Below are 71,674 nucleotides of genomic sequence, written 5' to 3' on the forward strand. Positions count from 1 at the left end.
GTCATTTCAATTTTTCATACTTTCTCCTTATACAGCTTTAATAATTTGTCAAATAATAAACCTAGATATCAAATTAATTAGCTTATCTATTTTATTCTTATTTTCTTAAATCTGACTAGGTTGCACTGCCCTATAAGCTCCCCCATTCGCTTAGGCATTTAAGCAGTACTCCCTCTTCCTTTAAAATTAGTTTTGGAGCCAAAGGTAATAAATGATTTTATACCTTTATTTGCTGTATTACAAGTTTGGGATTTTTTTTCTTTGAGAAGGGTTATTTTGGCATGCCAAACCGCAAACATTTTAATGGAATGAAGAATGAAATATTGCCTGTAAAGGACATGCCTACCATGCAGACAGCTGAAGCATTAAAGTTCAGCTTGGTAAAAATATATTCTGACAGACATTTTCTGGCTGTAAATACTGATTTGACTTAATAACAACGCTCTGTGGGGACCTGTCGAAATTGTTGATGGAAACCAGGCAGGGAGGCTGGTGTGACCTGCTTTGCCTTCCAGGCTCCTTAGCTCGCAGAATGGAGAGCTTTTGGTCACCAGATTCACCAGGAAGGGAGAGGTCAAAAGTGCTGACTGCCTGCCTGGCTTCCTGGGCTCCTTCTCTGGCCAAGAGTCAGTTCTCTGACCACAGTATTTTTCAAAAGTGTCATTTTGCAATAGTTCTCCTAAGGAAAAATTCTAAAAACTTTCCATTCCATGGAATATTTCACATTTCCAAACTGTTGCTCCAAATTAAAATGTTAAAAAGTTTGAAAATGGAAAAGCTTCCCTGTGCGTCTGGTTCCACGCAGTTTGTCAGACCAGTAATCGAATAAAATGGTGGTTCTACCACTGAAGTCTGAAGACACATTATTTCCTGTAGACTGTTTCTACTACCTTGGGTGATTAAATCAGGCCATGCTGCAGCTGGTAAGAATGTGGGCATTGGCTTTTAACAGAGCTGGGACTTCACCTCTTTAAGTAGCTAAAACACTAGCTTCGTAGTGTAGCTCCAGCCACACACAGGCCACTAAAAAGACCATCTGTGTAAGGCTTGCTGTTGATTCCCATGCTCAGCCAGCAGTAATTCTTCTAATGACTTCAGTGAACATTGAGGATTTCACAAGGAAGTGGAGAAAAATGGTTAAATGCCTGACAAGATTTACATGGGAAACGAACGAAGCTTAAAATGCATGCAGCTTAGCTAAGCAGTGACTCAGAGGGATCTGATTGCCATCCACAAATATTTCGGAGAGGTTAAACACATGGGTGGGGAGGAACTACTCAGGATAACAAGGCAAAGGAAGCAATATGATTGCAGACAATTTGGAATGAACTGCAGGCATATCTTCTCAATAGCATGACTGGTTAGACTGTGGAACAATTTGCAAGTGAGACGGTGGTCGTCTCAGCATTTTGACCATTTACTGCCAGATGGGGAAAACACGTGTTGATGAATAATCCTATTGTAGAAGTAGATGGACTTCACAGAGTTTTCATAAGCTTTTTCTATTCTGCTTTCAAGATTCTGGGATCTCAGGATGAAAAAAGTAGAAGCAGATGAAAAAGGTAAAGGCAGATACAGTTTTACTGCTGTTTGCTACTTTAAGCAAGTATTATCTCAAAGTAAAAAGAATTATTTTCATTTATACTTCTATGTCATTGCTCTTTTAAAAAGCATCCTATTATTTCATTCCCTCCAATCTGAAGTGTCCTTAGTTTAATAGCACTGAATTAAAATGGAACTAAAAGAAACATAAACCATCTGCATTTCTTCTTGCTTAAAACTAAATAGCAACCATTATGCCAAACAAATAATATTTAAATAGGCTTATAGAATGCTGTGGTTACACCAGCACTAAAAAATATATACGCACATTTTCATCCTTTTCTGTCCTTGGGTAATGACAACATTAATGACTTACATTTATATAGCGCTGTTCTTCTGAAAGGAGACTAATTGCTGCACAAACTAGTTTCACAGACAACATACAGAACACATTTCTCTCATAAGTGCTAGGCAGTCAGCTAAAGGCTGAGGAGAGCATAGCATTAGAGCACTGGGTTTGTATGGCTTGGAGAAAAGGATGCCTCCGGACGAAACAGCAGCATCACGTAGGCCAGGGCTGAGCGCATTCCTTACATCAGTAATGACTTTTGGGACCAAGAGTGGCACAAACAGCATCACCATCTCTGCTTTGCAGGAACGAATGAGAGATTTTTGAAGTGCAGTGTGTGCTTTATTAAGTAGAGGAAAGCATAAGATAAAATTTATACCACCTAAAGACAGAAAGGAAAATACTAACCGAGCCTTAGCATTTGAAAATGTCTGTTTGAAAATGAATTTGAAATACTGGATTTAAATTCCTTGAAGAGTGTTTTCTAGGGAGTGTGGTAATGCACAGCATAGCAAAGAATGTCCTACAGAGACAAAGGCATGATTCCCAACTCAGACAAGCTATGTGTCCTGACATATTTACATTACCTAAAAGTTGGCCTGTGCAATGCAAGCAGAAAGAAAAATCACAATTGCACCAGGGCTTCAACTTTTTTAACTACCCACACCTTTTCCAAGCCCCTTACCAAGCCAAATCTGAGGTACAGTAGAACATAGTGAATGGCCATGAAGTAAGGCCTAGATATTTAAAAACTGTAAATGTTATTCATGCACTGACATCTCTCTCCAAGAGTCTGGTGTCCTTAGTCATTAAAGGCTTTCAAAAACACCTTTAAGCTTGAGAAATGTTTGGAAGACAAAATGTGCTTACAGCTTAGCACTTATACAAATGAGACAAAATCGGGGCAGAAACTGCCATGTCATATAATTCATGTTAATTGCAGTTCACACTGTTGGACAAGTGCTTAATATTAAACAACTGAACAAAGATAGGTGGGACTAATAGAACAGGTTTCCTGGGATAAATGATCTCCCAGGAAGAGAGTGAAGGAGATGTGCTCTGTCCCAGCCTTTTTGTCTCAGCACTCCTGGAGTACAGAGCAACACAAAAGAGGTCATGAAACAGAATGAGGACAGAGGTGCTGAAAAAAGCATTGAGCAACCCTAAAACATGCAAAAACACGGTGACTGAGGGGCCAGGAAGAAGGAAAAGAGCAGAAGTGAGATGGAGGTGAAGTACAGCTCAATCGAGCTTCAGCTGATTGTCCAAAGAGGTACTCCCTGTTGATAAAATGGCATGTGGGCAGATAGCTGGTGAGAGGAAAGTGCAAAGCTAGAAACCAGGGTAAAGAGATGGCTACAGTAATTAAACTGAGAGGATGAAGTGTGGGACAAAGATTTTTAAAGGTAAACTCAGAAAGATCGCAACAATATTGGCCCAGATTCCAGGCTTCCTTCAACATAAAGGGACCTTCACTTTTCACAGGATGTGCTTAAAAAGCAAAAGGTCTTTATATTTTGCTCACCACAGTGCTCTCCCCCAGTGGAGCCCTTAAACATGAACTTCTGACTGCTGCATCCATCATCCCCTGCATGCTCCTGATGCAGGGAAACTCTTGTTAGGGAAGCAATTTATAATCTCATGTTATTGGCAGAACTGATATGGAATAGTTTCCATACCTTATTCCTTGCCTTGCCCACAGCTCAGGCTCTCCCTGTGATGTCTCCTCAGCAGCAGCCCCAGAACATTGCTGTCTGCATCAGGCAACAGCCACCCTGTGAGGATCTGACTGAAAGCAAATCAGTCAGGTGAGTTTGCCCAACAGGCTTGGCTTTCTAAAGGACCATGCTACACCTATGCCTAGAATATCATTTAGATGTAAGGCATTTGATATTTTGAGATTTCAACAGATCAGGCCTACTGATGTTGTAGAAAAGTGGAGAGAAAAAAGCTGACGTTTGCCAGAGGCACAAAATAACAGAGAAAAGACAAGCATCAAGATTGTATCAAACTTTATACTGGCTAAAACCTTCAGTGTAACTCCACTTACTTCAGTGACTCCAGGGTGAGTTTGGCCCACTGGATAGATAATGGTCTACACTGTGGCTCTTGTATTTCTACCATGTACTTGAATAAAAGGAGTCTGTCTAGCTTTCCGCCTACTGCTCCTGATGGAAAGGTGTTTTATTATAACCGGAGGAAAATGCAATGGGGTCTGCTCTCACCAACAGAAGCCGAAGATGACTGTGACCCTCTGAGATTTCATACTTTGCAATCATTCAAATGCGAAAAGGGCTGGAAGCCCTCAGCCATGAAAAAGAAAAGGAGAAACCTATCTGTCTCACGCCTTTGTTGCATACAGCTTTTCATTTTAGGCCTCCTTTAATCCAATATAGCAGCCTATAAAATATATCTCCATTCTACCATCTCTTTTAAGGAAAGTCTCTTGATGATTTTTTGTTCTCTATTTCTGCTCAATTGGATTGTATCATATTTTTGCTCTTCAAATTTTCTCTCTTCCTTAGGCTTTCAAGCTCATTTCTCCTTTACTCTATCTACACCCACCAATCCCCTTTCTCCCACCTACCCCATGTCTCAAATTGTCTCTTTGAAACAAAGACAAAACTCGAGTCTTTTCAAGTCCTCAGGTCTATTAAAATCTGTACAAATTCACTCCCTGGTCCCGAGTGCCTTTTGTGTTATCAACTCACTTTGTAAAAGATTTAAAGATCTATAAGAATTAGTTTAAATGGTAAATATTAGTGTATTTTTTGTAGAATGTCTAAAGCAAAGCAAAATCTGAATGCCAAGAAACATGAAAAAAATATAGGATTATCTTTGAGAGCAGCCCTGCAGAGAAAGACTTGGGGATACTGGTGGATAAAAAAAAAGGACCTAAGCTGGCAAAGTGTAATTGTCGCCCAGAAAGCCAATTATACCCTGGGTTGCATCAAAAGAACGATGGCCAGCAGGTCGAGAGAGGTGATTCTGCCCCTCTACTCTGCTCTGGTGAGACCCCACCTGGACTACTGCGTCCAGCTCTGGAGCCCCCAGCATAAGAAAGTCATGGACCTGTTGGAGCGAGTCCAGAGGAGGGCCATGAAAATGATCAGAGGGCTGAAGCACCTCTCCTGTGAAGACAGGCTGAGAGAGCTGGGGTTGTTCAGCCTGGAGAGCAAAAGGCTCCAGGGAGACCGTATTGTGGCCTTTCAGTATATAAAGAAGCTCATAAGAAAGATGGAGAAAGACTTTTTACCAAGGCCTGTAGTGACAGGACAAGGGGTAATGGTTTTAAACTGAAAGAGGGTAAGTTTAGATTGGAGATAAGGAAGAAATTTTTTATAATGAGGGTGATGAGACACTGGAACAGGTTGCCCAGAGAAGTTGTGGATACCCCATCCCTGGAAGTGTTCAAGGCCAGGTTGGATGGGGCTTTGAGAAACCTGGTCTAGTTGAAGATGCCCCTTCTCATTGCAGGGGGGTTGGATTAGATGATCTTTCATGTTCCTTCCAACCCAAACTATTCTATGATTTTTGAATTTCTGAGGTCAGTAAATACTGTTCATATTCCTTCCATTCAGCATAAAAGGTGACCCTTCTTCAAACTCCCAGATCAACACTCTTGAAGGCAAAGATGGGAAATCACTTTCAATTACAGTTGCTTGGTTTCAGTGTTTTTCAAGAATTTGGCTTTCCCTACCAAGTAAAGGTATCTATTGACGGTACAGTGATCACTATTAAATACCTTAAAGAATGTGGTTTCTAACACTTACTTTCTTAAACTTGGTGGCTGTCTTGTCTTAAAAGGTATAGCTTAGCCCCTTCATCACCACCATTATTAAGCTGAGATGTCCCCATTTATGAGCTGTGATTTACACAGAACTGTCAGCCATTTAGGGAATCCTGGCTGTTATAAATTTCAAATGCCTGGGTCAACTGTTACCTGATTTTCACTTAATTTTCCATCTGAATACCTATACTAGTACAAATGAAGTCAGAAATTGACTATTAGGCTTTCTCCTTCCATTAGCAGGACCAAAGCTGCAGTCAGGAAGTGAAACTCAAAAAAAAAACAACTAAACAAACAAAAATTATCTTAATTTCTTACATACGCTTATAAGAACAATCAATTTGGAATGATCATTTAGGTAAAGGCCCCTTCTATTGCAATTTGCTCATTCCTTATTTTCCTATATTAAATCACACGCAGAGCATAATATTCCAGACAAACTTCCATTGCATTAGAAGTTCAGAAACATGATTCATTTTGTATAATAAATGCATCAGAAGAGCCATTCTGTATTCATCATGGATGGGTATGCCCCACTAAAATATTAAGTCAACCTTTGGTCAGGCCATGCTTCTTAAGTTTCAATGTGTATTGTGGCTACAGCTCAGGAGGTGCATTAGCAGTGTCTCTTCCCACCGACTGATGAAAAATGGTATTTTTTTTTCTTATCTGGAGTATAACAAGCATTAGCAGTCAAACAGATTCTTTGAATTTAATTAACTGAAAGCCCTACAGTAAAGGAGAATAACTTCCAGTTGACCCAACGTAAGAACAGCCTTCTTCATGAGTGTTTGAGATAAAGCCCTGGTGTTCATGCAAATTACTATCTGAATAATAAAAATGTTTTATGCATATGTATGATTGAATAAATGAAAACCGGGAGTAGTAAACTTCAAAACAAAACCTCAAAACAACTTTACTGTAAAGCTGATACAGCTTGTTTTGGATACACACAGTTGAAGATCTCCATGAAAAAGCAAGATACATCATTCCCCTGCAGCCATTCTGAACGCACTGACTTCTTTTGTTACAGCTAGACCCAAAATCACAACCTTTAAATTTCAAAAATAATCTTCAGAAAATGGGTGGTTTTGTTTCAAATAGTGTCAACATGACAATGCGGGAAAGGATAATCTGTCTCTGTGCATAAATATGTAGTAACAGTCCTATATGGCGAAAGCTAGTGCAATTGGGCAAAGGGAGATGGAGGGGAGGATATCACAGAATCACAGAATCTTAGTGGTTGGAAGGGACCTCTGAGATCATCGAGTCCAACCACAAAAAAAAAAAAAAAAAAAAAAACCAAACCACACACCAACACCCACCTACTGAACTCCACACCCACAACCCCACACACAACACCCCACCACAAACAATAATCTTGGGCACTAGAGCATGCCCTGAAGAGCCATGTCTACATGTTTCTTAAATACCTCCAGGGATGGTGACTCCACCACCTCCCTGGGCAGGCTGTTCCAGGGCCTGACCACTCTTTCAGTAAAGTAATTCTTCCTAATATCTAATCTAAACCTCCCGTGCCGCAACTTCAGGCCATTTCCTCTGGTCCTGTAGTTATTCCCTTGGGAGAAGAGGCCAACCCCTGCCTCTCTACAGTTTCCTTTCAGGTAGTTGTAGAGGGCAATGAGGTCTCCCCTCAGCCTCCTCTTCTCCAAACTAAACTAAACTAAACTATATTAAAAATATAAGCAAGAACTTCACTCATAACCCTCCTTTTTCTCCACTCAAACTGCTTGTGAACAAAAGCATCCTGAAAACACTGAGATAAGTAGATATTTTCAGGCTTCTGAAAGAGCAAAATCAGCAATGCCAGACCATGAAGGGCAGATCTTAAGTGATGAAGTCTGACCTCGGTGCCTGGGAAGGTCATGGAACAGATCCTCCTCAGTGCCATTACACGGCACATGCAGGAGAACAGGGTGATCAGGCCCAGTCAGCATGGGTTTGTGAAGGGCAGGTCATGCCTATCAAACCTAATATCCTTCTATGATAAGGTGACCCACTTAGTGGATGAGGGAAAAGCTGTGGATGTTATCTACTTGGATTTTTGCAAAGCTTTTGACACTGTTTCCCACAGCATTCTCCTGGAGAAACTGGCTGCTCATGGCCTGGACAGGTGTACTCTTTGCTGGGTAAAAAACTGGCTGGATGGCCGTGCCCAGAGAGTGGGGTAAATGGAGTTAAATCCAGTTGGTGTCCGGTCACAAGTGGTGTCCCCCAGGGCTCGGTGCTGGGGCCGGTTCTCTTTAATATCTTTATCAATGATCTGGATGAAGGGATCGAACGCACCCTCAGTAAGTTCGCAGATGACACTAAACTGGGTGGGCGTGTTGATCTGCTTGAGGGTAGGTTGGCTCTGCAGAGGGATCTGGACAGGCTGGACCGATGGGCTGAGACCAATGGTATGAGGTTCAACAAGGCCAAATGCCGGGTCCTGCGCTTGGGACACAACAACCCCATGCAGCGCTACAGGATTGGGGCAGAGTGGCTCAAAAGCAGCTCGACAGAAAAGGACCTGGGGGTGTTGGTTGACAGCCGGCTGAATATGAGCCAGCAGTGTGCCCAGGTGGCCAAGAAGGCCAACAGCATCCTAGCCTGTATCAGCAATAGTGTGGTGAGCCGGACTAGGGAAGTGATCATCCCCCTGTACTCGGCACTGGTGAGGCCCCACCTTGAGTACTGCGTTCAGTTTTGGGCCCCTCGCTACAAGAGGGACATTGAGATGTTGGAGCGTGTCCAGAGAAGGGCTACAAAGCTGGTGAGGAGCCTGGAGGACAAACCTTATGAAGAACGACTGAGGGAGCTGGGGTTATTTAGCCTGGAAAAGAGGAGGCTGAGGGGAGACCTTATCACCCTCTACAACTACCTGAAAGGAGGTTGTAGAGAGATGGGGGCTGACCTCTTCTCCCTGGTGACAAGTGATAGGACGAGGGGAAACGGGTTCAAGTTACGTCAGGGGAGGTTTAGATTAGATATTAGGAGACATTTTTTCACTGAAAGGGTTATTAAACATTGGAATAGGCTGCCCAGGGAGGTGGTGGATTCACCATCTCTGGAGGTGTTTAAAAAAAGGGTAGATGGGGCACTGAGGGACATGGTTTAGAAGTGGCTTTTGTCAGGGTAGGCTAAAGGTTGGACTCGATGATCTTAAAGGTCCCTTCCAACCTCAACAATTCTATGATTCTATGATTCTATGATTTCCAGTCATTTCAAGTGAAAACATTAGAAATGTGGGTTTTGCAGCAATCTGAGATCACAAGTTGTTACGACATGGTTAAATGTCTTAATTTTCCACAATCAAATGTTTTCAAGCTTGTTTAAAACCTTTCCCCCCCCCACATTGGTGAATGTAACCCTTGTTACTGAAAAGAATCTTTCCTCAATAATTTCAGTTTGCGCAGAGTGAGATCCCAGTCCTGCAACAATATCTACGTGGATAAATGCAGAGGCACCTGCGTTTCGCTGAAGAGCCTGCCCCTGTTTTTTGGCCCAAGGCATGATTAAGCGGTGTTCTTTCTTGACTCAGTGCTGTGATAATAGATTATCTGGATCATTTTTCTGCCAAATAGACATTTGAATGGAGGAAAACCAAACATCATAGTGTAAGGGTTTGCACCAGCTTCTTGGTCTGTTTTAAGAACTAATTTCTGAAAGTAATTGTTCATTATCTGAATACTCAGAAACACCCAAGACTTTTCATATTAAATTCAGCATGGTTATTTCAAAATTATCAAATCCACTTTAGGTTTTGTTAATTGTTTTCACGTTCACGGTAAGAAACCTACACCTCTTCCAGTGAAGGTGTCATTGGCATAAAGCTGTTGCCTTTTGACTGACATTTAGCTCAAAGACTCTTTGGATGCATAAGACAGTTCCAGCAGGAGCAAATGAAAAGTACTTTCCCCCACCTCCCCCAAATGCTCTTCACTTATGAGGAACTCAGGCTCTCTGGTTTCCTGGGAAGAAGCAGAGGTCCACTGTAATATAATAAGGATAAGGCTTCCTGAAAAGAAGGACCTGGGGAAAAAAAAAAAAAGGAAAAAAAACACAACAGCAAAACCCAAACATTTAGTGATTTGCATTGAATGCTTTGAAAGGCTTGCAGCAAGAATTCAAATGTACCATATTCTTAACTGGCTTTTTTTTCCAGTCAGACTTTGGAAAGTCAGTCCTGTATGATGTAGCTGACTTTAATGCCAACTAAGAAAATAAAAATAAAAGGCCATATCATTTGCACCTCAAAATGGAAAATGAAAAATATTTTCCTCTGCAAAACATACTTTAAAGACTACATTTCAAACTAGTTGCTATGACTACCACAGCACGCTTAAAGATATCTGCTTTAAAATGTCATCATCCTGCCATCGTGTGCCAATTTGAGGTACTGCTCTCACAAAGTCTGTAATATTGAAATCATGACTGTTTTAAAACTTGGACATTTCTATCACTAGAAAGATACATGTTGCAATATAAACATCCGGTTTTAATCACTTGAAATTATTAATATGCTGTGATGATGAATGAGAATGATTAATGATGCAATGACTGTTTTTGCTTCTTTTACTTCAGAGCCAATGCTCTATAATATAAAACGCTTAGGAAACCAACAGCTAACTCGATGACATTCGTAACATTAATAACATTAACACTTTACTTGAAGAAAAATGAGTAATTTCAGTCTTGGTCTTGCCTCCTTTGTCCCAGTCTCATTCAGTTCCAGAATGTATAGAAAATCACTCATCTTGCACCCCATTGCTATACTAAATCAGCTGTATTAATTAGGTATGCCACATCAGATTACCCAGTTTTATCAGAGTGCATACAGCACAAGGTGGGGAAAGGAGGGAAAGCTGCCTTTTGTTCTGTTTAGGCTACGGAAACCGAAATCTCTTTCAATGTCTGGGTGCGTACCCAGCCAGATTCCAGCTCTGTACCAGCAATATGTGGGCACACACCAACCTCTCCCTCCTCTTCCAGAGGAAGGTCCCCAAGCACCTAGCCTTAAATCCCAGTAAGTAAACACAGACACCAAGGGTGGTTTTTTTTTTTTCCCTTTTGTAGTACTGAACAGCCATCTGTTTGAAGCAACAACCCCTCTGCTTTTATTCTGGCCTCGAGGTTGAAACACTGATCAAAACCCTTTCAAGCCACATAAATGAGGAGGTAGCAGCCTCTTTTCTCATCCACTTCTTTAGCGCTAGACTATGTTGAGTTTACATCACCCTCCTAATCCTCCTTGCTGACAGATGCCAGTTTGCCTGTGTAGATGGAAGAGAGAGAGACAATACTTTGCCAGCTGGCCAACATGAAAGTGAATTCACACAGCACTGATCTGTACTCCTGAGCCACTGAGTATATCACTTTAATCACGTAAATTTTTAAAAAATCAAAATGGCTGAAATAGCTCAGGAGTCCCAGGAAGAAAGCATTCACAACTTCCATAAAACCTCAAACTCAGAAGCTGTGATTAAAAATAAACCACTGAAACTCTCTGGCCAGCTGTTACAGATGAAGCAAAACCTTCACTAAGAAGTTATTTAAAATCTCCACAAGGAACCTGAAATATCCCTGCTCCAGCTGAGGCAGGTTATAGCTGTTAACTATCCAAGTATAACCTTATCAAGTAAAATAACTCAGAAATGGAAAGTTATGCCATCTGCAGAACGGAGCAACTCGATGTTCCCTGGGCTGATAAAACATTTTACATCTGTTGCCATCCTGCTGTTGCACACATTTAGGTCCTTCCAATAGCAGACAGCGACTGGCAAGCTCTGTACAAAGTTCTCTCACCAAAAGCAGTTCCATTTCTTCATTTAATCTTCTACCCTATTTCCCCTTATGATCAGAAATGAGATTAAAGGCTGCCACTAAGAACAGAGCTGTCAGAGGCAACCAGCACATCTAACCTTCCCCCTTTCTTTGACAAGCTGGTGGATTTTGGTGTCTGCTCTGACACCACTGACCTCATCGTGCAACTCACACAAACAGACCCTCTGATTGCGGTGGAAGTAATTTACACAGGTTTGCAGAATGCCCTCCTTCTGCTATGCACATGCTGTAGCCACTACTCAGCTACTCAAACAGCTGATGAGAAATGGATGTAATTAGACTTTCAGGGCAAAAGTCCAATGGGTTTGCAAGGGCATGAGCTGCACATCTCCTCTGCAAGGGTTAACAATTCACTCTTCAAAAGCATTTTATCTCAACCATGTATCTGCTTATATTTTACTTTAATTTGTTAAGTGATCAAAAACAAAGCCTGTACTAAGGACTATTCTTCTGGGTGCAGGCTAACAGGACCTGTCAGGCTAGTTTAATCATAGAATCATAGAATGGTTTGGGTTGGAAGGGACCTTAAAGATCACCTGGTTCCAACCCCCCTGCCATGGGCAGGGGCATCTTCAACTAGACCGGGTTTCTCAAAGCCTCATCCAGCCTGGTCTTGAACACTTCCAGGGATGGGGCATCCACAACTTCCCTGGGCAACCTGTTCCAATGTCTCACCACCCTTACAGTGTAGAATTTTTTCCTAATATCTGATCTAAATCTCCCCTCTTTCAGGTTAAAATCGTTACCCCTCGCCTGTCGCTCCACTCCCTGATAAACAGTCCCTCCCCATCTTTCCTGTAGGCCCCCTTTAGGTGCTGGAAGGCCGCTATAAGGTCTCCCTGGAGCCTTCTCTTCTCCAGACTGAACAGCCCAAACTCTCTCAGCCTGTCCTCATAGCAGAGCTGCTCCAGCCCTCTGGTCATCTTTGTGACCCTCCTCTGGACCCGTTCCAACAGTTCCATGTCCCTCTTATGTGGGGTCTCCAAAGCTGGATGCAGTACTCCAGGTGGCGTCTTACAAGAGCAGAGTAGAGGAGCAGAATCACCTCCCTCAACCTGCTGGCCACGCTTCTTTTGGTGCAGCCCAGGATGTAGTTGACCTTCTGGGCAGTGAGCGCACATTGCCAGCTCGTGTTGAACTTCTCATCCAACAACACCCCCTCTAAACAATCCTCTTGTTTAATTTGTGGTAGAAGAGATACCTATGTCTCCTGATTTTGAAATAGTACCGAATATAATTGACTCAGAACTGCTTCCTGCCACAGCTTATTGCATTTGGACACTGCCAATTTTACCCCACACCCCGATGCCCATTTCACAACAGGAGATGTCGTCTGTGATGAGCGTTTCCACTGCCTCGCAGCACAGGAAGGCTCTCTCCTACCTCAAGCCATTAGATTAACCAATATCCAAATACATAATGATAAAGTTTCCTTTATTTGTAGTGTGTTGTAGCACAGAATAACTTGATACAATTACAAGGGCATAATAGGATTTTTATGGAACAGAGGGAAAAAGGCAATATGGCACTCAACGTCTGGTCTGCTCCACAGGCCTGTGCTGCTCATGGGGCAAGCCCGGAGCAGGTGAGTGACCACCTCCTCTCTACAGCAGTGTATTTGGGTCCTTTTAGGTAAAGAATCTGTCCTAAACAAAAATGACTCAGTGGGCTGTTACACAGCCAGCCAGCTTTGTTCACAGACTTTAGCTACACCAATGAATCTGAGTCATGACTTGATTATCGTGCTGACAATAAGGTGGGTGGTAAAGAGAGAACTCTTACAGGTTGGAAAAATATGACTGGTAGAGATCTCAAGAGGTCATCTAGACGAGTCTCTTCCCCTGCCCAAAGCAGGAACAGTTACATGAATACAGTTTTCAGATTTCATCCACCCTATCAGTTGTTTATTAAGCTTGTTCTCAAAAAACATCACTGCTGATGGGAACTATGCATTATCCCAGAAAATCTGTTCAGTGCTTCCCTGTTCTTACTTTCTACTTTCAGGAATTATTTTGTACTCTCTGAAAAATCTCTGCAACTTTATGTGTAGTTTATCCCCTCTCTGTGTTCTGCTTTGTTATATTACCATTTAATTCATAAAATGTGCAGTGTTGCACCTTATTTGAAGGCATTTCATGGGTACATTTCTATTCTCAGCAATTCTGGATCAAATTCATTGCATTCAGCAGACTGGCTGTCACATTGCCTCTGAGTGGAGACCCTTACGCTGTGTAGTGCCTAGCTGTTGGAGCACACATCATGTGTCATTTCCTTCTTTGGTCTTTAGAACTAATGTTGTCCAAATTCACATGTGCATTTTCTGATGTGCACCCATGTGTAAAAAAATGTCATGATAACTGGAGAACATGCATCTGAAAATATCTGTTTGCTTGTGCAAAGTGGGAAGTATGGAATTTCCTCCACAGATCTGCAAATAAACCTTGCAAGCTGCAAGCTGCGTGGGCCTTTACGTTTTTTAACCTGTGCTATATCATCCATGCATTGGTGTGAAACCCTTTCATGAGCCAAAGAACAGCTCACTGCACTCCATACTTCCAATCCTACACTTCACAAGGTGTCTGGAATCTAAACAGCGTTCCTGTGCACACTATTTGTGCAGAGGGGTCATAGGAACAAGTTGAAGCATTGGGCCACACAGCTCATCTCTTAGCCCAGTCCCTGGCTCTTTATTGAGGTGATTCAACAAACTTCCTTCAAGATGCATCTGTTATAGAGGGGCTAGCCCTAAGCAAGCAGGACACACCTCACTTTTTATCAGCTGGCCTTGGGGTAATGGCCCTAACTTCTTCAGCAGAATTTCCCCATCCTCTCTGAAACTCCCCATCATGCAACAAAAACAAGAGAAAAAACACACATCTGGAAACCCTGCACTAATCCTGTCCCCAAACAGATCCAGTCAACAAAAGCCACTCACTAACATATTGAGCTGGAGCCAGTGTTGTAGACCGAGCACAGCCTGGCTTCAGGCCAAGACATGGTAGAATATCCTGGCCTTCTCTGAGAGCATTTAGTACTGCTGACTTGAGCAGTGTATTACTGCTCAAGAGAGAGGGCAGGGGGCTCAGGAAAAACTTTAAAATGCATTCAGTGTAGGAGGGGAAGGAGTTTAAGGGGTCTCAAAGTCTCAAAGGTGTCCTGGAGAGTTGTGGTGGGAAGTCACAGCTTCATCAATCCACCCAGGCAATTCTCATGCAGTATCTAAATGAAAGCATCAAAAGAAATGGAGAAGCATCATGGATGCAAACACATTTACGAACTTCTCCTTGTCCTTCAGCAGATAAAACAATGCCTTTCATTCAGTTGGCTGGAAAAGATCACTTCATAGATGATTACTAGCTAGTTACATCTGAAGAGTATTGTCTGAGCTGGTAGAAGGAAGCAAGTGTAGTGGGAAGTTTGCAGCTACTGAGTGAGAAAACCCTTTTGGCTGAAGATAACTGACTTTCAGTAGAAGGGCCTTTTCTAAGAAAATACACACCTGAAAAGACAATGTGAAGTTCCCACCACCCAGAAGTAATGTTTTCTGTCAAATCTCCAAAGAGAGAACATTCTTCTGCATGAGTAGGTGTTGACCCAGCCTTAATACCTGCCTTCAGTGCTTACTGACTGAACTGCAGCAGGGCGCTATTACTGAGCAAGATCATTTCTAACTTCACGTCTCCAAGGACTCTCCAAAACATTCAGAATGGTGTAGATTTGCATCTCCATAACATTCAGCAGTCCAGGGCTTGGGATACTAAAATATCCTTCATGGTTCTCAGCATGCTATCATCTCGCACAATCATACTGTAACTGGCTGTGGGTAATGGGGTGAACTACCTTCACATGGGAAACAGAACTTGCTTATAATGAACTTAAAAAACAAAAAAAAATTAGTCTGGAATCTTAGGGGAGCATTAACCCATCCCAATAGAAATGGGATTTCTGTCAAAGCTTTGACCTTTCTCTTGACATCTGCTTAGTAATTTGAAAAGAATTTCCCATAGGCATGATCCAAGATCGAGAAAATAGTTTGAAGAGAAATCTTTTTTCCATTTTGCTGGAAATCTTTAAATATCTGTCAGGAAACCAGCCTTAGCTCCATGGCTTCTCCCAGCTCACAGTCAGCTGCTTCAACCTCAATTGTCCAAGCCCTCCCAGTGAGCCTAGCAGCAACATGAGCATCTTTTGTTCTATGTACACCAACACAACTTTACCACAGGAACTCCAAAATACTGCCAAATTTCAGCTAAATGAAAAATATCCAGGTATTTTGATTTTTATCCTGAGTGATAAAACAGAAAAAAAATCACCTGAAAATTCAGAATTCACGCTGAAATGTGAAGCTATTATTTCACATGCAATTACTGCTGCTCTGGAATACACATTAGTATTTGTTGGTTTTGCAAGGTGACAGATTAGCTTTGTTGCAATCTATCCTTTCCTCCAGAGATATGTCATTCTGTGAGATAATATACATAAACTATAATTAAGTCAACTTCACAATTTCCCCTGTAGCTAAAATTCAACTGAAGGGGAAAAAAAACCCAACCTACCTCAGTTCTGTGGCAAATTATTATCAATTCCCATTGAGTTGAACAAGGAACAAAGAACATTATTGTGACCTTTGTGTATGAAATTACCAAACTTTTTAATACTGGCATCATTCTCTGTTTCTCTGCAGCAAATGAACAATTGTACCCCCAGTATCTGATGTGCTGTCTAACTCTTGGGTGATTTTCTGCTGATTCTGTGCTGTATTTCCCCTTTCTACTTTACATGTAGTTTGAGGCCTTTGTTTCTGTTATCAGATTTAAATATCGTTTTGTTGTCACTCCTGCATGAGGCTGATGCATGCTGACTGCTACTCTTCTTTTAATCCTCACGGTAGTTGAGATCGCTTTAGTTTGCTAAACCAGGAAACATTAATTTGGGCAGCCTGGTCAATGACTCTCTTTTGCTGTTGACTATTTGTTATTACTATTATAACTAACTCCTCTGTTTATGGCAATTTTGTCCTCAAATTAGCTGGTAGGAATCTTTTGTACCTTTAGAGGAACAAAGGAGCAAACAAAGCTGCCTTATCTTCACTGAAGTAAGAGTTGGAAAAGACCTGCCAGATCAACAAATTAATCACCCGGTAAGTACTATTTCTGTCCCAGCTGTCAGCAACCTGAACACGAGGAAGCTATTTTATTTGATTGCGCATTTGGCTTTTAGCTGCTGCTCCACAACCCGACTGTGACTCTGGGCAGGTTGAACCATGTTCCTGAGCACCACGGGTTGGCAGCCAGAAGCCAACGCTTCAACTACCTCTCTCTGTCATTGCAGCATGCCGAGGAGAACCAGGGGACAATATACTTCTTGGATGAACTTTGCTGAGAGTTAAAGCTCTCCAAAAATACTTACTGTGTCTTTTTTTGGGTTGGGAGAGATAATCCCACAGCACTTTATACTTCCTGCATTAGTAATTTTTTTTATTCCTCATTTAGAGTACGCTTGAGACTTAGCAGGTTGGGAAGCAGAGAGGGAAGGCAATACTCGCAGAGTATGAATAGCTGAGAATCAAAGATAGTTGTGCTAGATGCCCACAAACTGTAAAGCCAGAATCTTATTGGTGACAAAGTGGTAACTCCCTGCAGCTGTGTCATATGTACATGTAAAGTTGTCTCTGTGCTCAAGAAAAAAAAAAAGAGGACACATATTTGAAGGAATATTCAGATATGAGACTTTTCATTCATCTCCACTGAAAGAAAAGCAATTTAAAGGGAACACAAAGTGCCCTTTGCAGCCCAAAAACTGTGGGCAAACAACAAAAAACTGCTGTTGTCTTGCTTTGGTTTACTTAAGTCAGGCACTCTACACAGTAAAACTGGCCCACCATTGCACATACATTTGCATACCTGCAAGAAGTTACAGAAGCAACTTTTCTGATTTATTCATATAATAATTTTTATTTTTTTTTGCCTAGAAGATAGGATAAAGTACTTACACACAAAGAATTCAAAAGCAAAAACACTGAATGAGCCCACTGCATCCCACACCTGAATATACTGTGCAGAACACACGCAGCAGTTCAGAGAGCAGCACCATGGAGTTACATCAAAGAGGAATGTGGTCTGCTGTAGCACCAGCGTCTTACTAATCTTTACTGCCAAAGCATCTCTGGTGCTTAGAGTGTAACACAGATACAGTGCAAAAACTCTCATGAGCATTAAGAAAATATGGGGAAATTATTGATTTTACGAAAACACCATTTCCCAGCCATTCTTCAAGATTTACTGCAAATCTTGCTTCTCCTGTTGCTAGGATTATTTCTGTTATAGTATTTGACATAAAGAATAATTTATCAGAATTATAGTATGCATACATGAACTCAATTGTATAACTCAGCATTTACTGAGCATTATCCTTTGTTGTGCTAATGGGGATTTTGGCTTCCTTCTATTTTCTTTGTCAAGTCACTCAGCTAAGAGACAGTCACAGCAGTCGTTAACAGAGAGTGACTAAGTTACACAGCAGTATGTATCGAGATGCAAAGGATCCTATCAAGTGACAGCTGCAAGGGGAATTTCTCTAAGCTGAATGCAATCAGTGAATAGAAACATAGCCAGCAATTTGAGCAATAATGCTACAGCGTCTCTGTGATTTACAGTGATCTGTTTTACTTCTGATCATAGGCGCTAAGGGCAGCAGCTCCAATGATACGATGGCGCTGATCACGTGGTGCTTCTCAGCCTCAGGGTGCTCTGGGAGTGCTTTTCAGCCCAGCACAGAGCAGGTCCTCAGGTCTCTCTGTGGGTTTTGGACACATCTCTGGCTTTTTTCTTTGTGGAGGAGAGGCAGTTTCAACACTAATGCTTCCATGATAAGCTACGCAAAGATTTGGTGAACATCATAAGCGACAGTCCGTCTGTGCCTGTCCAGGTGATGCTCAGTACCTCCTGGCTTCCCTCTCTGGAGTTGTTTTGCCCTAGACCTTGAAACTCTGCCTTCAGCGTGGAAAGGGGTTGATTTTCGTTCTGATAGCAGGATAATTACTGCGCGTTAGTTAGACTGCTGCAAAGTCCCAGTGGCACCAAGGGCACTACAATCTTTTTGCCAGGTTGATAGATAACGTCAACACAAGTGAGAGGGAGCTACGCCGCCGCCCAACTTGAGGCAAGTCAGATCGGTACCGAGTCTAGGAGGCTGGTCTTCTCCTACTGTTAATAAAGAGAGAGGCAAACCTTTCCAGAATGCAATTCAGAAGAGGAGCCAAAATTAAACACATAAAAGTGCATATGTCCCTGCCAGCAGTTCAATTTGTAGAGAAGCGTACAGTATTTTACCTTCACTAGCATCTTCGTGCCTGAGTCTTTCTGAGGGGATGCTGGCCTTTTACGGGAACAAAACAAGGCCCTTGTTGCAGCAAGCCCTTCTTATAACAGCATCTCCCGCTTGCTCGATGCATTACGTTGCCCTAATGTCTGTACATTCACTCCAAAACCAGCCTAATCTGCCTTGCAGCCAAATATGCAAGTCTCCAGATGTAGTACTTCCACTCATCGCCTCCAGTATTCATATATTCATATCGTATATATCTATATGGGATGAATATTCAAAACTGTAATCTTGGCATGCCCCAAACTAGTTCAGGGATGACAAATATAACTTTTGATCACACTCTGTTTATGTGGAAAAGTTAGAACAGCTGCTGCTATTTCAGTTCTCACAGGCAGGGAGTTAAATTACCTACAAATAGACACAGCAAGTGTAACCCAGAAGGCAGACAGCACTGGGAGCTGTGCTGGTGCGACTTGCCTCCCCACAGACAGAAGGGCTTCTGAGGGGGTACCTGGAAGACAAGCTGTAAAGCTGTCCTCTGTAGGGATTACGTTAGCAGAAACACCTCCCTCCCACCCCCGACCCCTCAGAGCTGGAACCAAGGTTTCTGGAGCACCTTCATGCTTTTTTGTTGTTGATTTTTTGTTTTATGCATCTTAAAAGACTAAGGAAGTGGGGATGAAAATCTTATCCAAGGAGTTTAATAGGCATAAAGAGAACTCAAGGACAGAACACAGTGAAAAAGATAAACCTTGCTGCAACTGTTTTGAAATATGACTCATACGGGTGGTTAAAGAGAGGGAAAGCAAAACACATTCATCTTAAAGTTTAGAGTTTTATTCCGTTCCCCCAATTGCCTTGACAAATCTCCCGGTCCTACCTCATCAACTGTAAATATGCATCCGTATAACAACAGTGCTAAACTCCAGCAGCTGGGCAAAGAAGTTAATATTCTTTCTCAGAGTCAGCCAGTTCATTTTTAATGGTATATGCAGGATAATGTTTTTCTCGAAAAGTAATTTCTTTTGTTAGCAAGAATATGAAGATAAGCTCTTAGAAATACCTGCACAAACCTATATCTGACTTCTGTCTTTTTCCAATTTCCTACCAGCTACTCTCCAGGCAGTCAGCAAAAACCACAGGTTTTATAACCACAGGATTTACACAGCCAGCAACTCTATAGGCAATGCAAAATGAATTGCAATGTAGCAACAGGAGAAAAATCCAACGAAGGAAGTAGATAGGACTGTTAGCAAAAAAATTAAATCAAAAAACAGTTCTTTGAAAAGAGAAAATTTTAAAAATAAAATTATAGTATTCTGTGAGAAAATAAATGACAAGACTTCTTGGAGAAATTTGCTCAAAAATAATTTAAGTCTTGAAGAAATTATTAATCATTAATAGAGAGTTGGAAAGTAAAGACGGAAGAAGCCTACGAGGTCATCTACACTATTTCCCTGGTACTCCAGGATTTCAAACTGTCTGTGCTCTTTCAGCACAAGAACTGCCTTTGAGGTGTACTTCTAAGTCTTCCTCTGCTGTAAATGTTCATGAAACACATGTGAACAGAATCAAAGGTATGTCCTAAACTAAGTTGAAGATTTCATGCCAAGTGAGATTTAATTTATTGTAGAATACGTTCCACCAGGCAGGCCAGAATGAATACAATGATTAGGCAAAGCAATATTTAGTCCAATCTTACACTCCAATTGTAGTTTTATTGTGCTAATTACTGTCAATTTCTATGATGCTAGACAGTGACCTTCAGCTTCTCATTTTTGTTGATCACCAGAAGAACTTGATTGCACTTGATTGCAAAGGTAAGAAGACATGTTTGTCATTATACGGTTCCCATTTTTCCTTATTTCTTTGAGCTGACAGCAGGTAACTCTAGCTGGAAAAATGAATAGGAACACAATTCATGGAAATGTCAACCAGGTATTGCTTCAGCGCATTTCTCTAGCATCAGTGTTAAGTGCCATGCATTGTAAATGTTCTTCTTCAACTCACTGGACTGTGAAATGAGTTTGAAAGCAAAGCAAACCTTGACATTTTGCTTACAAAACGTTCACACTGATAAATTTAATTTACTATCTCTTTCTGGAAACAACAAATGTACATTAAAGTTCCAAAACAATGACAACTGCAGAGGAAATGACAAAATGACAGAATAATTCTTATTGACAGCTTCCTATCTGTCCTAATTCTCTGCTCATTTTAGGCCTGTTTTTCCATTTTGTGGGGATTAATATTTAGAAAATAACTTTAAGCTTTAATTCCACACAATATATAGGCAGCACAACTATGCAGTTATTCTGTCAGGGAAGATATCAATGATTGGTTTAATACGTAACATTGTCCATGTTTATTCATGCGGCAGAAAAGAGAATGCAGCTACATAAATACCTGCATACATATAAATCAGCAGAGACATGAAATTAAAAAAAAAAATATGAGGAGTCTTAAGAGGAAGATACTCTTTTTTTTTTTGCCTGTCGTTTTCCACTCTAAAATCAAATAATGCATTGCAGAAATCTGTATTAGGTTCTGATCCTGCAAACACTTGCAATATGTTTAATTTTGGTCAGGTGCCTTGTCCCACTGATTAGTTAATTTAGTTCTGTGTATGATGAAATTGCACGATAGAAAGTCCATCTTGCCCAGCACTCATCTTGCCATTCTCTCCGGCTTTGATACTGTGATGGGACAAAACCAAATGCAGCACAGCTTAAAGTCAGCACATTCCCACTGGAGTTAGAGAAAGAAAACACTTTTGCTTTCTGCCGTGGCAGAGCTGACTGCGTCTGACACGCTCCTGACTGAAAGCTGAAGTACTTTAAAAAATACTCTTAACTCATATTTTAGACTCCCCAGAGACTTATTTCAGAAGATGAGAAAAAAGCTCACAAGTCCCCTGTTTCTTTGGGTGTCCTAAATTGACCAATATACCACAAATCATGAGGAAAATGTATAATACACCTGAAAAGTTCTCTTACAGACTGTAACTACTTTTACAAGTTGCACGGTCTTTAGTTTAAAGAAATTGGATCAGAACTATCAGATAAAAATACATCTGTACTAACATCCGGATTCCAGAAGTGCCAGGAGGCAACCAACTGGAGCAATGTTTTTCACTCTGCGACATCCAAGAACTATTCTAAAGGATGCATGACCTTTAATTAAGAGAAGGCAATTTATGTTTACATTCACTACATGGAGGTCCAAAAATTTTCAGTATGAAAACCAAAGACTGAAAATCACTGCTCTGAAAATCTCCAGGAAAAAAAATGTATCAATTATATATTCAAAGTGCAACAGAAACAGTGGATCTCTGAATCACTACATGAAAATAGTTCATGTTTTGACTTATACCTCACTCCAAAAGTCAAACTAGTGTCCATAGATGAATAATTTTTTCTCTTAACTTGCCTGACTTACATAGATACAAATGTATTTGTCATTGAGATGCCTAATCCCGTCTGCTTAAATCTAACATGGTTTTCTCTTGAGCCTTCTTGATTTAGACTTCTAAAGGGTTATTCTAAGAAGTAATACAAGAAGCTGTCATATTGCCCATCCTTATTTGTCCCCTAGATGATGACCATTACATTGCGGCATTGAGAAAACTCTGTAACACCAGATTGCTTTGATGTGTAGGCAGAGCCAAAAACTAAATCAAACAAAGCTTTGTGATTCCTTTTGTCCCTGCATTGTCACAAATTTATAGAAGACATTATGACCAATCAAGCTTTTACCTGTGCAGAATATTAAGAAAGATTGTGCTGGTTTTGTCTGGGATGGAGTTAATTTTCCACATAGCAGCTTGTATGGGGCTATGGTTTGGATTTGCGATAAAAACAGTGTTGATAGCAGACTGATGTTTTAGCTATTGCTGAGCAGTTCTCATACAGCACCAAGGCCTTTTCTGCTCCTCACACCCCCCCGCCAGTGAGCAGGCTGGGGGTGCAGAAGAAGTTGGGGAGGGGGCACAGCTGGGACAGCTGACCAAAACTGACGAAGGGGATATCACAGAATCACAGAATCGTAGGGTTGGAAGGGTCCTCTGGAGATCATCTAGTCCAACCCCCCTGCCAGAGCAGGGACACCTACAGCAGGTTGCACAGGAACGCATCCAGGCGGGTTTGGAATGTTTCCAGAGACGGAGACTCTACCACCTCTCTGGGCAGCCTCTTCCAGTGCTCTGCCACCCTCAAAGTAAAGAAGTTCCTCCTCATGTTTAGGTGGAACTTCCTATGCTCAAGTTTGTGCTTGTTACCTCTTGTCCTGTCCCCGGGCACCACTGAAAAGAGCCTGACCCCATCCTCCTGACACCCACCCTTTAAGTATTTATAAGTGTTGATAAGGTCACCTTTTTTCCAGACTAAAAAGACCCAAATGCCTCAGCCTTTCTCCATAAGAGAGGTGTTCCAGTCCCCTAATCATCTTGGTAGCCCTTTGCTGCACCCTCTCCAGCAGTTTCCTGTCCTTCTTGAACCGGGGAGCCCAGAACTGGACACAGTACTCCAGGTGTGGCCTCACCAAGGCAGAGTAGAGGGGGAGGATGACATCCCTCCACCTGCTGGCCACACTCTTCTTGATGCACCCCAGGATGCCGCTGGCCTTCTTGGCCACAAGGGCACATTGCTGGCTCATGGTCACCCTGTTGTCCACCAGGACTCCCAGGTGTCTTTCCACAGAGCTGCTCTCCAGCAGGTCAGCCCCCAGCCTGTACTGGTTCATGGGGTTATTCCTCCCCACGTGCATATCCCACACCATATATGACATTGTGCTCAGCAATAAAAGCTGGGAGAAAGAGTAAGTGGGGACATTTGGAGTGATGATGCTTGTCTTCCCAAGTAACTGTTAGGCGTGATGGAGACCTGCTTTCCTGGAAAGGGCTGAACACCTGCCTGCCGATGGGAAGTAGTGAATTAGTTCCTTATTTTTCTTTGCTTATGTGCACGTTTTTTGCTTTACCTATTAAACTGTCTTTATCTCAGCCCTTGAGTTTTCACACTTTTACCCTTCTGATTCTCACCCCCATCCCATTGCGGGGGCCGTGAGAGAGCGGTCGGTGGGGCTTGGCTGCCTACTGGCATTAAGCCATGACAAATGTTCATGTGACAGTAATGCTCGAGCTCCTCTTCCTCATCCTGGTTAAGAAAAGTTACTCCATCCCATATACTTATAGGTATTCCAGCTCCTGAATCACAGTACAGTTGAGTCAGATGTAGGAAACTAAATATCTTTTAAGATTGGAGCCTTCGGCTCTTACCACTTTATATACAAAACAAGAAATTGTACTGAGGACTCTGGATATTTTCTTAATTGGCATTTTGGTTTCAAAACTTTTTAAATTAATACAACAAGATGGAAACACTTGTTTTGATCTCCAGGTGCAATAATAAAAAAATAAAAATCCCTATCCCTTCTCCCAAGCATTTGGCATATCCATACTGAAAAATTACTCACAGATATTTTGACTTTAAAGCCACCCAAAGACAGAAATAGTACTTTGTTTCGCTGCTCCTTGCCAGACAATCTTTGACATTTATCCTAAAAGCACCGTAATAGCCTTGCTGAAACCATGCTGGGTGGAGAATACAAACAGTGAAGCTGTACTTGCTGGAGCCTCACAACAGCTGAACAGAAGAGATTCAGAGCAGGAAAAAGCAGTTATAAAGTTGTATCCTGAAGTAAAAGACCAGTCACATGCCTAAAAACTAAACTTGAGAAAAGGTTGGTCACTGACATGGAGAAAATGTGAAATGTCCAAAGTAGGGCACTGGATTTCTGCAGCATGTAAAAATATTCACGGATAAGATTTTTGAGGGAGTAAGCCTCATGAGCTTGAAATTAAGATCCGATACATCGGTTTAACCTACAGTAAAAGTTATCTCATACTTTTAACAGTAATAAACATAGGTGATATGTAAACATAAGATAACAAAGAGGTTTGATATTGATTTAACCTAAACCAGTTTGAATCAGAAGTGCTAAAAGTGACCTTAAAAAAAGCCCCCCAAAACCACCCCAACAACAACAAAAAAAAACCAGATCCGGAAATATTGTTGGCTTCACTGGGAAAGGCTCTCACAATACTGTCCAAAACAGTATCCAATCTACAGTGAAGACTTTTTTAAAAAATAAAAATCCAAGCCAGACCTAGGTCTGTAAGTGAACATAAATTGTGAGATAAGATTCAATGCCACCTTGCAAGTGGACAAAAAAGTGCTGTAGTTTGAAAAAAAAACAATGAAGCTGACAGTTACAAAAGTTATACGTCTACTGTTAAATATTAAAGAGTGCCAAGAAAAATTCCCAGGTATCAGAACTCAATTTTATGTATGTTTGACTATTAGAAAATTCCCTAACATTATTTTGGCCTGCACCAACTAGCACCTTCACAAACAACTTATGGGCACGAGTCAGGAGCTAGCTCACATCATGACTGTTCCCTGCAGGCAGCCTTGGATGCAATCATCCTATTTTGGAGGCTAAACTAGTTTAACAGTTGGACGTGGGCTATTCTGTGCCAGTTGGTCTCAGTGCTGGAGAACATTCCCAGACATGTTTAGTTTATGAATACCGACATAGCCAAATATCCCAGCTTGTAGGCACCTGAAGCTAAATTTATTACAAGAATGTGACCTGCAGAGCTTTAGAAGCAGTTGGTAAACAACAGCAGCATACGAACTGATAGGCTGCCCAAGTGATGGAGGAGTTCTTAGAGACTCTACAAAGTGTTTTCCGCTGCAAGAACAACTTCCTTGCAAAACATACGTTTAGCTACAATATTTATTTGGTCACTCCAGCTAAAAGGTAACAGACTAAGACTGCATTGTTGGAAATAGAAGGGGAAAATAAAAAGTCTCCTAATGATCAGAAAGGAAATTTAGTACTTACAACAGAATCATAGAATCACAGAATCGCTTTGGTTGGAAGAGACCTTTAAGATCATTGAGTCCAACCATTAACTTAGCACTGCCAAGTTCACCACTAAACCATGTCCCTCAGCAACACATGTACGTGCTTTTCAAATACTTCCAGGGATGGTGACTCCACCACTTCCCTGGGCAGCCTGTTCTAATGTTTGACAACCCTTTTGGTGAAGAACATTTTCCTAATATCCAATCTAAACCTCTCCTGGTGCAACTTGAAGCCATTTCCTCTTATCCTGTTGCTTGCTATTTGGGAGAAGAGATCAACACCCACCTCGCTACAACCTCCTTTCAGGTAGTTGTAGAGAGCGAGAAGGTCTCCCCTCAGCCTCCTCTTCTCCAGGCTGAACAACCCCAGCTGCCTCAGCCGCTCCTCAGAAGACTTATTCTCCAGACCTCTCATCAGCTTTGTTGCCCTTCTCTGGACATGCTCCAGCACCTCAATGTCTTCCTTGTAGTGAGGGGCTCAAAACTGGACACAGTACTCAAGATGGGGCCTCACCAGTGCCGAGTACAGGGGGACGATCACTTCCCCAGTCCTGCTGGCCACACTATCTCTGATACAGGCCAGGATGCTGTTGGCCTTTGTGGCCACCTGGGCACACTGCTGGCTCATATTCAGACAGCTATTGACCAACACCCCCAGGTCATTTTCCGCCAGGCAGCTTTTCCAGCCACTCTTCCCCAAGCTTGTAACGCTGCATGGGGTTGTTGTGACCCAAGTGCAAGACCCGGCACTTGGCCTTGTTGAACCTCATACCATTGGCCTCAGCCCAACAATCCAGCCTGTCCAGATCCTTCCGTAGAGCCTTCTTACCCTCAAGCAGATCAACACTCACGCCCAACTTGGTGTTACCTCCAAACTTACTGAGGGAGCACTCGATCCCCTCATCCTGATCGTTGATAAAGATATTAAACAGAACCGGCCCCAATACTGAGCCCTGGAGAACACCACTTGTGATCGGCTGATGACTGGATTTAACTCCATTCACCACAACTCTTTGGGCCCAGACAGACAGACAGTTTTTTACCAAGCGAATCGCATGTGCATCCAAGTCACAAGCAGCCAGTTTCTCCAGGAGAATGCTGTGCGAAACGGTGTCAAAGGCTTTACTAAAGTCCAGGTAAGCAACATCCACAGCCTTTCCCTCATCCACTGAGCAGGTCACCTTGTCATAGAAGATGATCGGGTTAGTCAAGCAGGACCTGCCTTTCATAAACCCATGCTGACTGGGCCTGATCGCCTGGTTATCCTGTGCATGCCGTGTGATGGCACTCAAGATGATCTGTTCCATAACCTTCCCAGGCACCAAGGTCAGACTGACAGGCGTGTAGTTCCCTGGATCCTCCTTCTGGCACTTCCTGGGCGTCACATTTGCTAACCTCCAGTCAACAGGGACCTCCCCGGTTAGCCAGGACTGCTGGAAAATGATGGAAAGTGGCTCGGTGAGCACGTCCACCAGCTCCTTCAGAAACCTGATCAGGGATCCCATGAGGCCCCATAGACCTGTGTGCGTCGAAGTGATGTAGAAGGTCACTAACCATTTCCCCTTGGATTATGGGGGCTTCATTCTGCTCCCCCTCCGTGTCTTTCAGCTCAGAGAGCTGGGTACCCACAGAACAACTGGTCTTGCTATTAAAGACTGAGGCCAAGAAGGCATTAAGTAGCTCAGCCTTTTCTTCATCCTTGGTCACTATGTTTCCCTCTGCATCCAATAGGGAATGGAGATTCTCCTTAGCCCTCCTTTTATTGCTATCAGATGGAGGAAAATCATTACAATCCTCTTGAAGGTGTTCAGAAAAATACTCTTTTTAAAAATAATTATTTTACTATTGCTACTCTCCTCGTTACATCTGAGAGGTTTTGTTGTAACTCTTGGGCAATTTCTATCCCTGAGTGAATGGGAAGTCTGAGTACACAAAACAGCTGGTTGCCAAGCCAGCAATGTATCTACGTTAGCAAAGTTTCAGGACAGCTTGCTATGTTAGGGACACAGACCTATTTAGGGACATAAAGTGAAACATAAATAGCACAATGTATTTACTTAGAACATTAAAGAGTTCCTGCTTGTGATGATGGCAGAGCCTAGTATTTTCTTTTGGCTCGCTCAATGTTATTAACAGAAAACACAGGGTTCGGGAAGGAAGGTAGAAATTAGGTTGAATCAGTCAGAGTAAAGAGCAAACGGGACTGGTTCTACTTCCGGTGGCACATTTACCCTGCACTGTCATCAGGTGAGCCCAGAAAAATGATCTCATGTCTTTGATGTTGATTAAAAAGTTTACTCTGCAGATCTCAAAGCTCCAGACAGCAAAGGATGGGATTCATTGAATCAAATGTGGGTTTTACCTGGCACACATCTCATCCAAGTCACCATAGGATCCTTCCATAGTCCTGCAAAGAGAAAGGAGCTGGGCAGGAACAGCAAGAACAGTTCAGGGACTGCTTCATTTGCTCCTGAAGTAGACACCTTTTGTATGATCACATGAATTCTACTTTAATTTCCACTGACTCTGCTGGGAACCAAAGCAACAAGACCCTTAAAGTTAGGTGAGCTCAACCAGAGTAACCGTTTTGAGTGTCATTGCAATGAACGCGCTGACAGAAGGTGTACGTATACGAGCAACAAGTCAAATACTAGGGCATGCTTTCTCCTGCCCAGAAGCAACATAAGGGTTAGGCATAACCCTTCTTAGGACAGACTTGGTTTAACTGGCACTAAGTGAAAGACCCTAACGTGCAGTCAGAAGAAGTATTTGGCTGGTAGATGGATAATCCTGAGGACTTCAGGGTACCCCGACGATCAACATGGGCACTGGAAGCTGCAGGAACCTAAAGAAGTTTCAGACACTTGGAAAACAAAAATAGGCACAGCTTTAGGAAGGGCACGTGTTTTATAGAAGAGATTTCTCAGATATGAGCACAAAGACATCCCCTTCCGGGCACTGGAGTTTGCAATGTAACTACACACACATGCTCGGGTAATACTATAACTGTGGGGCCGACCTCCCAGAATGGTCACCTTACTCTCCGCTGACTCTAGAGATAGCTGAAACAAATCGATGTCTTGCAGAAATCACTAGTTCAGGCTGGTCAGTCAGATACTACCATGGCATGTGTAGAAAAGTCAGAAAAGGGCTGGAAAGATAATACAGGACTAGGCCTGCAGAGAGTAACAAATACTTCTGGTGCCCATAAGCATGTGTCATAAGCTTCGATTGCAGGAAATTAGGGAGGCTGGGGCAGCTCTTTGCATTTTCCCTACATATTCCCGTGGCTATTTAAGGCAATAGCACAATGTGAGAGACACTGGTGCTGTCAATATACGTGTATCTGCTTTACACACAGCTGACACTATTCGTTATGTGCTGCTTGTGTCACAGCCAAAACTCTGAATCCTTTAGCTTGCCAAAAGTCAACAAAACGTGGGACTGTGAAGCTTCAAGTCATCTCAAACATACAGCGCTTATTAAATCTGTTTGTGGGTTGTCACCCAGGAAGACTGCATAATACTGCAAGGGAAAACAAGGTAGAGAAGGCAGATGCCTTAACAGCTACTAATTAGAATCTAATTACTCTTTCAATTACCTTTACTCACCACTCTCGGTCCCCAAGCCAGCTACTGACAGACATCAGCTGTCCACGTGGCATTCTCATCTGGCACAAACTGTATTGAGTGCGAAATCAAATGAAACACTGTCACGCCAACATTAGCAGCACGCCTTTCAAACCCTCTGCGGCAGGAAGGTACGCTGAATATTTCATAGCACACATTTATAGCTAGTGTCTCCTTTCTGAGGCGATACGAACACCGTATTTCTGCAGGATTTCAGTGCTGCATAGCTGTAGACAAGTGATTAAATTCTACCTACAAACACAAACACACAGCCAAATCACAGTCATGCTGCACTAAACACGGCTTCCCTATCCTTTTAGTTCAGTCCCCTGCTGTTACAAGCAATTTTGTCATATCATAACATCTAGCATCAATCCCTTCCTTATTTCAAAGAAGGTTCCTGAACGAATGAAACATAAATACAATCCTTATTCCTCCAGGGAGAACCTTCTATATATTCTAAGGAATTGCAAATCCCCAAATCCCCATCATCTAGAGAGCTACAGCTACCTGGTTATTACTTTTCATAATTCTCACAGTGCCTAGAGTCCTCCCGCAGCTACAGGATCCCTCTGTAGTGGGTCTGTAGCTGCTTGCAGGGTGAGCAAGCCCACGCTGCCACAACCACACAACACAAGCACGTAAGAAAACGGAAGAAATCTCTATTTACAGATGAGGAACAAAAGCTGAGAGACACTTCCCCCGAAAGGCGGGAGGCAACCGCAGATTTCCTGCACTCAGCACAGTGTTAATACTGTGGGTATTGCCCTTCTTTCCCCAGAAGGATGGGATGCTTTGCTTGTAAATCTTAGTTTTGTGGGGACCCGGATTTTTGAAGCTCACCAAGCAGTGAAGCTGTTTGAGACATAAAGAGTTAGTCAGCAGGAGAAAGAGCGTCTGAGTGTGGCTTTAACGTGAGAGTTACCGTGGGGGTGGTGGTACGGCTCGGCTGTGATTACAGTGGTGTTGTTGCAGCCCACAACTGCTGCAGGAGGAAATTCTGCTGGTTCAGTGTCTAGCACGCTCTACCAGGCAGCGTTCACATGTTGTAAGCTCTTTCAGAGGTGATTTGACCACATTTCACTTTGAATCTGCCTTTTCTCAATCAGTTTCTCAGAGTGTGCTCCTTGTCCCTAGAAGATGGAGTCTATATTCCAGCAGGACAGCCGTGGGCATGCGAGATGGCTAAAGGCTGACACTGAGATGTTCAGCCTGAAGGGAGAAGAGAGCATAATAGCTGGCGAGGAAAACCTGGTAACTCTCCAGAGAGCAGGAGTCTTTAACAGATATTGACCTTGTCAATACAAAGTCAATCACTCTGCAGCTGGAGAAGGATCTCCTTGTCTGGCAGATCTTTCCTCCGTTTTAGTTTCATCTGCCTCAGCTTGACCGAGGTCTGCAGGCCCACGTGCCGTGTAGTAATGGAAACACTACTTCCAGGGATACCCCTTCACTCCTGTAAAGCAAGCGATACACTGGTTTTCAAAACACAAAAGTTACGAAGTGACGGGGAGTGATCTCAAGCATTCACTTTCTCAACTACATTGCTGAATTACCAAAACACTCCCCAGCAAGCTCCCCCGGCTGACCAGCACTCTCCTAAAAAGCTTCCAAGTTGAGTTGGGGAGTTAGTATAGCTGGGGAATTCATCCAGTTTGGACATCTCCACCGTGTTTAAGAAGACAAGAGTGTTCAGCTGTATGGACATGGACTGTACACGATGTTGTATCTCAGTGCCAGCAAACGGTCCCAGACATAATTTATTAGCATAGTCGCAGCTTAGCTCTCTGTTAATTATGGCCTGTCAACCTACTTGCCAAACTGTACAGCTCTTCTTCAGATAGCTCCCATGGAAATAAATCATTAGCAGAAGAGATCAAAGAGAAGAAAAGAAACTTTTCCTGTGATTCCCCTTGCTTCCTGCATCTGCCACAGACCACAAGGTTACTAAGATCAATAGTTATTTGTTTTCCTGCACAAATCCCTTTTTGGGAAGAGGTGGTCAGGGAGATTACAAACTGCGGACCAGAACTCCCCCTTCTGACCACACTAATCGATCTCTCCCGTTAATTAGCCAAACTTGGTTATCAACGTGAGGAACCTCCTAATAAGACCCAGAGGTGTTTTGTTGTTTTTTTAATTCTAAAGAGAGATGATTACTGATGTGCACACAAATAGGTCAAGCTAGCAGATAGAATATAAAGCAGTTTTCTATCCCAAACCATCCCTCTTGAAGACAAATCATGGTCAGTTTTGCTTCAGTTTTTTTTCTTATTACAGGCAAATCTGGGGTGCATGTAGCAGCTGACCAGATCTTTGCCTTTTCTTCCGCTGCGAGTGAAAAGCCAGGGGAACAGCATTACAAAGGCAAATCAAACCGCGAAAGGAGAAGCAGCTCCACTGAAGAGAGAGGAACAAGTCCTGCTACCATAGGAGTTTAAAAGATTCCTATTCTTCAGAAATCCCTGCACCTTTCAGAAAACCAAAAATAAAAAAGTCTTTAAGAGATATTGACCTTGTCAATACAAAGGATCATTTTGAGAGTAGGAAATGGGGAAGGGAAAAAGATGCTCAAAATGAGCACTGTAGAAAAAGCTGCCTGCCTACCTAAAAATTTCCTTGTATTTTTAGTGAACAGTGTGTTTGTTTTTTTTTTTTTAATTCATTCTGACCTGGAATGTAACATGCTGTTCTACAAGGGATGGATAGAGGGATTCACCTTCTGCAGCTCACAATGAATCAACATACCTTTTTATTATTTCTTATGCATACTTTCTCCACTGAATATTATTCTGATTATTGAAGGAATGGTATTTAGATAGTGAAACGATTAAAAATATTTCATTTAATGTAGCATTTAACGCAAGACTTCTCTTTGGGGGATATTGCACTACTTTATTAAGCATTGTTCTGCAAAGATGCATGAGCGTGCCTCACTGAACAGAGCTCTCTGCTGGGTTCAGACCTTAATTACGTTAAGTCCAAACTTTGACATTTTCCAGAAACATTGCTTGGAAGTTCATCTACATTTTCAAAGAGGAGGTGGGATGAAGGAAGCTCTTTTCCGTTATTCTTTTTTATTAACACTGACTAAATATGTGTTGAATTTATTTGCCATCTCTGAAGATTAATGTAAAGAGAGTGTTTTAAGCAGTGTTCCTGCATCCTATTAGATTTGTAAGATCTAAGACCCTTGAACACATGCAGACTTTTGGAAAATGAGGTGTTTTTTTGGTTACCCAGGACAAGGGGAGGATGTCAGATACAGTGGGGTTCTCTCTCATCCCTCCAGTTTTGAATATTTAGCATACTGCTCTTTCAGCAAAGCATTTTCTTAATCCTTTAAGTAGGAGCTGGAGCTTCAATGCATCTACACATGAATACACTGATAAAATAACCTTAAAATTATAGAAGATTAAATTATACTTAAGTTATAAAAAAAAAATTTTTTTTTTTTTTTGCTTTTATCTGCTCGATGTTCCAATCTCTTACAATGAGACAATCCAGCTAGTTCCAGGGTGGGCGCCATCTGTATTTTAATTTATTATTAAATCCGCAAACTGTTAAGCATACGTTAGAGGACACAAATCTAAATATAACACAGAGTTCTTAGAATCCATGTGAAGTTAGTATTGTAAGAATATTGACACAAGATAATAAAGCTTTCTTATTGCTACTACTTTCTTATTGCAAAATTTCAGCCTTTCCAAATAGCAGCTGAAGACTGATGGTGCACACTGCAGACTACTGAAAGGAATTATATCCAAATGGAACAAAATTTTATCCCAGGCCAATGTAGCAGCCGGTCTTTGACAACTAATGGCATTGCCTTCAACAATGAGCGCTTCCCTTCGCTTGCCGTGAATCAGAAACATCCTTAGAAAGTCAAATATGTTGAAGGGTAAAAGTAGGATGCTACCAAATGCAATTGCAAGCCTGATTTGGCAGTATGTCTCCCTGCTGCCCCTCCCTGCAAAGACACAAGCGCAGCATCTCAGAGCCAGTTTCACGGAATCACTCCCAGGGACCTGACTTTCAGGCTGATTTTGCAAGGGTGGGAATCAGAGAAGAGGTTTTTGACTTGTAAGCATACAGAACACCAAGTCCCACAAAACCCCTTGTGCAAAATTGTTTTACAGTTTAAAATTGCGCTGCTGCTGCTAAGTTTCCTTGGTCAGTACAAGAAGCAATGTATTTTGAAGTCCAAAATGACTGTGAGCCTACTTAATCTGCACTTTCATATACATATATATATATACACATATATATATATATATGAACAACTGATTTCCTAACCTCTTTGTTCCACGCCTCCTCTCTCTTCCTGTATGTAGCACAAAGAGGAAAAGCAAAATGTGTCAGCACTACCTTCTTCAGGATCATCTCAGACATATGCTGAGAGATCTCTAGAGCAAAGCAAAACCATATATAGAAAGCAGGGCTTTGCTTTGCATTGCATTGCAGCTCCAGCTCACAAGCCCCACGCGATTTAGGTTGGGCAATTTAAGACGTTAGTAGGGAGCAGGTCTGGTTCACTGTCCGGTGTTTCAATACAGTCACAGCCTTCCCTTGTGATTTGTGTTAAATCCAGTGTAATTCTGAGCTTGTTCTGCAGCCTGCATTTAAATGATGACATCTAGGTAGGTTAGGGTTTGTCAAGATTTCAAGAAAAGTATGTCACATTTTAATTCTTTTGTTCCAAGCCAAAGGTAAGCATGCCTGAGGCAACTCAGCAAGATGGTCCCACTCCCAGAGGCATGACGCCTGTACCACAGTATCCTGATACATCATGAGTGAAGATTCCCGAGAGCTGCCCAGCTCAGAAATCATCGGGAATCAGGATCAGGGAAGTTCTGCTTTGCAGAAGGTACCAGAGCACTCCCATTCTGATCCTCTTGTGCCTCACTGAACGCTGGGCAAGACCAAGTGATACAGATGCTAGTAGGTCAGAAGGCAAAGACACAGATCAGCCCTCAAAAGCACTGCTAAAGTTCAGAAACGTTCAGCAGTACTGGGTGCTGCAGCGCTTTGAAGATCCTTGGTAGACAGCTTCACACATCCTTTAGGCACCGAAGTACTTTAGGAAAACTGGTCTCCGGGTACCTAATATTTATTATGCAAAACAGGACTTCTGGTGTTCTTTGAGAAGGTCAGAGAAATTAATTCCTTGTGTTGGTAGCATTGCCATTGTCCTGCTACTGTTAAATACCCAGTTCCCTTAAACTATAGAAAATATAAAGCAGTTGCTGGGACTGCACAGGTCTATAAATCCCTCACAGCGATTTCACGGTACTTAAAACATATATTTGCAGGTGTTTAGACATTTGCATTAATTGCCACTATTGTAGACACTTACCTCTATGAAGAAAAACACTGCTCAGAATAGCTGATATTCTGGTATTATTTTCACCTGATGTTACTTAAAGCTGATACTTTAAAAAGAACAGTTTATAATTTCAATGGTATTTACACACAAATTTTGGAATGAAATAATATTCGAAGTAGCTACTTTAAGCAATTAAATACAACAATTCAAAAATTCAAGTTCTGGGGACATGTCCAAGAAGTTACTTTATAGAATGGCAAAAAATGCATATTCAGTAGCAGGATAAAAACAAAATTAGTCTGAGATGTCACTTGGGATTTCATATTTTTCTTTGTTCTCTAGCTGTAACTTAGCCAGGTCAGCACTTGGAGATGCTTTTCTCCTCATCCATGATCTTCTTACACAAATAACTGTTTTGCAATGTAAATATGGAAAGCGCATGCATTTCATTACAACTGCAGAGGGACGACAAATCCAAGGAAGTGCGCATTTCTTGGACCCGCAGGGCTGCGTGTAAGAACATGACCTTTTGCACTTCTGCTGTCTACCCAGCCAAGTTTCCCCACTGTGGTACCAGCCTCCCCAGCACCAGCCCTCACGCCAGCATCTTCTGCTCATTCCAGCTGGGCTCTTGTGGGGCAAGGCAGGAGCAGACCATCAGAAGTGCCTCTGAGGGAGCCATGGCTCCACCTCCCATTCAGCTGTTGTCTTTGAGTTCCTAAGGAGCAGGCAAGAGAAGACGGAGCAAGACTTTTCTCTGAGGTGCTCGGTGGCAGGAGCGTGGGCAATGGACCCAAACTGCAACACAAGAAATTCTGAGCAAATATAAGGAAAAAATTATTTCGCCATGAAAGTGGTCTGTCCTGGGTTGAGCGACACAGGACTAATTTCTTTTCTAATGCTGGGGAAAACTCCACTTTTGGAAGACTCTGGCGTCTGAATTCCTGAAACTATTTGCTTTATAGCCAGCTAGGCTATGTGGGATTCAAGGTCTCAGTGTTTTCAAGCCTTGCCAGGTGCAGGGATGAGGAGGAGCAAGACCCAGGCACTTGACCCAGGCTGGCCAATGGGATTATTTCATACTGTGAATGTCACATTGGTATAAATTAGAAAGTTTTCTGTGTAGTCTCTCTCTCCCTTGATGGCGACAGTCCAGAGAACTCCTTGCCCCAGTGCTAGACCCCCGAGCCCTTCCCTTCCTCCTGAAGCCATTGTGCTCACAGTGTCCGACATTTACCGTCCACTGCTGGGAGTGCATAGCTTCCTGCTGAAATAATTGGCTGAGTATAATTCTTGCACCGATACAGGCTGGGCAGTGACTGGTTTGAGAGCAGCCCTGAAGAAAAGGCCTTGGGGGTGCTGGTAGATGAGAGGCTCCACATGAGCCGTCAGTGTGCACTAGCAGCCCAGAAAGCCAATCGTATCCTGGGCTGCATCGGGAGGAGTGTGGCCAGCAGGTCGAGGGAGGTGATTCACCCCCTCTACTGCACTCTCGTGAGACCCCACCTGGAGTATTGCGTCCAATTCTGGAGCCCCTACTACAAGAGAGATATGGACGTGCTGGAACATGTCCAGAGAAGGGTCACGAGGATGATCAGAGGGCTGGAGCACCTCTCCTATGAGGGCAGACTGAGAGAGCTGGGGTTGATCAGTCTGGAGAAAAGAAGGCTCCGAGGAGACCTTATAGTGGCCTACCAGTATCTTAAGGGGGCCTACAAGAAAGCTGGTGAGGGACTTTTTAGGATGTCGGGTAATGGTAGGACTAGAGGGAATGGATTAAAACTAGAGATGGGTCGATTCAGACTGGACGTTAGGAAGAAGTTCTTCACCATTAGGGTGGGGAGACGTTGGAACCCGTTGCCCAGAGAGGTGGTGGAAGCCCCATCCCTGGAAGTTTTTAAGGCCAGGCTGGATGGGGCTCTGAGCAACCTGGTCTAGTGGGAGGTGTCCCTGCCCATGGCAGGGGGGTTGGAACTAGATGATCTTTAAGGTCCCTTCCAACCCAAACCATTCTATGATTCTATATTAGTATCAGGATTAATACTGGTTCTTTAGTATTATTGTTAATTGTTTAGTCTTATCCTATTAAATCTATTTATTTTTCAGCCCTTATGTTTCCTTGCTTTCCCCAATTCCCCTTTCTGGGTGGGGAGGGGTCATCGGGTGATAGAATAATTGTCTAAATGACAATAAATTGTTATGTTTTTTCTCAAAGCATAACATGGTCAAAGACTGGACCGGGTCTCCCAGACTTGTGGATCCTCCACCTTTGAAAACATTCAAGCCTCAGCTAGACATAGCCATCGGGCAACCTGAGCTAACTGGATGTGATCTGAACAGGGGCTGGACTGGATGACATCCCTCCCCATCTTCATTACTCTATAATGCTACGAACTGGGGAGAAATTGCTTTTCAGGAGCTTCAGCTGATCAATATGACCTCACTTGTTTGAGACGGAAGTTCCCAACTTGGATACGATGATGCTTAAATATTAGGTGAAATAGGTTTTTTAGGAGAAAACTCACCTCTTAGTTAGGCAAATGCAATCACACATTACACCTGTTCAGGGCTTCCATCAAAGGTACCTGAAACACTGTAAATATCATTAAGGATAACGATATCCATTTTCAGATAACACAGACACATCTTCCAACTTTGTTCAAGTTCCAAGCTGGTAAGAAGGGCTGATAAGAGGCAGGAATTATTTGCTCAGGCTCATGCCATGTTATGGCAGGTATACATTTGGCCAATTCTGAGAGACAAGTGGCTCATACACAGTCAGCACAGAGTGCAGGAAGAGGACACCAGGTACTTCTGTCCTACACGCAACCTCAAAAACCTGAATCCCCAAGGACTTCTCCCCAGGAGAATATAATGCACAATACAAATCTGTCCATGCTTCACTACGTGGCTACTTTCCTTTACTGTTTATCAGAGCGGATATAATGAAGAAAAGTGGGTTTGTACCAACATACCTGCCACTTATAAAAGCAAATTTCTGCCTTGCCTCAAGGTTAATATTCAGTAATCTTTATGAGTCTGCATTTTCTGCATTGTTAATACTTTCTTCTGTGACACCCTCTGCTTTTTCTACTCAGGCTTTAACAAGCAAAAAGGATTTTAAAAAAAATAAAAATACATTTAATCCATTCTCTAAGCAGTGACTCATTGAAAAGGGGAGAATAACCTCATCTAATTATAGCTGCCAGGATTCTTACCTCCTGTTAAGTATACTAATACTCTTGCACTAATTGCAACTTTTCCCCCCCTCCTCTAAATTTTCAATTCCAGTCTCAGTCTGCTTCTTTATGGAAAGATTTTTAAAACTCATTATCACTAGACTCTTCTCCCTAGTGCAAATGCCAGGGGGTCTGGGGAGTCCAGGGTTCTTCCTCCAGACTTTGCCATCTTCCCACCTCAAAGCTTATTTGAAAAAAAAAAAAAAAAAAAAACAAAACAACAAAAAAACCACACTCTGTCACACCCAACTTAATCTAAGGAAGCATCGTTTGCAAGAAGAGAGACTGTATTTCATTAGATTGACTGATGTAGCTGGAAAAAAGACAGATTCCTCAGCTGAAAGGAGCCAGCCACAGAAAAATACCTGTTTAATGCTGGCCCAGCATGTAGGCATAGCAGAGTCGTCTGTTTGACTGCAAATTAAGCGATAACCATACAACACCTGGTAAACCACTGTGGTTGGGGTGGGGGTAGGGGGGAAGAGGCGTGCTATATCCAGTGAAATACAGTACAACTCACCAAAAACCCAAATAACTGTACTCTTGCCAGACAAATATGGGCAAGACAGACATCATGTCGCAACGAGTGCAGCCTTCTCACAAAATGCAACGGAGACAACACAAAATGCTTGTAAAGCACCAATTGGTGTGACGCTGGAGCTGCACACGCACATGCAGTTCTTGTTCCCACAGTTGTGAAACCCTAAAATTCAGTGCAATGTTAAGACAACTGGAAATCAGTGATTCAATACAGTGTAAGCTGCAAGGGAAATCCTTTCATGGCTACCACAGTATTGCACCCCAGCAAGCTCAGTGCCTGGAGAACTTCATTTTGCACAGAAGCCGCTGAGCATGGAAAAGATTACTACAGCTGGCTGAACACAAAACATCATCTTGTACCTCAATTTACATCCACAGGAGAATATATAAGATATTCATTCACTGGCATGAATTTTACCAGTCCTGGAGGGTTTTTTGGGTGGCATTGGGGTATGGTTTTTTGTCGTTTTGTTTTTTTTTTAGAGCATAGGGAAAAGAAGCTACTCAGAAAGTAGTTTGAGAATGAGACACAGAGCAACCTCTGGCTTCAACTCCGCAACCTCTGCCTCCCCGGCTGGTGGGAAAGCAAACAGGGAGGGCACAGCTGTTCCTCACCCAGCGACCACCTGAGCTGGCAAAGCAGAGCAAGGCAAAAAAGGAAGCCTTTCAGGCAGGCAAACCATCTGCCATGCAATTCTGCTGCACAAGGTATCAATAGGGCAGCAACATATGTTCCTCTTCTGATGAGAACTATTCACAGCTTCTGGTTTGGACTTTGCTAGCCCAGGTTATAAAAGCAGGCCCTGGATGCAGAGGTACATACTCAGCAGCCCTCCAGAAGCCAAGATGCTCTTACTCTGACTGCTTCTGAGAAACTATTCCCCGTAGCTGTAAAAGCCATCTGAAACAGTCACAATAAGTCAAGGTTCAAAAGAATGAGCAGTAACTTCATATCGTTGCCATTTCAGCTTTACTGGCTTCCAGTAATATCTCCTCCACCCTCTCCCCACTCCCAAAAAGCCAACAGAAAAACCACCCCTCTATCATCTGGGTCCTTCATCATATACCGAGGGAAACTGTTACTCCCTCACAAAAAATCACAGTCAGAGAATTCATTAGTCTACTCCCTCACCACCTACCATTTCTCACATTAAGTGGAGAATATCTGTAATCCTAGGCAATCAGGTTTCTAAGGCAGAGAGTGAAAATTTGCTATTAGAATAGTCCATCACCACAGGACTTTCCTTCCTTCCTCCCACCCACCCACAACCTTCAAGAGAAACAGTTATAGCTCACTGGGAACAGAGGGAAACTCCTCACATTCAGCAAATCGAGCTCATGCACGTTGCCCTGCAGAAGTTCCTTCTTGGGCCAGCTGCGCATGCATGAACACCACTTGGTGTGTACCACGTGTTTGCACCCCAGCTGATCTTGCCCCGTTACTGGGACAAACTAAACCGTTCTAATTAGAGAAACGTCAGCGAAATTTGTCAAAAGACTATTTCAGAAGTTAAAAGGTCCAAAAGTCAAAGCTCCAGAACAGACAATGCTGACCTACCTCTAGCTGAGCCCACCCAGCTGCCCTCCCATGGAACGAAGCAGAAGCTGTCAAAGGACTTGACAATTAAGGAAAAAAAGGCATTTACAAGTATTCACAGTTCTGGCAACGTTAATTTAACCTCCTCAAACTGCCTCAGCTGTGCTCAGACTATGATTTCTTCCCTTCAATTTAAAGACTTGTAGCTCTCTAGATTCCCCCTCCTGCAGATGAGGAGGGATGGGAAGCGATGCACTGCAGCCACAAATGCCAAACTCTGCTGGTCTGTAGATTATATGATTAAAAAAAAAAAAAAAAAAAAAAAAAAAAAAAAGACTTGCCATGCTGACCTGAAGATACAGGTTTTACACCCTCTTCACCAAAGTGGGCACCTAATTATCTTGACTCACCTAAGCTTGATTGTGCTACATCTTGGCAACATTCTCATCTCCTAAGAAGGATGATACACGGTATTGAAGTCTCACGATCAGGATGGAACAAATCCTTTTTCTGCTATCTTGCTAATAACCTTTTTTCTAAAACAAAAGAAACAAAAAACCTTGTACAACAAACCCGTTCTGCTAATTGCTTTAGCAATGTATCCAAAGTCCTAAATAAGTAGAAGGAAAAACAGAGGATTTGCACACTCAGGACAGCAAATCCTGCCCAGCTAATTTTCCAAATGAATCGAGAATCCAGATCCAACCAACTACATATTAATCACTTGGCTAGCAAGAGGGATTTAACTTACACTAATGAACACAAGACTTCATTAAAGCGTAGTTTTAAGTTTAGCAATACGACAGAATAATCTATTGAAGGAGGAAAGGGACAGGACTGAAACTGCAGACTCAGTTATTTCTTGCCACTTATCACTAATAAATTAATATAAATTAAAAATCAATACAGCAGGATACTGCAAGACAAATGGTAATGTCCACGAGGAGAGGATGCGTACGACCCATCATCCCCGTGCTGCCAGGCACATCAGTAGCTCTGCAAGACTGGAGGGGACAGGGACAAGCTGCTTTCCCCAGCAGAGCCAGAATTTGCATCAGCTGCCCCTCGGCTCTCCATTTCCTATTCCCTCATGCCCAAACCATCTTCTGTAGACAGGACTGGTACCAACTTTGAATTTATTGTAGTAAGGAAGCCTGTCACAGAGCTACTTAAGCTATGTGCTTCTGCCATTTAGTATGGCCACAGAGCGAATGGGAACACATTTATAGTATTTCATCTTAAGCATCGTACTCTAGATTTTTTTGCGAGGCTGCTGCTGACTCCAATAATCTTGGTCAGTCAAAATCCAAATCATACCAGCCTCAGGTGGAAAGCTGAAAACAAACATAACGGATCTGATACATGGCACTAGCCACACACCACGTAAGAGCAGCTTTTCCATTCTTCAAACTTGACCTCAGCAACACCTGTTGGAAGTTATTGTGCAAAAATCAGTATGAAAATAGTATATAAAGCTCTTGGATAAAAAAAAAAAAAGGGAGGGGGGGTTTCCTCACAGGTGCTTAGTATAAAATTAAATTTTGACAGATTTATTACACAGTTGCGTTTACCACAAAGAGGAAGAAGGAAAACTGGTGCCACACAGCTGAGAGACTCCTTCTATATGACCTGCAATTTCGGTACATTTCATACACAAAAACCAGAAATCTCACCATCATGGCAACCCAGCAAATATTCATGAAGGTGACTTGCCACATATTACTTGAACTGGATTCAAACCCTTTTAATTTTTAATAGGCAGGGAGACTATCTAAAATAAAATATTTTTTTTAAAAAAATCACATCACTTTTACTACTTTCACTTTCAAAAATATTCATTCTCTTTCGGTTCAGTACCACATTTTTCATAAGCAGAAGTATGCTTATTCTTTTATCAAAAAGGCTGCTACAAATACCTAACCTTCAAAGTATTTAACATGATTAAGCACGTATTTAATTTTTAAAAAAATAAATAAAAATCAAGTGTCTTTCCCTTGTCAGTAACTCCCCACCCACAGAATTCATCCTTAAATCCTAACTTGTTACTCTAACGTAGACAACTATCTTCGCATGAATACTCCACTGCATCTTCTTTCCAACTACTTCATAGCAACCTAAACATTTAATACATATTCCTTTAAAGAATTTTGAGTGAATTTATTGTATAAAATTATGATTGGCATGGTACAGAAAAGTTCCTTTTAATGCACATTTCCCATTAACTTGTACACAAATATTACAAGTATCAAGCAAAATGCAAAAGTCTTAAGAACTAATTCCATACTACAAAAGTATTCACATAGTGAAGTTACTCTGGTTACAAAATGTCATGGAAATAAAAGCACTTCAAAATACATATTTGGGAAACGTTCTCGAATAATCAACACAACCTTAAGTTAGTTAAAAAACGCAAAGAAAGAGATACCCTCTTCAAAACACTATTGTTGATTTGGCAAAACGAAGCAAAGTTCAGATCAGTTCATTTACTGAAGGATTGTTCTCTCCAAGAAACAAAAAAACCAACCAAACAAACAAAAACTTTTAGTTAAGAAAGGGCTCAATTATACTATGATGACAAATAACGCCATCAAAAAGTTATCTGGCTCTCTTGTTTTCACACAGGAGCTGTCAGAGGCAGAGATGTGTAAATGAATACTCCCAGGTATATACAGCTTGCCTTTTCAAAAGCAAACCAAAAAAAAAAACCAAACCCCAAAACAACAAAAAGGAGACAATCTGAACTTTGTTGTTTCATTTACCTAGTTCAGTTCCTTAGGTCACAAGACCCAAGAACGGCAGTCTGCAAAGGATACATATTTAAAGAACAAAATTGAATTTCCACTACCAGGGACCGCGTAGGTGTCAAGGTACGCGAGCACCGTACATCCTCGCAGTAATGCTGTCGGAGGCTATCACATCGCTGCTTCCCAACGACCTTGGAGACCTGCAATTCTCAACAAGATGACCCTACAAACAGCCTTACAAAAAGGAGGCACGGTCATACTGTTAGAAAATAACACTAAATCTTGAAGACTGAAAGCATCTTTAAAAACTTACACAAAGTAACTACAAAATAAGCAATACGTTACATTATTTTTGTGTCAAATGACTTGCATGTGTTGGAGCAATTGAACACTGGTACGTATATCTACATGAAATTCACACATACAGGACATCGTGTTCAGGCATTATTGTTGTTTTCCTTTTACACACACACAAGTTACTGTCGGGTCATTCAATCTTTTCAAATGCAGTGAAAAAACAGTCCACAGCAGGCGTAAAAGGAGCATTATCCAATACAGTGTTGTCTTGCAAAAATGGAGTCAGAATTCCTGAGTCTCAGAGACATTACTGTCCTCCTCCGTTACTGGATTATTTATTTTTCCAAGGAGAACCTCTATTTTTCATTTCTTCACTCTACTGAAATTTATAATAGATTGCGTCTTTTAAAAAAATGTAAAACTTTTAGAAAAAAACATGCCAACCAAAGTGAATTTTTAAAGCTTTTTAAAAGGAGGGGGGATTCAATTACAAAATAAAGGCCACCTTCATGTAAAAGTAGTACTGCCAGTATCCCATCATTCTGTTTAGAGGAGAGATTTAGCTCCCTGTTCTGGAAGCCTTATTACATGCAGTCACGTGAGCTGAAAAACTCCATCCTTTTAACGATTAAAAATGCTATAAATAGGACTAACGTGGAACAGCCCTTTGTTACAATCACCAAGGTGGCCAAACCAATGCAACAGTTAAGTCATGAAGTCTCCTTCAAATAGTCACTGCAATCTATTATAACTTCTGTATCTTCCCTTTTACTTTGCATATTACACAGTGTAACTTAAAATGTTATTTAAGAGCACTTCAGTCCCACAATGTAGGATTTAAGCTTGTGTGAATACATATGCATGGCTCTGCAACATTTTTAATGACTTACAAAAATACATTCAACCAAAACTTTATATAGGGTTCTCTTATTTTAAAATCAAAAATGAAGGAAAAGCCAAATGGTCCCACCATTAGCTAAATAATACACTCCAAGTTCTGGAAGCAATTCAAAAGCAAAAGCACATTCAAGAATAACACACATTGAATTGCATACTTTCTCATTCATCTTTATCGGTAATAAAATTCTACTGCATATAATTATTCAGCCTTATAAATAATGCTAAGCAGAAAAATATTTACCTCTGTGCTACTTTTCTCAGTTTATAGAAGCATTTCTCAGTTTATAAGAGCAAAGGAAAAAAACCTAAAGTGCAGACTACAGGCCATGACAGGCATAATAAATGACCAAAGGTGCAGCCAAATTTGCAGTTACATCTTAAGTTACTTCACCATCTTTCTTGTCTTGCTAGAAGTCACCCCGTGTGCAACTGAAGAGCTGGTCGGTTGGTTTGTGCCACAGTACAACCTGTAACCACTGGTAATTTTTTGTAAAACTAGTTGAATTGTCCATAGGTATTTCTAGGCAATAGTTTAGGTTCACAAAACCTTACTTTATTAATACGTGAAATCACACAATATTGACACCTCCTCCAGAGAATGCTACTGTCCTTTTGTTGCAGTATGTGGTTGAACCACTGATGCTCGGTTGACTGTCTTTAACAAGCGATGTCTTCATTTCCATTTCACACGCTACAATAGCTGCGTTCAGTTCCACTTGAGCTCGGTGAACGACATAAAACATGAGTCCTATGCTTATGACAATCTGCAAATAAAACAAATATTGTAGGCTATACAAACTGTGAGCATGAATATAAAGCAACTGTTCTGAACAAAACAAAAAGTCATCAATGCAAAGATTCATGGAGGCATCTGTTGACTCAATGTTCCCAGGAAAGATACTTGAAGGGAGCTGAATCTAACCAATGAGTGGGGCTAAGCCGCCATATGCTAACAACATAACTAGCACATCAGAACATAGACATTACACAGAACTCAAATACTGACATGAATTGAAAAGATATTTTCTTTCTTTCCATTGACATCCACATACTTGTTGGAAAGCAATCCCTTCACTTTCTCTCTTGGCAAAAAAGTCTCCACAAAGAAACAACGTGCTGTATTTCTGGAAGTCAAAAGGGCTATTTTCCACACACCAAGTGAATAACAGGTTGAAATTGTACTGGGCATCTGCAGCTTGCAAAACAGCAGACACAGTGGATGACACAGACCAAAGAAAATAAAAGTTCTTGTTCTTGTCCCTCTGGTGTAGAAGACAGCAGAGAGCAGCAGTGTCACTGCGCTCCTTGGGTATCAGGACTAAACAGGACAGAATCAGAGTTTCTGAGCTTCTTAGCGTAGTCTGTATAAGAAGAATTTGGTTTCTGGAGGATGGCTCAGGGAGGGGACTGGATGTTGACGGTGTGGGGGCTTCTTTGTTTGTTTGTTTTAAGGAGGAAGCATCATCCAAAGCTATGGGTTTAGTTCAGGGTTTTGGTCTGAATTTTATTGCTAAGAATTGTTAAACGTTCACCACAAAAAGGATCAGGAATAAACCTGGACAGTTTTTGCTTAGAAATTACTCATTCAATGACATTGGCAAGCACGGCACTCCCCAGAGGTAGCCTCTGATTTCAATAAAACACCAGTTAAGTTTTCAGCTGAGATCCTCCTTAAAAAAAAATAAAATCTTAAAATAATAATCAAGCTGGCTCATAGTGAGAGTCCCTTTGAAACAAGTAAATTCCTCTGCCTTTTTTAAGAATGTCTTATGAAACTAACTGGTACTGCAACTTCCTTTCAAAAAACCAAAAAGGTTCTATTGTTTACAACAGAACCTCAAGTTTTGAGTCCAAAATCTGAACTTCACTATTAATTGGTAGGGCTATGTTTTCTTGAACATTAAGGACTATTAGTCAAAACACCTGTCAGCATGGCATAAAAGATGCTAGAATACTGCGGAGTGAGATGATTGACAAGTATGGCCACAAGATAATTGCAGCTGGAAGGCAGCCTGGTGGTCTCTAGACCAACCTGCTGCTCAGAGCAGGGCTGGCTGCAAGATCAGACCAGGTTGCTTAGGACTTCTGTCCAGAAGGGTCTTTAAAACTTTCAAGGCTAGAGATTTCACCACCCCTCTGGGCAACCTGCTCCACTGCTTGACTATCCTTGTGGTGAAAAAGATGTTCCTCACTAATTCACATTACACGTTTCAAAAGCTGTCCAATGTAAGAAAAAAAGAGACTATGGACACCAAGTTCTGAATATATAGGAAAAATCCTATTCTAAAAGCTTACCCAAATATTTAAATTTGACTGGTTTTAGAAATATTACTACCAGTAGCCTAGCTCCCTAGACGAATAACTTTAAAAAAATATACACACAGACAACCATGAAATGTGAACAATTTTGAGAGCTATTTACTAAATCAAAGTCCCATCAAAGCCCAATCAGGCAAAGCACCAGGCAGAAGTGGGAGAACACAAGTAATTCCTCCACTACCAGGCTCCTCTTCACTTGTTCAGTCAGGTCCCAAGGATTGTTCTCAAGGAGGTGAGCACTCCTATGCAAACATTCAGTCCCTCCAGCTAGCGCTTACCCGAGCAACAGTTATGTTACAACCTATATAATCTACAAAGGAGAGTCAATGTCATTACAAAAAACATTAACGAGAAAAAAAAAGGAAAAGACCACTGAAAACTACTACCCTGGAAATAACATTTCACAACTAAAACAAGAGCTGATCAATTAACCGTTTATTTTCTTTTTTATTTATCAAGGCTATTTACCCCACACTTACACAGGCATTTTTAATACTCATAACCCCGTTCTATGAAGCCTATAGATTATATGTTCCATTTAAGAGCACACAAGCCTTGGGGCAGGGGTGAGGTATAAAAGTAAGTCTAGGACCATTTTAAATCTTAGCATTGTTGAACATCAGCTTTATGGTTGTAAAAACTGAGGAAGATGAATGACTGCAGTACCAACTGCAAGTCTGCAAACCGCAGTAACTGCTGGTCAAGCACCGACACTATCAAAGGAAGCTTTAATATATAACCTGGTTCTGAAATACTCATGACCTCTATGCTCGTAATGGTCGCAGACTTGAGGCTTACCCCCAAGATTTATTGACAAATTATTTCATCCGCTAAGCTGACGTAAAGGTACTATATACTTCTTAGGAATTTACTCACTTGCAAAATTAAGATATTCCCATTTAGGCATTAGCAAAGTGGTATTTCTACAGCACTTTTCCTCCTGAATGCCTACGGAAAACCAGGAGTGCTCAGTGCTAACAGTGAACGCTGCACAGGTGCTAGGTCTACAAACCCTAAGCACACTATTGCACTGATGGCGGCTTTTGTGTAGGGGTGGTTTGACGAGTCTAAAATTCAGCAGGAGATTACCACAGAGGGCAAGAGAAGAAAACTTGACAAAATTGTGGCAGAAATAGAAAAAGAGAACACTGAGTAAGTTCTGCTTTGTGTCATGTGAGGTATGAGAGAATTAAACTTTTCTAACAGAAGAAAATAAAATCAAAAGAAAACAGGACACTGGAAACCCATTTCTCTGGGTACCTACCAATCAATAAGCCTGTGAAAAAGAAACGTCAGCTCAGTTTTGCAGAATCTACTGAAAATACCGGTAACACAGCTATAAATTAAACACTTAAAACCTGCTACTTTTCAATACCACATGCCGCACTTGCTTGGCTCTCAGTCTGTAAGAGGCTGGCTGCCTCAGACTAAGGAGCTGTTATGCCAACCGAGAGCAGTTCTTAACCCCGAAGACATGCATTCTCCCAAACCTCCTGCACCCACCTCTTTTGCACTGGAGGCTGCACAACCTGAAAGACAAACCAGCAATACCGAGTCTCTCTCCCATTTCTACAGGCATGCAGTTTCCAAAGCAAAGACTCAGTGACTTGAAGAGACAAAGCTACAGGAAGGAAATTTGTCTACTGGCTGCAGAAGAAAAATTCTGTCTTGAATTCCACTGGGACAGCACATCAGCAAGAAATTAGAGGGGTACAGAAATAAACTCAAACACAAGAAGATGACTGTTTCCAAGAGTAACTGCTTATCCAAGCAGTCATAAAGAGACTGACATTACTGTTACCAAGGTCTACGAAAGCAATTATTTGAACATACCTGTAAACTGAATATAAAATAGCCACTAACACTTTGTTCTGCGATGACATCCTCCATGGTGCGCAAGGTAGTGCCCAGGTATGAGTTCAGGAGCTGAGTAGGAAGCAGCCCAAGTGAAGAAGCCATCAGGTAGTTGGGTAGTGACAAGTCTGTAATCTGAGTAGAAGACAGCATAAGAAATTGAGCACAGCTCCAACACAATCTATGTACACAAACAACCAGACTGCTGCTCCCACAACCATCTGTGCAAAATAATGAAAGAATTCTTACATTCCTTCACTGAAACTTTCCACTGTGCACGAATGTAAGATAATACAATGAAACAGTACGTGGCTAGTTTTCATCCAGCCTTTTTAAAGTTACTAGGTTTTATTTCATTTCATCTTACATTGTGCAACATCTCTGTGCAAAAGTCATTAACTAAGGATACAATTACACTGTTCATTGAAGATGTTTATTTCTTCATGGCGAATAGAGCCCTACAATTTATGAGAATTTGCTTGCAGGAAGAAATTACTTTATCAGATGTGAAGGTCTAAAGCAAAAGTCTATTTGCTTTGCATTTCGCATGTATGGCAAGTAATACAAGAAGTAATTGTTCAAAATGTCACTGTATTAAATATGATCTAGGTAAACAGCATGGCAGATACAATTTGCCTCTGCAAGGGAAGTTACATAGCTCATTAAGATACATCTATCTATCAGTGATCTCTATCAGCGATACCTATCTATATCTATACTGATATACATGGGTATCATTAAGATTCTCTACCAAGATATTTTACATCACACTTTAATTAGTGAACAAAATAGTACACACGGCTATAGCTCTTGTTAGCGTCTCTGGAAAAAAAACACTAATAATACTTCTAAGGTATTTTCCTCTATTTGCTGTGAAACTTCTGTTCTGAGTCAACATGTGGACAGTTTACATGGGAACAAAGTACACAGTACCAGCTAAATTAATATCAGCAGCCATTGGGAAATAGTAAAGGCAAGAGCCAAGGAGCCAAAAGATATTTACGCAAGAAAAATGAAAGCAGGAGGAAACTATGAGTTAAAAAACAGTACGAAAAGGGTGATTTTGAAACAAGAAGTCTAAGGAATTTTCCAGACAATTCAGTTGATCAGATAGTAATAAAACAAGTTCTAATTAAGAACAGCCCCTAACACTGGGAGTCTACATGGAAATTATTGACCTTGACAGTTTTGTACAATGTCGAAGACAAGAGAATAGCAGCAAAGTTACTCATTTCATCATGCTATTCTTAAAATAAACTTTGGTTACTATGAAAGTCACAGTGCTGAATTCTCAGAGCTCTAAGCACCATCAGTGGAAAGTTTTTGGGAGGAAGAAGGGCAATGGAGGAGGAGACTGCAATGAAGCATAAAGATTAAGAATAATTCACTGGAACAAGATCCAATAAGCCAATTCCAAACTTCACACTACAAATTATACTTCCCACAGACTAAAATATGTACCAGCAGCACAAATAATTTCCCTCTCTATACAAGAATAATTTAGATTTATAATGGAAAAGCACTACATAATTATGTCAGAACTTCACATTTGAACGATACTTTGAAAAGACTTTTTTTTTTTTAAAAAAAAACCACATTATAGTAATCTGGGCCATGTAATAAGAATGCACAACCAAAACTTCCCATATTGCCAAGGGAACGAAGGAGCTGCTATTAAAAGTCTCTGAAATACTAACGCTGAGGAAAGATTTGCTAAGTAGGGCACTATCACTAAATCTAATGGAACTGGGAGACTTCCCAAAGATTGTTTTAACACTCCTAGCCACCTCTTTCTTTTTTGTATACGTTGCAGAGCAGTTCAGATGCAGAGCAACACATCTGCACATCTGGATCCGTCCTGAAGCAACGGGACCTCCTGAGCCATGAGAAAGACTGTTTCCAAATGAAGACAAAGCTGCCGATGGATACGCTGGACTGCAACTTGTGCTTCTCACTAATATAAAAGCTAAGGAGAGCGGGGAAAAAAAAAAAAAATTGCAGGTGTCCTTTTAACGCCTGGTTTACACTGGTCTCACTTCCCCTAGATGGCACAGAAAGCAGACAACATTCCTACCTAAGAAACCCAAGAAATTTTCAATCAAACTTACAGCTTTCCGTATTTTTCCTTCTATGAACTTTACCTGTTCTATAAACCCACCAGACTGGGGTCTGTGTGGCCAAGCTGCCAAACAGAGGCTACCAGGACTCAGTTTCTACTGAAAGCTCAAGCCAGCAAAATTAACAGTGAAATCCCAAGGCAAGTATGGACGATGCAATTGTGTTATGGGCCATACCAATGCATTTAAATAAAACTAAGAACTACTTAACTGCTCTGGCAACAAGAGCATTAGCCAGAAACTCTCCCATTAAGCCTTGTGCAGGCTTTTTGCGGCAGAACTTTTGTGTATTCTTTGCAGCTGACACCTTTGGTTTAGTATGGTCAAAGCATAAATGCTTGTGTCAGGACTTTGTTGGGGGCTCAGACGCCTTTGGGGATTGCAGCAGATTTCTCTCCCCGCAATTTATGAATGCCTGTGTTTTGGATCAGGTAGGCTTAGCAACTGAAAGCAAAGGACAATTCTTAGGCTCTTTCAAAAAAAAAAAATCCAAAAAAAAAACCAAACAAAAAAAACCTAAAACAAAACAACAACAAAAAAAACATTAAAAAACCCCCACAAAACCAAACCAAAAACATCCATCATCTTTCCAACAAGCCGAGTAAGCAGCCTGCATGTTCCTGCAAAGCAGGTACCATTTTTTCAACTCTGATTTCACTGTGTGCATTTCCGGAACCAGAGATTAACACTCAAACACTCAGATTTTTTTAGTCAGATTATTTCTTCCATGTGATATTCCTCTCAAAGAAGGGGGGAAAAAAAAGAAACATGAATTCTGATCTAAGCTACACCTGGCACTAGAAGTAATCAGTTTGCACAAACCTCACTCCAGGGAGCCACTAGGGGGAAGAAGGCGATAACCTGCATACCAGGCCTCCTACAGACCTGCCTTCAGAACACCCTGAGTTGCCAAAGGGAGAGGGCTGTGCATGGGCAAACACTTCAGTAAGAGCTATCAGCCCACCCCAGCAGCCCAGGCCACCCCGGCATCACAGGAGCGACAATTAAGCAAAACCAACTCAGAGAGAAATGCAAACATACTTTCACAGTGAACAAGTTTCTAGGTCTTCCAGAAAGGCAAGTAAATGCACTACCTCACTGCTCCTACTATCAGCGCTTTCCCAAAGAGCAGCAGCGTGACCTTAAGAAGCACCATGTCCATGTCTGGCTGCTGAGAAACTAAGGAATTGGTGTTAGTTTTCTTCTTGTGCCCTTTCAGATAATATGATCCCATCACTAATCAAATGCTAGGAAGCTCTTCCTTCCTTCTGTACGTTCCCCTGCAATTCAAGCTCCTCAAAACCCTCCGCAGATGGTACACGCCACCGAACAAGTGCTTGTTAATCCCAGCCCTGTAGACGACCCCTGTCACCTCAAGGTTATGCCTTGCCCTGGACCTCACGTATCACTTCCTCCCTCCCCCCTTATTTAAGTATTCTCAGTATCTCCACTTTACTTATAAATAGGCACATAAAAAACACGCATAGACCAGACTGCTGGAAAATTAAAGATGCGTAGGTTTTAAGTTCACCATTCTTTCCTCTACTATTAAGAGCAATCCTTTTCAGATTCACTGCTGAAGTTGCTAGCACGGTAGAAATGGATAGACGGTTAGGGCACACCAAATCCCCTTGCATTTTAAACTTAAGTAGAGCATTAAGTTTTCAAGTAAGTCAGATTTCAAAGAAATGACAGCTCAGTCTGTGTAGGTAGAATTTTGTACTTTATGTAGCCTAAACTGGACTCACAGTGGGAAACTGCCTTGAATACCCAGATTTGCATGCAACACTTTTATTTTTCAGTAATCTAGTAGTTCATATTAAGTGTTCTTGGTTAAAAATTGAACACAACATGCTTTATTTTACTATGCTGCAAAATAATAAATCTGGAGTAATAAATGCAACGCAAACTAATTTTAGCAGGCAACATCCAAGTTATCTGGCATACTCAAGAATCTAGTTTCATCTCATTTCCTATCTGTTACTTTAACACTGAAACCTTCCACTTGGAAAGAAAATGATTGAGCCTGCAGTACTCAGAGAAAATAAAACGCTGATTTACAGCATCATTTTAATATTGCATTGGTCTGAGTACTCTGCTGAACTGCGTTTCCAACAGAACGGTTATGCCAGGAAAGAAATCATTTTAATTCGGTAATTCTCTGGTCCACTCTTCAGATCCAATACTGCCCTACAACATCTGTTGACTACTTCAAGTGACACCCAGAAGCTGTGAGCAACCAAAGCATAACAGCTCTCCCCCACTTTAGGATGGTCACGTTGTAGCAGAGGCTTCATCTACTACACCGGGACCTTGGGCTCCAGGGAGACTTTGCTCCCGGCTGCACAGGTCTAAGCTGCCTCGGTCCTGCGATAATATAGGTAAATAAACAAAACAGCTGAGGTTTTTCTCATTCATAATAAGCAAACAGTTTAAGGATTTGCTTAAAAAGACATTATAAATTGTTACAGCTTTTACAGACAGAGATTGCAGCTCCTGAGATGAATGCCCCAGCAGACACAGTTTTATACATAGCAATTTTAACTATTTGATGTGGGTGTTAACCCCTAAAAATTGTGTGATTAATTTTTTCTTAAGTAACAAATTTGGTTATTCAATGACCTACTCATTTCAACCACATGATTCCATCAAAATTAATCAAGCGCTTCAGATAGGTACAGGATCAGGATTGCAGATGAGGGAAGGAAAGTATGCTGTAAGAAAGCGACAGACCAAAACACTTGTTTAGAGGCTCTCTTATATTAAAGAACATAAAAGCTACTGTTAAACGTTTAAAATGTTTCACAATCTGGTTTGCTTTGTTTTGATTTCACCAAGACATAACTGAGGTGCAACGCACAGCCAAAATCAGATCCTTCAAAGCACTCAGGAAGAGCTGAGGGTCTGAAATTGTGATCATCAGCACGATGGTACTCAAAAAGGTTACCTTCCATGTTCTTCTTTACTTTCTCCTTTAAGATGCTCAAGGAGAACAGTAAGACTATGAATTTTAAATAATTAAAGAATGTACCAATCTTCAGCTAAAAGTAGAAAAAGCAACACTAACCTTTTTCCAAACTCAAGTTAAAACTAACTTTCAGTACCACTCAGGTGTACAGTCCCTTTTCAGCCCTACATCTTACTGCTCTGCCCAAAATCCGTGACCTCTCTCGCGTGCATGGACTTAACACCCTGTATGGATTTGCCAGATGTATGCTACAAACACCAACCAAACTGACCAAGAATTTTAATCTGTCCACTTCTTTCTTTCCAATATGATTAAGTACTTCAGGGAGATCCAGCAAGACCGCTTAAAAATACAAACTATTGCTCCCACGCGGATCACTTTAAAACTGTTGAGTTCTCTAGAGATTTTGCTACACAGCACCTTGGTGCTTCTTTCTAACACCACAACATAGTCTTGAAAACCTGAAAGCAACTCTAGTGCAGTGCCACTGAACAAGGCGGCTCAAAAACCTGCCGTCCATCTGCAAGCACAGAAGAGCCACTAGCAGAAGCAGGTGGGGGGGACGTTACTTTTACTGTTGTTAAAGAGAAGTAAACCAAGGTTTCTTCCCAGAAAAGGAGGCAACCTCCACCAGTGAGAAAGAAACCAAGGTTTCTTCTAGGGAAAGGAGGCAGCCTCCACCAGTGACACTGGCCACCATGCTGCAAGCCATCCTTCAAGCCCAAGCTTCTTCCTTGGCCACAGCATGGCCCGGGCTGGGACTCACCGCGAAGACAGCGTTCTGCAGCCCGAAGGGGATGGGGGTCAGCCGCGCCAGAGCCACCACCTTGAGGCCGCTGCCGCCCTCCACCACGCGGACGACGGCGCTGAGCGTCTCGCTGCCCTGGATCCTGGCCCGCACCCAGTGAGCCAACAGGCGCTTGCAGGCCACGTGGGCAATGAAGGTGCCGACGAGGACGCCCAGCACCATCAGCCCCATGCCCAGCACGAAGCCGTAGAGGTAGCCGGCGGCCACGTTGAGGAGGATGTAGCCCCAGCCGCAGGGGAAGGAGACGACGATGAAGCCCACGGTGAAGAGCAGCACGCCGGCCAGGCTGTCCAGGCTCTCGGCCCAGAGCAGCAGGTCCCGCAGGTACTGGCGCACCAGGGCCAGCGAGGCGAAGCAGAGGGCGGCCAGCACGCACACGCTGAGGCAGCTCTTGCACCAGCAGGTGCCCAGGAAGCAGCAGGAGCAGCGCCAGCCCCGGGCCTCGGCCAGCCCGGGCCCGCCGCCGCCCGCCTCGGGCAGCTGGCAGAGCAGCAGCTCCGCCGGCGGCAGCCCGCCCTGCTCCGCATAGGGCCCCAGCAGCAGCCCGGGCGCCCCCGCCGCCTCCGCCGGGACGAAGCCGACGGCGTCCCCGCCGCCGCCTCCTGCCGCCGTCCCGGCGGCTCGGGACGGCCAGCGGCCCAGGTCCTGCCGGGCCCCCTGCGCCGCCGCCTGCTTCACGGCCCGGGAGAAGAGCTGCAGCGCCGCGGCCCCCGCGCCCCACATCCCCCCGCCCCGCCGCCCGGCTCTAGCTCCGCCGAGCCGCCCAGCCCCGTCGCTCCCCGCCTCCCCACGCAGCCTGCGGGCAGGGGCGGCCGCTCCCTCATCGCCCCGCCATGGCCCGGCTCCCGGCGGCGGAGCCCAGCCGAGGGCCGGGCGGGGGCGGGGAAGCGGCAGCGGGGAGGGCGGGGAGGAGGGGGCCGCGCTTCGCCGCTGCCGCGGGGGCCCGGCGGGCGGAGGGGCCGCGGCGGCCTCGGCGCTGCCTCCCCCCTCGGCCGCGCCGCCGGGGCTGCGGCGTTAGGCGGCGGCGGCACCGCGCTCTCCGTCCCGGCAGTGGCAGCGGCGGCCCTGGCGGAGGGCGAGTCCCGGCGGGCGGCAGCGGCGGCAGCAACCGCGGCAGCGGGGCTCCATCTCCCGGCGCGCTTGGGCTCCCGCTCCGCTCCGGGAAGCGCCTTCTCGGAGCGGCGGTGCCGATGTGGCAGCCCGGGCGCCCCTCGCAGCGGAGGCGGGAGGGGTGGGAGGGAAGAAGGAGGCTGGGCTCCGGCGGCGGCAGCGCCCTGCCCCGCTGCGGGGCTCGGCGGCGGCCCCGCGGCCCGCCCCCCGCTCGGCCCCGCCCCGGGAGCGGCGCGCCGGCCGGGTGTGCCTCAGCGGAGCGCCGCGGGCCCCCGCCGGGCAGGGGTCTGCTTCACGCCTCCGTGAGGCGGCCGTGGCCGGCGGCCTTGCCGGTGTCCTGCCCCTTTCTCAGAAGCCCTTCATCGGCGGCAGAGCCGTGACCGGCGGGATTTGGAGCCACCGTGCTGAAAAGCGGGTTATTTTCTGTCAGAGGAGCGCGGGGTCGAGGCGTCCCTGACTAGGCGGTTGCTCTCGGGGTCCCATGGCATCTCCCATGGAGGCTTGCTTTCACCAACACCCCGCTTTTCCCCTCTCCTCAGGCCAGACAAACCTCTCCCAGCCGGCAGCCGGGGGTTTGAGTTGAGGGGCGACATCCAGGGCCCCGCAGCTCCGTGGTGGCTGCGTTGGTGGCTGGTGGCTTCTCCACATCAGGCCAGCGCGACTCGCCCGAGTTCTTGGCTCACACACCTGAAGGCTCAGACACACTTTTGGGTGGTTTCAGCTTGAATTTTGAGCTGTTGACTAGGAAAGAAAGAGCCTGAATACGCAGCAAGGGCTCAGTTTCGAGGGGTGTTTCCTGAGGAGCCTTGCCAAGGCTCGACGGCTTCGTTGGTCGCTGTTGCTCTGGCATTATTAATGGCAGGACCCGTACAGTGCAGAAAGGGGTTTGTTTTCTTCACAATGCGCTCCAGTGGCGTTCTATTCCTCTGCTGGGAAATTTGCAAGCATATATAAAACGAGAATGTGTGTGGGAGTTGTAAAGGTTAAAGGGTGGTTGGAAACCCCCCCTGACTCTCAAAATGAGGAACGTATCTTGAAGAATGTACTGCAGATATGTTCGCTTGAAAAATACACCATCAGAAACAATATAACCTGGGCAATCCAACAAGTCAGCCTAAGAAAATGACAGATGTCTTTCGAGCACCACAGCAGAATAAAACAGTTCTGGGAGACTCTATTTATGCAGATAAATATCTCCAGCATAATCTGGTTTCTTGCTGTTACGTGTATCTGAATATGAGCATTTGATTTAGTGTGTGCTCTTTACTTAAGATGCAAGCAAAGGCAGGGTGTGCATCCAAAATAATAATAACAATAATGGCAAGAAAGCCCTGCATTACAGCTTGTAAAGGATGATGGGCATACTTACACGTTCAGTAGGGCATTTCAGCAAACTGTGGATGGCTGGAAGTTCAGTAGAAAAACAAGAAGACGAAATATTAATTTCTGGTTTTATACTAAGAGCACGTATATCTCTGATGTGGGTTCAACTTGTGTATATTTTTGCTCAGTACAGTTGCTTTCACAGAATAGAAAAAAGCCTGTATGGAAACGTCTATCAGAGTTACGTGCTTTACGCTGCCCCTGCATTTCTGCATTTAAAGTGCATAACCTCATGCTCAGAGCTGGAATGAATCTCCTGCTGCTACTCCTAAAAGCTACAGGGTTCTGTATTTATAATCACAGAGAACATATTTAAAAGGGACCGCAAAAGGGTATGAGGAATATAATGGTTTATCTAAGTGACAGTCCTAACATTAGACTCCAAGCTATAAAAATATTTTATCTAGTTAGTTATTGGAGATGCTTCTCCAGTCCCTAGGAATATAAAGGCTGAAACTCCTTGACCTCATCCATCCCCTGACCTCCCTAAAATAGCTAATCCTGGCATTGTACAGATCCTTGGAGCAGTAGCTCAGGAAGGAAAGGCGACACGCAGTCAGATATTGAGTGACACAGAGCATGGTCATGGAGCAGGAGCTGAAGCATCTTTGGATAAACATCCAAACGAGGCCACAGGAATTCAACAGGATGCCACGGAGCTGGGAGCCTCTCCCAGAGGCGGAGCGGATGCAGCTACAGAGCTGAGAGGCAGCGTCAGCTGGCTCCTGCGAGTCTTCCCGACGGGCTCTTACCCTCTGAAGAGGGAAAAAAAACAACCTCACACACCCTTGAAAATCTGCCAACTGCTGGACGAAACGGTCTGCCTTTCAGACTTACTAGCCAGTGAATCGTCAGATATTCCCATACTATGGACGATGCAGTTGCAATGGTCTGATGACAGACGCAAGGCAAGATCTGTAAGGAAAAGCAGTTACCTTTTCACAGACCGATCACTTTTCACTTAGAAAAACAGGCAAGCTCTTGAGCACACAGCTCCTGGGCAAACACTTTGTGCTCCAAAAGATAACGTGCTTTTTTTTTTTCTTTTTTTTTTCTCTCTTGTTTTTTTTTTTTTTTTCCCAAGTAAGTTAGTTGATTTAGTGAATAATTTCCAACAAATGTTGTCTAACCTGTTCTTTAAAAAAGCACTGCTGGCCTGGTTAGCCTCAGAAATTGTTTGAAGTAATAGGAATAAAAATTACAGGTTTAGTACATATGAGTCTAAACAGTTACGTTAGATCAACTGAAACTGCTCCTATACTTCCTTAGATTGAGTTACTTAGATTCTCATTAAACTCATCTATCATTTGAGCTGATTTCTTACCTGTCCTTATATTTTATTTTGGTATTTGTCTGTGAATCAATTTAAATCTGAGACACACAGGGTAACTACCAGAGCACTGTTCTGCTTCAAGAAAAGGTTTCTATAGAAAGATGCTCTCATGATGACATAGATTGTACTGGATTTTGAAGAATTTTTGCCATACGGGTGGTTTGCCAGGCCCGTGTTTTAAGTCCAGGATAGTTCCTTGATCTGGCACGAGTGACTGTGAAATGCTATTTTGCGTTTTGCAACACTGTTTCTCCTGTCTCACTTTTTATTTTGAGGAATATCAGCATGCAGACACACACAGCTAAGCACCTGAGTCATCTTAGTGAAATGAAAGACGTGACTCATTTAGGCCCATGCGATGGGTCCAGTCTGAATAGGGGTCCTGAAGCCAGAGAGTAGGATACATTAAGCCACAAATCAGGAGCCAAAATAATTCTGAGTTGCGAGCTCCTGAAAACTTGCCATGGTTATTTCTGAATTGCTCTTTGGGAGGGAGAAGCAGGACTTTTTTGAGAAGATACTAAGGACCGTAACTCTAGCGTACTTCTAAATGCCTGTGCTGCTTAATTCTATCAGCATTGATGTGAAGGTCCTTTGGTGGGAACTGCAACATTGGCTAATTGATGTCAGGAGTAACCATCCTTTGGCCACAGCAGGCTGTCACTATATGTGCCTCCACCTCACCTGCAGCCTTCCTTGCCATATGTTCCTTCACATCCACATGAAGGAAGGTGCATACACTTTTCTCCTGCAGGGAATATACTTTTTGCTCTTTAACAGAGGATGAGTTGCAAGGATGTGGGGGAAGATATTAGCAAGGAGCAAGCTGTGACCAGAGGAATTATTCTGGTAGACCAATTTAGGTCTGCAGGCCATAGGCTGGGCACCACTGGTTTGCGCCATTATATTTCAAATACATGTGCATTTGCAGCTTTGGCAAAGCGAATGAGAAGTATGCTAAAGGAAAACAAGCCATCGTTGTGGCTTTATATGAGATTGGTTACATTCCCAGCAAAGGGTGGTGGTTCTGAAGTTGTGTGAAGAATGGGAGGTGCAAGAGGAGAAATGGTGCAATTAGCAACTTAGGATCACCCAGTGTTTTAATTTTTTGGACAAATATCGATCAAGATGTGGCAAAGCTTGTATTGCTTCCACCTTCATCTAGAACACAAGAGATCTTTAAATAAAAGATACACACATAAAAAATGAAATGCCCATAAAACTCAAAAAATGTATTCATTAGAGAGTACTACTTTTTAAGTCTTAGGGTGGGAATCTAGACTGTGTTATTTTGCAGCTTGACTGATTAGGTGTCTACATATAAGACTAGAAACTTTATTACTTTATTTACAGTCCCAGCCTCCCAGACAAGTGCCGTACAATCCTGTTAAAAAAATTGAATGATTTGATATAGTATCATAAACTCATATAATTCAGAAAATGAATGGTTTTATTTTCATACATATTTGTACGTAAAAAATACAGTTAATACAATGATTTCACAAGAAACATTTCAAGCCAATTTTACTACAACTATATGTAAGGCATGAACAAAAATTAAATACAGTAAGCAATACACAGAAATATTTACATTGAAGGGAAGATTCTGAGACATCACTCTGGTATTGGTTATTATATAAACGGTGACGTACATAAAACAAGTCCATTGCAGTAGAACTGAGGATTTATGATGACTTGGGTGATATTCCTTAGAGTGTCCTAGCCTAGAAACAGCAAATGAGAAAACTTAAACATCCTTACACATAAGGCAAAAATACAGCTATATACTTGGTACATCTATAGCTGCTTTCAGCTGTTGCAGTAATGGAAAACTTAAGCTAAATTCATCTTAAAGACTCACATGGGATTCTTCCTTGCAAAAGGATATCCTTGGGTTGACAGACGAAACTTCCGTCAATTTTTCATTCCATGAAATGACTGCTTTGCTGCCAAAAGACCTCATCAGTCAGGGGCTGTTGGGGTAATGCAGAGCAGCCTAAAGTTTGGAAGTCACGGAATTGCTCTTGAGGGCCGGACTGGCATTGGCAGCCCTAGGAAATGGTAAGCTATAGAAGAAAGACCAAGTTTATTACAGTCATAGTGTCCTCCTGAATTGCACAGTGCGAACATTAGATGCACCTCAAAATAACCCTGTAGTTACTTACTTCTATCGGGGTCACAAACTAGGAATCTACATTTTCATGCAACAGAATACTTGAGGCAGTTCTTGAGAGCACTAACATTTAGAAGGTGTCCTTTCAAAATGAATTTTGGGTATCATGAAATAAAGCACAGCGAGCAAAGCATATCTGAGGAATAGGAAATTCTCTCAGTAAAGTATTTTATTGAGGTTTTTTACCTATAGATTCTTCTCCGGTTAAAAATGACTTAAAGAAGAAGTGTATCTAAATATATACCATGCTCAGGGCCCTTTTAATGGGAGGGGCTTAGGAAAATGGACATGTTAGTGTATCCTTAGTGTCATGTTTTCATCAGTTCCTACACATCTGGGGCTTTCTAGCAATATACTTTGATATTCTTCGACAAGCTACCACATTCCTTTTGATACACCTGCAACACTTTTTATCCAATCCCATAGGTAAAAGCTATATCTATATCCTTTGATATATATATTTTTGAAGTATACTAGACTAAGTTGCAAAGAAAAGTGTACCGCGTTTTCACTATTTCCATGGCAAGGGTATAGACCTATCGGGTTATGGATCGGAGGTCAGTTTCTCCTAATATTTTTGGATCAGGGATTTTTGTAAGAGTATTTAACATTAAAGGTTAACCCAAGAGCCAAAGATTCTGTTTTAACAGCACAATAATATTTGACTGAGTTTTACTAATAAGCTTTATCAAGCAGCTTTAAGGTTAGCTTCAAGTCAGCACTGAAGCAGGACTTTATATTTGAGTTTGTGGGTTGGATAAACAAACACGCATTTAAGTTTGCTGGTATAAAGCAGGCCACTAATTTCAATTACAACAATCTAAGATCAGAAAGAAGCTCATGTGTTTATTTTTTCATATGTCGTCTTGATTTATAATTAGCTTTTACTTAGCAAAGTTTGAGCAGCCCTTTCCCATCTTTGTTGTTATTCCTTTATCTGGGAAACCACAATGTGGTAACTGCCGGCAGGCATTGAACATAGCAGGGTTTTATGCCTCTGAAGAAGGATGAGGACTGAAAAAAAAACAAACCAGCTTCTAAAATCAATGGCAGAACCTTGTGTGAGTGTTACACTATATCAGGCCCTGTTGCTGCAACAAAGCACAGTTACATCAGTCTACATGTTTACAAACCTTGTTGTAGTATATCTACTAAATTATTTTTTTTTAGTTTCCAGATGGACTAACTGATGAGTTACAAACCACCTGTGAGGGAACATGCACAGGATTTGAAGCCTAATTTGCCTCCCATTTTAATTGTTATAGCCTACCCCCTTGCAAAAGAGCATCTTAACTAGAAGTACCAAAACTCAGAGCAGGGTAGGCAGCCTGGCTCTCCTCTGCCACGTAGTTGAAAGGAGAGGCAGATTATGGATGAGTTTGGAAAATGGTTCCCAGTCTTTTCACAATGGGCTCACCTCTTATGTCCTGAGGCTGCAAAATGGAAACTCCATTTTTTGCCCGTTCTTCTGGTGTCTGCGCAGCTACCCCAGCAGCTGAGACCAGGGACACAATGTAGTTCCAGGAGCAGCAATCCATTAGCAATAAACATTTTGCCAAAGGCTTGCAGTGTCCTCTGTTTTCTTTTGAAGGGTTCAGTAGTGCTCAGCAGGCTTTAGCGGGCACTGGGGAACTCGTAGGAGATGCTCCACATCAAGCAGCTTAGGAGATAGACACAGAATACAAACAAATGATTGAGTAGAGGAGACAGTGAGGGCTGACAGGACTTAAAGAACGTTAATGTTGAAACCCCATGAGAAAGGGCTGTGTGCTCTTTTCAGTCCCATTCCTGCTCCCCCTCAGTCACAAAAGGTGCTGTAAACATAAAGATGCTTTTTAGTACTACTTAAATGGAGTTATCCAGGAGAAGGTACAAGAAGCAGGGCTGGGAGACCGGATCTGTGCATGAAAAAGCCTGCCCTCTCCATCCCCAAAATCACTATATGCAAGGCAACCTCCACGCGCCGTTTTCTGCACTTGGGGGCAGCTTTTCCATGACAAGGAGAAGGAACCTTTAACGCTGTAAGAGACAGCCTTGCACACAGTAATTAAGATTAGAGTCTTTGCTAAACACGAAGCCTGAGTACAAAGCAGATCTCTATAGGGCACACAGCTTAGGCAAGTAGGAGGCATGGCAATTTGGACTTTTGAAAACAAACATTCCCAAATTGCATCTCTTACCAGGTTCAACAGAGCCAGAAGAGCTGTGTTAAAAAATATTTAGACATGTTGAAACTGTTTATTGACTTTGAGACTGACTTAAACCGCTCATACATTGATACCCAAAAGCACACGTTTAACCTGAAGTTATTTAGTAAACCTGGTTTAAATGACATTGTTAAATAAAATCAGAAAAAGGTTTGCAAAGAAATATCAGCACATGAATTCTAATCATATAGGGAGATATTTTGTTCTGCCCTCTTTTTACTGTATTCTGGGCAAAATTGTGCTTTCTGCAGCCAATAAATACCCAACAAATATTGTAAACAATTGCATATTAAACACACAAAAACATTATTAAACACACGGAAAAGTTATACATGTCACTGGTAGACATGTTCAGGCAAAGACATCCACAAAACCTGAAAGCATCCAGAGGTTTCCATTGCTGTGCTTTACAGCTCATCTTTTCTTTAGCTCAGATCTTTACCTGGATTTGGAGTTTGTTTGTGAAGGTGGCTGGCTGGGGGTTTTGAGCCATCTATACTATTACTATTGCTGCTCAATCTTTATTATAACAGTTTCAATTTCAGCAGTTTTCACTGGCTACAACAAATTTTTCAACTGTCTGGCTCTCCTGTACTTTGCATCCTCAAAACACTAGGTAAGCATTTTGCGTTGGATTTATTGCCTCCGTCTCCCTTGAAGCACTTAAAATTGACTTTATAAAATATGCATACATTAAATCAAGCAAACAGTACATTTGAATGAATCTGCTCTAAAGTGCTTTCCAAGTCATCAGGCAATACAGGCAGTCTGCAAACCCAGATACCCCCTTAGGAAATAAACACACCGGCAGCATATCAAAGATATCCCAGGAAGACATTCTCAGCCTCAAAATACAGTCTTTCCCCATTATTCCTCCCAAAGTAACAGAAATAATTATGTGAACCATTTAGCAAGTCCTAACCTAGATAGAGAATTTCTTCTTCATTGAAAGAGAGCCTTAAAATCTTTCTGCAACGCTGAACATTTATAAAACCTCTATGTAATGTTTACTTGCTTGTTTACTTCTTGTGATCAGAAATAAGGCAGAAGGGTTAAGTTAGACCCAAAGGGAATTAGTACCAAAGCTGGGATTTGAAATCAGTTCTTTGCTCCTATTACACAAATTTTGATTTTTGTGAGTTCTTTTTTTCTCTTAAAAAATGTAGAGGATTTTTTTTTAAGTAGGTTTGTGCGTTGAGAAAACTTCTCAGAATTTTCTTCATGATTTTTCACAGTTTCTTTAACACATTCTGAGATCACTGTTTCAATGTAGTTTGTATTCCTCCAAGAAATAACATGTTTTATTAATATACAGACACCTTGTACTGCTCCATCTTCAGGAAAACGTTAGCTTTCGTCATTATGTGCGGTCCCAGTGGTAACACTTAACGTCATTCTTTATTCCCTGTTTCCAGTCGATAACGGTGGGAGGTTCACCTCTGTTTTCCTTCCTCCTGTCTCCTTTCTGGCATTCTGCCTACGGCCGTGGGGTAGCAGGCATATATTATTTCTTCAAGCAGTTACACCAGTTACCTCAGGCACACATATCTCTTCAAATTAACTTCTCTGTGCCCCTTAGCAGCTGTTGCTGCTTTATCACTTTACTGCCAGATGGGCAGCAGCCACCAGTCCTGAGCCAGTACCAGCCAAGATGCCATTCCATCCTCCGAGCAGCGACGCTGCTAAATTCCTCACCGGAAACTGGAAAAGCTAATTAGCTGTATTTTTTTCATTAAAAATTACTTTCATTCTTCTTTATGTGTGTTATTAATAATAGTCAATAAGACTAATTTTGTACCAAAGGAAATGCTGAAGAGCTGTTAAGTGCTCACATACGTATGATTCTTTCATGGGTTCTGAATGCAACTCCACACCACTCCAGCACAAAATTAGCCTTAATCTCAAGTATTCCTAATTTTCTTCTTTACATGTCAAGGCCTTCCAGATTCATCTCACATCTAGCAAGACATACAAGAATATTAATTTTTTTTTGCTGTGAAATAGTTACATTTTAAAGTGTGAACTCTACATCACCTTGTCTAGAGTGCACAAAAATTTTCATAAAATAATTATTTCACAGGGAAAAAAAAGGACAAAAATAATTCAAATACATCTGGAGTTGTCTGTGACATTTAATAACTTGAGCAAATAGTTACAGTGTGATAGCAACATTATCCTTCAGCACAGAAAGCTGACCAAGTTACACTGCTAAACCAATTATATGTACTTTCACGATATTCTCAAACACACTGTATGGTTTATAGCAACTAACATGCTCTTTGCTAATTATGGCTGGATTAAAACCGTGGCATGCTCTGTTATGAGCCTCTCCATTCCACAATAGCTTATGGCGATCGTAAGAGAGAGGCTGTGATGCCTTTTTTCTTGACCCATGACTTTTTCTGTAACACATGCCTTGATCCAAGGTGCCAAAAGAGAACTACTGGATTCGTGCAAAAGCCTTTACTTCCTCACACAGCAGATGTTGTGAGCTGTTCCCTTCTAGATAGCCTTCATCGATTGTATCATAGACACACTCCAGTGATGACAGAGACATAAATTACCTCTAGTCTGAATTCATGGGCAAACTGTACCTGCTGTCCCTCAGGACCCGTACTACCCTCAGGAGCGCTGACATCAAATGTGCAGACATCTCAAAGTGTCAAGACCCCATTCAATACAGGTAATACCATTCATTTTCCTAATTCTAAAGAAAATTGCGTTACGAATGCAAACCACTTGTCTGGCTTATGCATGGTAAGGTGCTACTAGAGGTTGACAAGCATAGAGGAGGATCACGTCTTTCTTATTTGCATCCATGGCATTAAAAAGGTTTGTTGTGTTGTTTGTTTGTTTTGTTTTGTTTTGTTTCTATGTTTGGTTTGTTTTGGTGTAGCTATTATTATTTTACCTGGAGTTCTTTTTCTTTCTTGCATGGAAGTAGAAATGAAGTCTCACCAATCAGTTCCTTAAAGAAGTCAGAAAATTGTCAAGAAAACTGATGTAAAGTGTTGAGCTTCTTTTGAAAGCAGAGATCTAGTATCCTGGCTCTGTGTAAGACCTTCAGTCTTCATGATTTCACCCTCTTGTTTCCCAGTTGCCACTTCTTTTTAAAATTTGTCATGCGCTTTAAACTTTCAGCCCTTCAGGTATTTCACGTTACTTCTATATCCACTACTCCTCCACTTCCCATTTGCCCAAAACTTGCTGCGCAGAAAGCAGGCTACATTTCTGAGGCAATACCTTTGGAGATTGCTTCAGAATTAAGACAACTGATCATAAACTTGCTATGTAGTGATAAAGTCAAGCCCGGTAGATTTCCAAGAGATACAACAAGCTTTTTGCAAAGTTACCCTTTATGGACATACCAAATACAGGAACAACTCATTGCATTGGTATGTGGAATCCGTGAAGCATTTATTTATTTTTTATGCTCTTGATTTTTAATTAGCATTTTACTTAGCTAAGTTTGAGCAGCCCTTTCCCATCTTTGTTGTTATTCCTTTATCTCAGAAACTACAAATGGAGTCCCTCGAAGGAAATTAAGTTGCTCAGGTGTGATTTTCCCCTGGTAAATCCATGCTGACTACTCCCAATCATCATCTTCTCCTTCATGTTCTCAGAAGACGTTATTTGCACTGTATATCTTTTAGATAACATGCAGAAAATACTTCATCAGAGTATATTTTTATTGCTGCTACACCTTTCTCACCATGTATTTTATGGTACAGTACATATGCTATGAGCACTGAATGTCGCCAATCCACAGCAAACACAAGCAGGGCTGGATCCAACCCTGATCCAGATCTGGGGACTCTGCCGTGCGTGAGCCTTCATACTGTGTGTCTGAATCCATTTGCCGCACTGGAAGAGGCTAAAGAAGGATGGACAGGGAGAATGGACAGGGAGGAGAAGGTTAAGGGCCATGTTACCTGTCTGCCCTCCCTCCCTGCCACCCTGCCTCTTCCAGTAAACCCTACCCGCAGGGTATTGTCCTCTTATTAAGAACTGTTTCAGTAGATAGATAGGAAACTGAAGAAGGGAGATTAACAAAAACTCTACACAACAAGTAGTCACATAGCTGAAGTCTTGATCTGATTCAACAGCGTTACAATAGCTGTGGGACAAGTTATCCTCCTTGACATCAGAGGTCTTGCATGAGCGGAAAAGCAGGGAAACGCAATAGCAGTCAGGCTTACCCAGTCTTTAGTGTAACAGGAGGCTGCTTCAACAGCAGAGGGAATAAAGTAGTTGTAACTCTGCTGCAACCAATTACGAAGTTTCTAATTACGAAGAATTACGAAGAATCTAATTACGAAGGATTTCCCCAAGGAGTTCTTTTTAAAGAGTATTGGAGATTATCTCTAAAGACCTCTTCTAACCCGTCACAATTAAAAGCATTCCAGCTTCTCAGATGTGCTGCTCAAGGGAACTCTTTCTATTTTATTGGTATCCACTGGAGAAAAATAAGCAACAGCCAAGTCATAAAAAGGTTGATTTTTATTACTTAACATTACAGCCATTTGCTGTTGCTAACCTCATTGGAAAATTGTAGGGACCTGAAGATGAGTGGATGAGCTGATTCAGTGGGGAGTATGATTGATTGATGGTGGGAAAATAATGAGAAGTCCCAAGGAAGCACATAGCAGAGAGAAACTTCAGCAAAAGGAGAGTTTTAAAGAGAAACATTCTATTTTCCTCTTTCCCCTCCCCCCCAAAGCACCCGACATCTTCATGATACACTTTGATCTGCACCATTTTGCCGAGGTTATTTTCAGACCTCAGAAGGCCCTCCTTCCTGCGCAAAAATGAAAAGGCTGCACTTAGCACCCCTGGAAACAGCTGTAGGATTCACAGTTCACCCAGAGCTCCTAAGAACCAGTCTGAACCCTTGTTGTATCCTTAGCAAAGGAGGAAACGAATGTTTCTGTAATTTTGCCACTGATGAAGTATGAAATTCTAAGTGAAATGGCGTGTCTGGATGCTGTTTCCCTCCTCACAGATATTTCCATGCATAGTTTCATTCATATTTACTGCTATGCCAACAAATGTGCATCAAGTGCCTTTCCACAGCTGCTTTTTCCTCAGAACCTCTGCCAAACCATAGGATTGATTGTTTTTCAGTGTTTACAGACAGTTTGAGAGTCTATAAACTGTCGTTCCTGCAATATACACACAAAAGCAAAGGAAGGAGAGGAGTAAAGTCTTGCCTGCTTTGATGGCAAAATGGTCTGTACAACAAGGAACTATAAATTCACCTATTCTTTTATTTTAAGATTCAACAGCTGCCAAACTCATACTCTGCTAAACTCCACTATTTCAAAAATGCAGTGACTTAACTGCAAGGGATTTTGCCAATGAATTGGAGTGCTGTCCCTCCAGTTCTGAAGGTGGCTTTTCCAAACCAGCTTGTACAGGTCCTCTTGTATCTGGCTGTAGAGGTTCTCCCAGCCCCAGCTCGGACCCCAGCTTCTGGGTATAATGATCCTTCCTCATATTCTCTTCCTTCTGTTGTCAAGACCCACTTTCATCCTTCAAACTAAATATGGAGATGTTAATTAGTACTATTTAGACTAAAATGCATGTTATAGTCACACAAAGGACTCGCCAGTGGAACCCGGGAAAGGAAGAGGGGAGGAAGTGGGAGAAGGAGAAGGGAGAGTTTATTTGTGGAAACCACTTCATAAGCACCAAGGACATCTCTGGTTGCTATTTCTGAGGTACAAAACCAAAGCAAAGACTTGCTTTTGGAGCCATCAGCCTGAGTGAAACCAGGACAGCTGCCAAGTAATTAGGCCATCTTGGGAAACTCTTTTTCAGTGCTCTCCATGATACTGTTTTCTCATGTGAGTTACTCAGTAAAGTGAGCAGAAGGAACAGGTCACTGAGTGAAGGAGAGAAAGTCTCCAAGAAGAGGGAGAATTAAAGGCTGTTCCGCACTGCCCAGGTGCAAAAATTCTTCTTGTGGAAAGAGCACACAAAGCTCAACTGCTTCTCTCCAAAGAACTGTATTGGTCTGGGTGGATATTAATAGGAATAACCATAGAAGAGTTGTGGAGGGAATGAAGCAGAGCAGAACCATGTCACCCAGACAAAAGGCAATTTAAAACTTATGCGAAGAGGGGACGCCTGTGCTGGCACGGATGTAACAAAGGATGGTGAAGTGATGTAAGTAGAGCAATAGGAAAATACTATCCCAACAATGCCGTTGCCACTACCACTAGTAAATGCTCTGTAACAGATAATAACGAATAATCAGTCACCATCTCAATAACGAAAAGATAATTTTCTTACCCTATGGCAGTAATGTAAATGGAGAAGTGCTAACCCAATTGAAATTTGTGCTAATCGTACCCTTCTTATGTATAGGTTTGTTTGAATTTGCTTGTTTTGGAAACAAAGCAAAGCTTTAACTTCATTTGTTAAAACTCTATAGGCAGCAGAACTAGCCAGTATTTTACTCTGCCTCGTGACCTATTAGTAAAGTTCCCAGAATCAGCAGATTTCCAGGCGCAGAAGTTTTAACTGGTGCCAATGTAAGGGACAGAAGGGACTTGTGGGTTGTGAGATTAACAATGAAATAACTAGCTCTGACATATGTCCCAATGATGTATTGCACTTGTGGATGCTTACCATTTTACACCAGCATATTCCTGTGAGATGTCCTGAAGGTCCCCAGCATTAAAATTAAGACAACATAGTCAGGTTCGGTCATCGCTTACAACAGTACAGATCTAGATTAACATCAGTATTAAATTTACGTCAGCAAGAGAATGAGAAACCAAGAACACTTGGCTTTTTCTGGAAAAACCCAGAACAAAAAAAGTTAATATTACCTTTCCCACAAGATTTTACATTGGCAGAAGTGGTGGGACAATGGAGAATGTGGCTACTAATTCACCAGCCTTAGAATTAATTTATAAACTTTATTATTGTCTCCACTGAGAGTCTCAAATTATTTTTGCTATAACAAGATTCCAATTATTTTCAGCTGCTCAGCAATTAGAATTTGTAGAAAAATTCCGACTCTTTGAAAGTTGTGCTCATTCTGAATGGGAACAAAGTCAACTTTCTGTAGTTTCTCAAAACACAAGTTTCTGGAGGAGATGCTGTTTCAGGAAATTTGAAATGCATTACCCTAAGATAATTAACTAGTAAAGAGCTTTGAGTTTCAAACATGACAATTTATTCTGAAAAGGATCAAAATGAATCACACTGACGTTGTTAAAATGCTTTGCAGTTCTTTTCATCAGAGTTTCATGAAAAGCAATGCATTTTTCAGATGGTTCAGTTTTAAATGAAGCTTCATTTCCCAAAGGAGAAATTTTTCTATAGTAAATTTCTTACCTTTTTAATTTTATCTGTTGTTTTATGTACTCTGTTCAGCTGAAACTCGATTGTACAAATGCTGCCGACAGACGCTTGTACCACAACCATGGCCACTTTTTCTAGGTATGCGCCTCTCACTCCATCTGCCAGTGTAAATGTGTATTACAACACAGACATTTCAGCTCCTCATATATGGCATTTAGTAGTTTGAAAATTGTCTGAGGGTTAAATACCGATACCAAACTTTACCAGCAAATGCTGTAAATCTAGCTTTAAATCTAGTTTTCTATGTTTGAAGTGAGTGCTAGCTAAATGAGGCCCTTCTGCTTTTTTAAGAGGTGCTCAGAGAGAAATGGGTAGATTAGGAAAAGAAGCTTAACTAAAAAAATTAGGAGGCAGGAATAAGGCTTGAGGTTGCAAAATACAAGACAGTTTCTCAATTAGGAGGAAAAAGCTTTCCAAAGAATGGATGTACTTGGAGCATGGTGAAAAAATTAATTGGTTCTCTTTCTTTAGGGTAATAGGGAATTAGAGAGTCGCATTGCAGACCTGTTGTGTAATTTCCCTGTCTGCTCTTACAAATGAAGTGGATGGGGATTTGCTTTAGCTGGAGGTCCGTTTTCCCGAAGGCAGGGTAAAGAACTAAGAAATAATGCTCAGCTATAGGTACAGGCAGGACGTAGCAGGGCCAAAGGGAGTCGAAGCAAAAGATTTGTGGGTGGGAAAATCAGAGGTAACCACTGACAAATATTTGCCAGGCTGGGTTTGGTAGATTCAGACCCAACATCTGTTCTGAAGGACAGGAAAAAAACAAGTGTAAAACAAATATCGACACAAGAACCAAGGCTTATTTGCCAGAGATTACAGAAATTTATTTGTGAGTACACAAATGGAAATCTGACCTTTGGCAAGAAGATATGATTAGACAGAGTACGCACGCTGCAGCCAGCGTGGCTTTCCCACCAAAGGAGGACGCCAGAAGAAGCAGCAGCGGCTGAAATACACTGGGGTTATAAAGTGGAGACTGACACATTCTACACACGTCACCTGCGTAGCACATAATGCACGTTGTCCTTGGGGGGAGAAGTGGGGGCACACTCTCTTTGCAGCTCTGACACCTCACCAAGTCGGTGAGACGCATAAGATCTGGCCACCGCCTCTCTGGCAAGCCCAGCATCTCAAACTTCTGCAGACACAAGGGCAAAGATGCCCTTACTTGAGATAGCCCAGAGTTAGCAGGGGAGTTATTCCCAGGCTCCCAGGGACGGCGGTGATGTTCTTTTACTAAGGGCTGCTTTAGTGGCTTAAAGATGCCTCAGATATAATTTGCTTCCTTTTCAAGTGAGAGCCACCTGATAAGCACTTGCATTTACTGTTCAACTGCGTGTATGTTCCTCATTGTTGACAACATAAAGCAAGAAGGGATGGTAAACCTTAGCTGTCATTTAAGGCTATGCTGAGAATTAAGGACTCTGCCATAAATGGCCATTTTATTGCCACACGCCAGAACCAAGAAGCACCACACAGACCGTCTTAGCGTGAGCTACAAAACGTGAGAGGGTAGTTTATATAATTCCCCTGCCAGCTGTCCTTAAATTCCATGTAGATGTTCCTCTGGTGCCTATCATCTCCCAGGCAGACTCCTGTTTTCCACCTACGTCTGCTGAGCGGGTAGGCAGGGTGGTCATGACCAGGATGGTCAGGACTTGGATGGTCCGTACAAGGCTTTGCACAGTGCGAAGCAAGAAGGTTTGTGGGAAGGAAGCTGGCATGGGGATAACCCCACTGCAGAGGCAGCTGAAGAGAGAGACTCCTCTGGACCAAGGCCCTGGGGCTCTGAGAATCTTGTCTGTTATAGATAAAAGAGACATCAGATGGGATCCTGCAAATGTTTTAAAAAAAAATACAAAAGGGCAAAAATCCAGCTGCCATACATCTCCATAAACTTTCTCATCCATACAAGGGTTTCAGACATTAAATCCCCTCTCAGTCAAGAAACCGGGTATGTCGAAGAATATTCACATTAACAAATCAAGTGCTGAGTAAAGACAGATGGGGAAAGGATTAAATCTGGCACT

At 42.3% G+C, this 71,674-nt stretch overlaps 1 protein-coding gene and 1 long non-coding RNA gene across 2 annotated transcripts; one reads left to right on the forward strand and one right to left on the reverse strand.

Annotated features, from left to right (window-relative positions):
* The first annotated feature begins 16,551 nt into the window (after positions 1-16,551).
* On the forward strand, positions 16,552-37,056 carry LOC134510801 (uncharacterized). The gene is made up of 3 exons (XR_010069733.1): positions 16,552-16,668; positions 20,609-20,674; positions 36,954-37,056. It is a non-coding gene; the product is annotated as an uncharacterized LOC134510801 (long non-coding RNA).
* A 5,116-nt stretch (positions 37,057-42,172) lies between these two features.
* On the reverse strand, positions 42,173-55,042 carry TMEM64 (transmembrane protein 64). Its single transcript, XM_063327171.1, has 3 exons — positions 54,020-55,042; positions 48,148-48,303; positions 42,173-44,759 (listed from the first exon to the last, which is right to left on the reverse strand). Exons 1-3 carry the CDS (start codon positions 54,782-54,784, stop codon positions 44,565-44,567), a joined length of 1,116 nt encoding a protein of 371 aa, XP_063183241.1. The 5' UTR covers positions 54,785-55,042; the 3' UTR covers positions 42,173-44,564.
* Positions 55,043-71,674: the final 16,632 nt, after the last annotated feature.

This window comes from Chroicocephalus ridibundus, chromosome 2 (genome assembly GCF_963924245.1).
Source record: "Chroicocephalus ridibundus chromosome 2, bChrRid1.1, whole genome shotgun sequence".
In the NCBI taxonomy this organism is placed as follows: Eukaryota; Metazoa; Chordata; class Aves; order Charadriiformes; family Laridae; genus Chroicocephalus; species Chroicocephalus ridibundus.

Excerpts from the sequence above, each read along its gene's own strand:
- TMEM64 (XM_063327171.1), bottom strand. The coding sequence starts at position 54,784 with ATGTGGGGCGCGGGGGCCGCGGCGCTGCAGCTCTTCTCCCGGGCCGTG. Across the intron at positions 48,304-54,019 it reads TGCAGAACGCTGTCTTCGCG|ATTACAGACTTGTCACTACC; the intron begins GTGAGTCCCAGC and ends TCTTCTACTCAG. Across the intron at positions 44,760-48,147 it reads ATTTTATATTCAGTTTACAG|ATTGTCATAAGCATAGGACT; the intron begins GTATGTTCAAAT and ends TTTTATTTGCAG.